Raw genomic sequence first — 70,599 nt, forward strand, 5'->3', positions numbered from 1 at the left:
GATCAGGACCACAATACCTCAAGGACCGCCTTTCCCCATATGAACTGACCCAGACCCTGTGATCATCATTTGAGGCCCTTCTTTGTGTGCCTCCTCCATGAGAGGTCCGGAGGGTGGCAACACGGAAACGGGCCTTTTCTGCAGTGGCTCCGTTTGTGGAATTGCCCTACCCAGGGAGGCTAACCTGGCACCTTCATTACATATATTTAGGCACCAGGAGGGCACTTTCTCTCTATAATCGGACCTTTGGCTGATTAATGTTCTACAGCCTTTTAAATGTGTTTGCAGAATTGGGGTTATTGGTTTGTCTTTCATGTTATTATGCATTTTGCATTCTCATTTTGTATTTTTATGTTGTCAACGGCCCTGAGATTTAGAGATGAAAAATAAATTTAAGATGGTATATAAATTTAACAAATAAGACCTGAGAGCTGAGGGTTCAAATCCCCACTTGGCCATGAAGTTTAGTGGGTGATTTTGGGCCATTTACTGTTTCTCAGCCTAACCTACCTCATAGGGGGATTAAGTGAGGAGAACCATATACTGTATGGCTATATGCCATTTTAAACTCCTTGCAGAAAAAGGATTTAGTTTACGAGTTGGGCTTCTTCTAGGTTAGTTTCTTTCTAACTGAATTTTACTGATAGACTGAATAAGTATTTCATGTAGACGGCTTAGAACACAATTCTTAGAACACAGGGTGGGTTGGGGGCTTTGGGCCAACAGACTGTACGTAAGTAAAAGCGTAAACATTACAACAAAGGAATATACAAAAGTCCACTAAAAAGAATATAAACAAGAGCCTGGTTTCAAAATAATTTATTGCTACAAACTCATTTTTCTCCAGCCTGCGCATTCCATTCGGATAGGATGCTTGATACTCCCCCCAACTGACCAACATCATTTTCACCCCTGGGTGCTGCTCCAGAGCACTGTGGGAGGGTGGCAGGAGGGGGTCTTTTTCATGCCCCCCCTCCCCAAAATGGGAACAGGTCTGTTTTGATCCAGGTGAATCGTTCTCCCTCCTGAAAAGGGGGCAAGTTTAAAAGTGTCAGGACATTCAGTCAGCAACATTTACTATAGATGCCGTGTGTGTGTGTGTGTGTGTGTGTGTGTCACACATTAAAAGCACATCGCTCCGCTTCCCTCCCCCACCCACCCCACCCCACCCCGAATATTGATAACTGTAGTTTACCCTTCATAGAACAACAATTCTCAGGGCCCTTAAACCACAATTCTCAGGTGGTTGTTTTTTTTCCGGAGTGGTGCTTTAAATGCATGGTGCTTATTACAGAGGTGATTACCGGTACATTCAACTATGGATCTTGTCTTCTTCAACTAACAAACAAAACTGTCAAAACAAAATAAAAAATTCCTTCCAGTAGCACCTTAGAGACCAACTAAGTTTGTTCTTGGTATGCATGCACACGAAAGCTCATACCAAGAACAAACTTAGTTGGTCTCTAAGGTGCTACTGGAAGGATTTTTATTATTTTTTATTTTGTTTTGACTACGGCAGACCAACACGTCTACCTGCCTGTAACTGAAACAAAATTGTAGCAGCCTCATCCCCCTTGCTTAGAGGGGGAATGGGAGAAAGAGACCAAAGGAAGAAAAATCCTTAGCCAAAAATGCTCTCCTCATCACCACAGGACAGCTCACCCTGAGGTAAAGCAGTTTGCATTTAAGATTGGGGGGGGGGAATTCCCCAATTTAACCCCCCCCCATGCGCCTCATGGAAGGATTTTTCAATTTTATTTTAAATAGGCAGCCATCAGCTGTTTCTGAGAGTTGCGGCAGTGGGGGGGGGGTAAAGACTGACCAGCAGGGTGGCCAGAGCACTGCAGGCAGAACCAAAAAGGGAAAGACAACATGGGAACTAGATGGGCATGTTTCTTGGGTTAAGCTGGACACTACTTGGTTTTAGCCCAGGGAATCCTGGGAATAGTCAGAAGTTTAAAGAGTGGTGAGAACACCTTGGATAGAGAGTGTGTGCCTCGGCCTTTCGTCCCCTCCGAACCACCACTCCCAGGGTCAGGGAGTTAAGAGATGGCTGAACTAGGTGTTTCAAATACAGGTTTTAAAGCAGTTCCACTAATCAATGGCAGGAAAGATGGGGGGAAACCCACCTTCCCACACAAACACACATGTGACAAGTATTTATAGGCTGGCTTCCTTCTTGATAGCAGAGTCTGTCATTTCTGCCTCTTGTAGATCTTCTGGGCCAGGCCAAGGAAGATCTGGCTCGGCAGACGTACAGCATGCTGGGAAATAAGGTCCGATAAGCACTGGTAGCTGCTCTCCTCATAGTCCTGGTAGATTTTCTTCAGGCCCAGCTCCTCATAGAGCTGTTTCACATGTGCAACTCTGTCCAGATCCTTTTGTCCATAGTTCTCCTAAAGAGGCAGAGATTTATTAATTAAAAAAAAGAGTGCTGCAAGGGCAGATTGAGGCTGCGAAAACACACCATGGCTTCTCCCCCCTGAAAGGATGCTGGGAAGTGTAGTTCACTCCTCTCTCAGAGCTACAATTCCCAGCACCCTTCACAAACTATGGTTCCCAGGGATCTTTAAATGTGGGACGTTCTACTCTGGTGACAAAACTAGAAGAAAATGCATCACCAAAAAAGGTGGGCGGGAGGACACATAATTGCATATGTGTAGATACATAGATAGTCTAAGCCACTAAGCCTAGGGCTTGCTTATCAGAAGGTTGGCGGTTCGAATCCCCGCGACGGGGTGAGCTCCCGTTGTTCGGTCTCAGCTCCTGCTCACCTAGCAGTTCGAAAGCACGTCAAAGTGCAAGTAGATAAATAGGTACCGCTCCGGCGGGTTTAAATCTGCTTTATGTTGCAGTTTATTTGGGTCCAGGTTAACACAAACTTCAGTTCAAGTTACTTTGATACTGTCAGGCTTTTGCAATGGCTGGATGACTAGATACAAATCAAACAGATGTAATCTAATTTATTATGATTCATCTTTCATCAGCAAACACAAAATTAACTCTTCCCATTGTTTTATCATGTTAAAATACTTCTTACAACTCTCTTTTAGTGTTCTTGTGCCTTTGGGTGTTTTCCCCAAAAGGCAGCTTAGAGGAATAATAATAATAAAAAAGTCTAAAAAGAGGTCATTTGTCTTTAACAATTTCAATTAACTTCTGCACACCTGCCGGTGTTTTGCCATAACGTGCATCAGGGTGTAAACAGGATTTTAAAAAAAACCATTTTGGCACCTGATGAAAAGCAGCTAAGCTCTTTTTCGAACCGCTGCTTGGATTTCAAAGAGAGATGGAGAAACCCACAGGTACCAACCAGCTTCTGGTCCCAGTGGGACAAAGAGGGATTACGGCTCCCCTCCCTCCCATGCTAGCAGGGCATGGAACTGTGAAGCTGCTTTACCTCTAGAAGTTGTCTCTGTTCTGCAGAGGCTCGTTTCAAGCATTGCACCACCAACCAGCTGCATTTGTTGTCCTGGATGTCCGTACCGATCTTCCCGGTCATTTCAGGGTCACCAAAGCAGTCAAGGAAATCATCCTGCAGGCAGGGAGAGTGTTAAAGCTGTGGCTTGACATTACCTGCACCGCTGGCCCAGAGAAATTGCTAGAGAAGGCTAAGGCGCCAATAAGCATAGTGGTACCACCGAAGCAACATGACGGCGAAGATAATACAAACAATTATAACCTAGATGGTGTACATTATTTATTGAATTTATAAGACAAAGACAAATCCTGACATAATGCCACTGAAATGAACAAATTACCCCCACTAAAATGAACTTATAAAGTCTGGTTTCACTAGATTTTTCAAGTCCTTGATTCTGTTTTCCAACGTCGTTGGAATCCTCATGAACTTATCTACAAACATCAAGAAAACCAAAAACAGAATCAAGGACTTGAAAAATGATTTGAAGTGCTCCGATACCTTCTTTTGAAACGACTTTTGTTGCATTTTCCACGGCATTCTGTTGCGCGTAACAGAGCTTGCTCCATCGCCCCTGCTGCTCTCTTGCACAGGGCCCTTAGAATTGAGGGCCCCTGTGAGCAGGGAGGTGGGACCCAGCCTAGCTGGCGAGAGGGGCAGCATATGGCAGAGCCAGCTCCTCACTGTCTGCGGTTTGGGAACACAGGAAACTGCCATTGGCCCATCTGGCTCCATTTTGTCTATACTGGCTGGTAGCAGCTCTCTGAAGGTGCCTGGGATTGAACCTGGGACCTCCTGCATGCAAAGCAACTGCTCTACCACTGAGCTACAGCTCTTCTCCTCGTATTCAGGGGCATACTGTTAAGGATAATGGTTTAATTTCCTGAAATGGGAATGTTTGCTTAGGTTGGGTTACTGTGTATTTTTAACATGGGTTTTTTCCCTCCTTTGGCAGTAGCCCTCGTGTGATTGGCTGGGTCACATGAGAGAGGCATTCCATTCTGTTGTGACTGTTATTCCAAAAACTGTCGCTTTCTGCTTCTTTCTGTCTGTGAGGAGAACAGCTGCTCTGCTGGGGACAGTGTTGAGTCAGTGTGATCTGTCTGAAGTGGAACAGACAGAGGAAGATCCCTAAACGAAACCTGTGCATGAAATTGTAAATATATTCTTCTCAGTTATGTTTATGAAAGTAAGTTTCTTGACACTGTATAGTCTTTACAAAGAAGTTATCAATCACCTACAAGAGTTATTTAGCTTCCTAGCTGTAATCTACTGTTACTTCCCATATAATCAAATATATATATATACATATATTTACACACACACACAACATATACTGCCTTGGTCATGGAATGTTTATATTCTCCTGACGTTGATCTCCAGCAACAGGTTACTCAATGGAAGGACAAAAAAAAAAGCAAAGATACCAGACACTCTCAATTATGGGCATTCAACAAGGTTCCAGCAGGAAGCTGCCATAACATGGGTTCCCGGTTGCCATGACAACCAAAGCCAGCCACCCTTGAACAGAAAATTGGCAGCAGAGAGACTGAGGAGAGGCAGAGGCTCAGGCTCCTAGATCGATCGCGTAGAGAAAGGATGGGAAACCTTGCGCAGACCGAGGGCCACATGCCAGTGGTAGCTGGGGCCAGAGGCAAAAGTGGGCATGTAAACTTTGGCTTTGTGCAGTAGGCTACTTTCTACACACACCAGGCGAGCAAGAGGAATGAGTTTCTGCCAGGCAAAAATATTTGAGGAAGGTGGACGGCTAAGCTGGTGTGCGGCCTGAGGAAGAGTCCTGAGGGCCAAAGAGAGGGGCCTGGAGGGTTAAAATATGTCCCCTCAAGCCTGATGTTCCCCACATTTGAGCAGAGACCATAACTTATATGGAAACAGGGTCATGAAACGAAAGCCCCATCCACTTGATACATTTAAAGCAGTATTATACCACTTTAAACACTCATGGCTTCCCCCCAAAGGATCCTGGGAAACTGTCTTTTGTTAAAGTTGCTGTGAGTTGCTAGGAGGCCTCTATTCCCTTCGCAGAGCTGCAGTTTCTCAGAGTGACTTAACCACTGATCCCTCTCCCCAGGGAACCCTGGGAATTACAGCTTTGTAAGGGGAACAGGGGGCCTTTCTAATGTCTGGACAAGCCTATAAGTTCGACTCTTTCTCTAAAAAAACGTATACAGCACAGGCTTACGTGCGGTTCCTAGGTACCCTCACAGGTCCAAGCCTGCTTGAAACTACGTTGGGTGCCTTAATACCAGTCTCTGAATCATCCCAAACATGTTAATGATTGGTTTCTAATCTGTAACTAAAGGAACATCTTGCACTGAGGGAAGAAACATTAACAGCTTTTTCTAAATAAGCAAGTTTTCTTGTGATTTTTTTTAAAAAAGTAATGCTTACTGCTATAATAAGGGGCACGGGTGGAGCTGTGGGTTAAACCACAGAGCCTAGGGCTAGCCGATCAGAAGGTCGGCGGTTTGAATCCCCGCGATGGGGTGAGCTCCTGTTACTTGGTCCCTGCTCCTGCCAACCTAGCAGTTCGAAAGCATGTCAAAGTGCAAGTAGCTAAATAGGTACCGCTCCGGTGGGAAGGTAAACGGCGTTTCCGTGTGCTGCTCTGGTTCGCCAGAAGCGGCTTAGTCATGCTGACTACATGACCCGGAAGCTGTACGCCGGCTCCCTCGGCCAGTAAAGCGAGATGAGCGCCGCAACCCCAGAGTCGTCCGCGACTGGACCTACTGGTCAGGGGTCCCTTTACCTTTACTGCTATAATAATCTTATGTAAACTGCTTTATGATGTCTGCCTAAAAAGCAGCATATATTACTGCAAATGAATAAATGAATGGGGTCCAATCAGTTGGAACCAAATACAGTGGTACCTCGGGTTACATACGCTTCAGGTTACAGACTCCGCTAACCCAGAAATAATGCTTCAGGATAAGAACAGAAATCGTGCTCTGGCGGCGCGGCGGCAGCAGGAGGTCCCATTAGCTAAAGTGGTGCTTCAGGTTAAGAACAGTTTCAGGTTAAGAACGGACCTCCGGACCGAATTAAGTACTTAACCAGAGGTACCACTGTACAAGGATAAGATATGACTTTGAGTTACTTTGATAAGCTATTACCATATTTTTCTGTGTAGAAGATGCCCCATGTATAAGACGCCCTCTATTTTTGGGGACTCCAAATTAAGAAAACACCCCTCAGCACTACCCGTGTATAAGACAAGCCCCAATTTTAAACCTACCGGTATTTTTTTGGTTTAAAAAAAACACAAAACTAGTCTTATACACTGAAAAATACAGTAACTAACTCTCTCTCTCTCTGACCCTGGCTTGCAAAAGCAGCATACACCATTTCAGTTACCCTAAGGAATAAAGTTTTAAAACTGCTTTCTCCTGGAAAAACCCCCAGTAATTTTCCTTCTTCCTATTCTGTCCCCACTTATGCAACTTTTAATAAGAGGAAGGAAGAGGGAAAAAGGGTTTTAGGCAAAATATCAGTTATCCTGATCTAACAAGGAGTGCAATTTTGGGTTTTACAACATTCCTGGTTCAAACCTGTTCCATGTTCCTTCAGGATAGTAACTTGACAAACGGCAATTCTAACCTTGTCAACTCAGAAGTCAAGACCAGTTGCGAGATGTAACCTTGTCTACTGCTAACCTTGTCTACACAAAAGTGTGTCCCGGGGATTAGTTAGAAATGCAGCCTTGAATCATGACAGATAACCAGCAACAACAGGCTCCCTGCCCAATTTAAAATAACAGGAAAGGTGCAGGTCCTCATGGAGCTACCCATCGAAAGAATGGAGAGGGAGAGAAAGAGAGGAAGAACAAAAGTATGCACAGAAAAAGGGTCCACCACAGCTTCGCCTCTGAACCCTGATCTCCTTGTTGAAGCAAAATATTACATGCTCTTAGTATTTGGCACATTAAGGCCATATTCACGTGACTCCTGGGAACTGATCAGAGAACTACAGTTCCCAGAGTTCTGTGGAAGAAGCATTGACTGCTAAACCACTCTTGAGAATTGTAGCTCTGTACAGGGAATTGAGGGGGTCTCAACAATCTGCAGCACTCTTAAACTACAGTTCCCAGAGTTCTTTGGGGGAAGCCATGACTGTTCGTGGTACAACACTGCTATAAATAAATAAATAAATAAATAAATGCTCATACCCCGCCCACTCTGGGCAGCTCCCAACCGAATATTAAAAACACAATACAGCATTAAACGTTAAAAACTTTCCTAAACAGGTCTGTCTTTAAAAGCAAGGTAGCTGCTTATTGCCTTGACAATAGGGAGGGTTTTCCACAGGGCAGGTGCCACTACCGAGAAGGCCCTCTGCCTGGTTCCCTGTAACTTCACTTCTCGCAGTGAGGGAACCGCCAGAAGGCCCTCGGCGCTGGACCTCAGTGTCTGGGCTGAGTGATGGGGGTGGAGACGCTCCTTCAGGTATACAGGACGGTGTAGATGCAGCCAGAGATCCCCCTAAGTAAGAGAAGAAAAAAACACACCTGGATCTGGAAGAACTCCCCCATCTGTAATAGGATGGTCCTAGCATGAGCATGTTCCTCATCACTGTCTATGCCAGCCTGGAGCAGAGAAGAAAGACAAAACATTTAAAAGTTACGTTGGGAGCCATTTCTCCTGGGAAGCCATTACCAGAGCTCTTATGAAAACTACATCTACCAGAATTCTCTGGGGGCAGGGAGGCAAGAGTCATTAGTATTTCCTTCTGTTAAAAAAAAACCCAACAACATTCAGGCACATCAAGATTACTTTTGAAGGCCTTGCTCCTCATTTCTTCTGTTGAAGGGGTCAATGCAGGACTGGGGCCTCCACATTGTCTGCAGTGAGTTTACAAGATTTGTTCTCCTATTAAGGCTGCCCTTTCTCCTTTCTCTTTCCTTTTTAGTACTTTGGCAAAGACAGTTCTGCTTCCGCAAGCATTTGGGATCCAACGAGCTATGAATAAATAATCTATTTGAATGGCCGGCGGCTTCTTACGATTTTTTTTTTTAAACTGTCATTTAAATTTGCTTTGTTATATGATGACCAACATTTGTGATTTTTGATACGTATATAATGTTGCTTTGTGTGCAGCTGTGTGGCTCAATGAATACACACTACTGTTAAGACAGAGCTACCCCTGAGAATGACTTGCTCAAAGGTTCAAATCAAAGATTCCAAATGCACACATTCTCCCCTTCAGGAGTAGGAACCAAACGGCAACTTGGGAACCCCGCAAACCCTTCTTGTTTTTATATATTCACTGCATTTTTGAAATCAGGTTTTGCAGACAACTGCCTGAGCGGCTCACATCAATTGAAAATGAAAATGAGGGAGAGAGACTGAGAGGGTGGGGCCCAGATCTCCGTGTTACAAACTAAAGCACACAGCGCACACAAGGGAAAAAGGGAAATCGAGGGGAAAGGTATTGGAAGGAGAGGAGTTCTTCCAAGAACAGAACAAAGCTGTAAGAGGGCAGTTACAGGTATATCCAGTTCAGGGCAGGCTGACCTTTCCTCCCAGGTGTTGGGAAGTGGTTGATAGCTCTAGGGCCAGGCTGTTCTTCCCCCTTGCTGCTCTTCCTGGGAGGGAGGGAATGCAACCTCAAAGGGCCCTTAGCCCTCTGGCTCATGGGCTGGGATCAGAGTGTCCGCTTCTGTTGCTTCCAGGGAAACTAGCAGTTGGAGCAGAACGTTCTTGCTAGCAGAGACTTGCAGCTCCTCCTTCTCTGGCTGATGGACGGGGCTAGGTTGGTGGCCCCCTGGCCTTGGTATTCCTGGGAGCCAGGGACCCTAGGACTCCTAGCTAAGGGCAGAAGCCTGAACATGCTTGTCCTTCAGCTCTCCAGCCCCAGGAAAACTTGTCTTTGCGACACCGTCCCCCCCCCCACGCCCCGCCAAGCGACATCGATACTGCAAAAGTCCGTTCGCTCACCATGTACATTGCAGCCGCCACTGGGAGGTAGAATGAGTAGAAGGCCGTCTTGTATTTGACAATCGTTTTGTACCTGCCAGAGAAGGGCACCCGCGGTTCAAGGTTAGAGCCAGGCACGACTTGAAAGGTTTCCAGCTTTGAATCATAAATGTGCAACACACCAGGGGATGCAACTCCTGCTTGCATTGCTCACCAATTCTGTCTACCCCGCACCCCCTTTGCCAACCCTCAACAAACAACAACAAAACCTCACAGCTCCCCTTTATTATAAAAAAAGAGGGTCAGGTAGTGTTCAAATAAGTTACACACTCAGAACAGAAGAGCCACAGAAATTAATATATCCAAGCTAGGTCATGTCCATTAATAGCAATGAGCCAACTCTGAATAGGACCAACAATGGATGCAGCGCGTTGTTCTTTTTGTAGATTTCATTATCAATAACCGTCATTGTGCCACTTTTTTTCCTGGGCCAAGTCCAATACTATTTCCTTGTCATCTCAATAGCTTCTCACCTCTGTTCTGTGAAGCGGTTCAGATCCACCTTAGATGGGGGAGCAGTGATAAGATCCAGTGCTTGCCCCAGTTCAGTCTGGTATGATGTCTGTGGGGTGGGGTGGGGAGAGCAGGAACAGGATAAGAGCAGAAAATAAAGACTGATAAACCATCAGCTCCCTGCTATTCCTATGAAGAAAATTTTGCAAAGTGTCTCATTTTTAAAAACAGGCCCGATCAGGGTTGTCTGCTACTTCTTCACAGACCTCCCTCACCAAAGCACAACTTAAATATGTGTTAATTAAAGGAATAAAGAGAAGGCACTGGTGTTACTTTCCTACCCAAAGGACACGGCTTCTCAACTAACGGCAGCAGTAGAGGATGTGATCAAGATTTCCCAATCAACTTGGTGAAGGGGAAAGATTCTAGTCCTCAAGGTTAACCTTTGAAAGCAGAATGAGAGAGAATGTGCCGCCATGTCTGGGGGTGGGGAAGGGCTGTTTTTTTTTAAGCAGCGTAAGGTTTGCAAAAGTAAACAGCAGAAGAGGGGGCTCAGGGCTTTTTTGAGGAGTTCTGGGCCCCAGAGCCAGACCCCCCCCCCCAGTGTGCTTCTCTCACAAGGGTGCTTTCTCCGTTAGCCTTAAGGCTGGTATAATGGTCAAAGGGTGAGATTAGGACCAGGGTTCAAATCCCCAACCAGCCATGCAGCTCATAGGGTGACCTTGGGCCTGTCAAGCCTAAGCAACATAACAGGGTTATGTTGTGGGGATAAAATGGAAGGGTAATGGGGTAGAATAATAATAATAATAATAATAATAATAATAATAATAATAATAATAATAATAATAATAATAATGGTTGCCAGGTGTCCACTATTTGAGTGGACAGTCCACTTTTTTCACATTATGTTCACTATTTTTTTTCACAAAATAGTGGACATGTTATTATTCAAAAGCTTTATGATGAAATGGTATTTTAATATGTGATAAAATGTTTGTAAGAAAATATATAATTTAATTTAATTTAAACCCCCCCCGCTTGTCCGCTATTTTTTGGAAGCAGACCTGGCAACCCTAATAATAATAATAATAATAATAATAATAATAATAATAATAATAAAAAAGCTTATGCTATCCCCAAAGATGGGTTTAAAATAAAAGAGACAGAAAATATTTTCCCGCTGATTAAATCTGCAACAAGCGCTCCCTCGGACCTTTTCTGTGGATGTGGGGACAGGGGGTGCCATGAAAAAGCAACGGGGGGGGGGTTCAGTCTTCCTTTTGGGCAGGGAGTATATTCTCTGCAGGTCAAAAGTAGCCTCCGCCACACTCAAGCCCGCAAATTCTCTCCTCCCCTCCATGAAGGGGGAAGCAGTTTCCATGGCAACAGAATGGCCTTCCATCGGGGGCAAAGGCTTCGGCCTAGTCCCCAGCATACAGACAGTGTTGAAACAACGACAGTGTTGAAACAACAAAAGCCCCGTCACGGCAGGGCCTAAGCCCACCTGGAGAAACAGCTCCAGCAAGTTCAGGTAGTACGGCTGACCCCGGCAGTATCGCTTCAGCAGGCGATAGATGGTGGACTCCAGCAAGAAAGCGTCGTTCACAGCATCCAAGCCAATTCCTTCCTGGGGGGGAAAGAAATGAAAAACCGTTCAATGCATTAATGACTAGGCACACACTCCAGCTCATCGTCAAGGCTGCAGTCCTATGATGCTTACCTGGGAGTAAGCTCCATTGGACTCAGTGGAATTCATTTCTGAGGAGACTGGCATGGGATTGTGGCGTTAATTACTAAGGAGCCTGTAGAAGCTTTGGCCCTGAGAGGGGAATGGATTATAACCCATCTAAAAATGTTAGAAGAAAGTGCCTTCTGGATCAGGCCAATGGTCATCTAGTCTAGCATCATGTTCTCATGCAGGATCCAGCCACAACAGCGCTCTTTCCTCCTGCGGTTTCTGGCTGCTGATATTCGGAAGCGTTACTGCCTCTGAGGCAGAGCACAGCCGTCACGGCTAGCAGCCATTATCCGCTGTGAATTTGCCCAATCCTCTCTTACAGCCGTCCAAGATGGTGGCCGCCACTGCTTCCTGTGGAAGGGAGTTCCACAGTTAAACTATGTGCCAGTACACACCCACCTGATTGCGCATTTATGCGCACTAAAGTGGCATGGGATGGGCATCCTGGCGATTCACACATTCTGTACTGGATCTAATCATATATGTTTGTGAACGGCTGGTGGTAGCTAGTTAACTCTCCACCAAAATGGCATCTAAAAAAATAATCAGTGGAGGATATTCTATCAAGTTATGAGAGAGGGAGCCATCAGTTTTGCCAAAAGACTAGCAACTTTTAGCTCCTCTCAATTCCCTCCCTCCCCCATTCACTACAAGATCTCTGGGCAGCACCCAGCTAAGTTTTATTCAGGTTGTTGTTGTTGTTCAGTCGTGTCCGACTCTTCGTGACCCCATGGACCAGAGTACACCAGGCACCCCTATCCTCCACTGCCTCCCGCAGTTTGGCCAAACTCATGCCAGTCGCTTCGAGAACACTGTCCAACCATCTCATCCTCTGTCGTCCCCTTCTCCTTGTGCCCTCCATCTTTCCCAACATCAGGGTCTTTTCCAGGGAGTCTTCTCTTCTCATGAGGTGGCCAAAGTATTGAAGCCTCAGCATCAGGATCTGTCCTTCCAGTGAGCACTCAGGCCTGATTTCCTTCAGAATGGATAGGTTTGATCTTTTTGCAGTCCATGGGACTCTCAAGAGTCTCCTCCAGCACCATAATTCAAAAGCATCAATTCTTTGGCGATCAGCCTTCTTTATGGTCCAGCTCTCACTTCCAAACTTATTCAGTATAGTCCCATTGAAATGAATGGACATAAGCTAGTCATGACCATTCATTTCAAGGGGTCTATTCTGAGTACTGAGTCCTACATTCCTCTGTAGCTAAGTAACTAAGCTTGCTTTTCTCACTCTCCCTTATAGTCTCCTTTCCCTTTTGTGTTGTGTCTCTTTGATTTCCTTGCACCATTGATGTTTGCATTTAAAATGCTAATCATAATCAACAGCACAGAATGAATGAGCACAGCAGACAGACAACAATAGGCAACAGCCGAGGGCTTGGGGCTTGCAAAGTGATGCTTGATGCAATAAACTAAAGTGTTACTCGTTTTCTGTCTGCAAAATCCTGGCAAGTATGAGATGAAGGAAAAGGGCTGGGATCCAGCTAAGTTCTACGTGGAGCAGACGCACTGAAGAAGTGAAGAGTCATGCTTATTAATTTAAATGGGTGTACTCTGAGAGTAGGACCAACATCCAGGGGCTTAAGCCCCTGCACCTATAAATAAAAGCAGGCAACAAGTGGACCCCATTCCCCAACGCTCAGGACATTCAATCATCCGTCACCCAGAGCTGCTCTCGCACAACCTAGTGCCCTCCAGACATTGTTGGATCACAACTCTCATCGTCCCTTGCCACTGGCCACACTTGCTGGAGCTGATAATAATAATAATAATAATAATAATAATAATAATAATAATAATAATAATAATAATAATAATTTATTATTTGTAGCCTGCCCATCTGGCTGAGTTTCCCCAGCCACTCTGGGTGGTTTCCAACAAAGATTAAAAATACATTAAAATGTCACACATTAAAAACTTCCTTAAACAGGGCTGCCTTCAGAATGTCAGGTAGTTGTTTATCTCTTTGACATGTGAAAGGAGGGCGTTCCACAGGGCGGGCGCCACTACCAAGAAGGCCCTCTGCCTGGTTCCCTGTAGCTTTGCTTCTTGCAGTGAGGGAACTGCCAGAAGGCCCTCGGCACTGGACCTCAGTGTCCGGGCAGAATGATGGGGGTGGACCAGCTTGGGGAAGGCAAGGGATCTACCATCTGGTACACAGACTCAACAGAACCAGAAGACCAGGATCCAGATAAACCACCCAAACTCACAAGCTGCCTGGCCAATGAGAGATTTCAGGCTGGATCCTGGAAATTGGACATGTTTTCAGAAATCCCGAGGATAGGGAGCCTACAACCCTCCAGATGTTGATGAACAGCAAATCCCATCATCCTTGATGGGAGTTGGAGTCTTGACAGCATCCAAAGGGCCACAGGTCACCGTTCCCTTCATTGTAATGGCTGACCCACATGCCACAGAGGTCAGGCAGACCCTAGAAACCACCATCCCTACCTTTTTGTACCAACAGGGATGGCCCCGGCGGGTCTCTGAATAGTCCATGATGTCGTCTGCCACCAGGAAAAAGGCCTGCAGCTGAAATCAAACCAGATACCACCCCCATATTATTATTGCATACTGTAATACTCGGGGTTGTCACACCCGTTCACTCCCCTAGCCAGCACCAGCTACCCATTTGCCCATTAACCACACCTGCCCAACCCCCTCCCTTTAACCCTCACCTATTGCCCCATTCCTCCCCTATAGCTCACCTGGAGCCCCACCCTCTTTAAAGGCATGTTTAACAAAGGAAGACCCTTCACACAGACTCTGCTAAATTGCTGTGTGAAAGGCAGGTTTTTAAACAGCTCACTTGGTCAGTCCGCCATTTCTCAAGTTGCAAGAGCGAGGTAAGGTTGTTGCCATGGTCTTGCAGCTTGAGAAATGGCAGACCTTCCTATATATAGGAGGATATAGGTAGGCCAGAGAACAATGAGGGAACGTTTTTTCAAATGTGGTGGATGTGTGAAAAGGCAAAGGTTTGGGGAAAATGAAACACAATGAAATGATTAAAAAAAAAAAGTCTAAACTGGTAATTCCCCAAACACCTGAGGCCTTTCTTTTAGGGATAATAGGGTCAGAGACCCCCCAAAAGAGGATTTACTTATTTATGTATGCAACAACAACAGCTTGAATCTTGTACGCACAGAACTGGAAAGAAGAGAAAACACTAAGGAAAGAATGGATTTTAAAGCTAATGGTTAAACCACAGAGCCTAGGGCTAGCCGATCAGAAGGTTGGTGGTTCGAATACTTTCAACGGGTGAGCTCCCGTTGCTCAGTCCCAGCTCCTGCCCACCTAGCAGTTCGAAAGCACGTCAAAGTGCAAGTAGATAAATAGGTACCGCTCCGGTGGGAAGGTAAACGGCATTTCCGTGCGCTGTTCTGGTTCGCCAGAAGCAGCTTTGTCATGCTAGCCACATGACCCGGAAGCTGTACGCCAGCTCCCTCGGCCAGTAAAGCGAGATGAGCGCCGCAACCCCAGAGTCAGACACGACTGGACCTAATGGTCAGGGGTCCCTTTACCTTTACAGAAACATATGATATATAGAAGGATATGCCTTAGGCAAAATGTTTATTAGAATGCAGTATGGAAATGGGACGGGACGGGGGGAAAGGCGGGAACTCAAAGTTTAAAGAGAAATGTGTAGCAAATTTGAAATCTGGAATTTCTGTGTAAAGATTTTGAAGTCCAATGAAAAATTTGACACAAAAGAAGGTAATAAGAGCCCTGCTACAGCAGGCGATGTAGTCCAGCAGCCTGTGGCCAATCACATGCCTATGGGAAGCCCAAAGGCAGGACCAGAGTGCAAAGGCAATTATCCCAACCTGCAATTTCCAGCAATTTCAAAAGTATGCTTCCTCGAAGAGCAGGAGGTAGAGCACCGCCATTGTGACTAGCAGGTCTGCTCACCTCGGAACAAGCAGAAATGGTATTTCTCAAGCATGGATGTCACATCCACACAAAATTATATTAGACATAAACAACGGCCAGGTATGGCAAGCCCGGGGAAACACCCTTTTATTTCCACATCGCCAGATAAACGTGTACAAAACACCCACCAGTTCAATGCACCATCCGACAGCTAGAGCACGTTGGAAGCTTTTCGGATCCTGCTGCTCTGGCGCAGCCAACTCCCGGAAAGCAGCCACCACCGTCAGGCCCCGGTTATATTTCCCCCCGACGGCATTGTATTCCACCACCTGCAAGGGAACAGGGAGCGATGACATTTGCAGCGACACTCACCCCCATAGTTACACACCCCAGGACAGAGGAAGCTTTTTGCTACTGAAAGCAAGCTCCCGAACAGGGATCAGCATCCTCATTTTTTTATTTGTATGCCGCCTTTCCACAGTGAAAAACAGTGCTCAAGGCGGCTTACAACACGACAAGATTTACATAATTACAAAAGTCATAAATAAATAAATCAGATCAAAAAAAAATACACAACGAAATGGGGGGGGGATTCCACATAAATCAAAATCTAAAACGAAGAATACAGCATTAATATCACAGTTTAAAATGACATAGGTAAAAAATAACTGCAATTTAAACAAAAAAACAAAACAAAACGGAGCCCTCTCTGCCCAGCAGCAGCAGTCCTTTATAGAGACCATCAGGCCCCGCCCCAGGTCAGGTGGTGAGTGGCAGGACTGGGGCCCTCAGGTGCTGAGCAGGGAATGGAGGAACCTGTGGCCCTGCAGTTCCCATCGGCCCTATTAGCAGGCATGGCCAATGGTCAGAGGTGACAGAAGTGGGACACAGGGTCCTGCCTCTGTCTTAGACCAGTCATGTCCCAACCAGTCAGGGATCACATATTAAGTGAGGTGTATAGCAGGGATGGGGAATACCTGCGGCCCTCCAGATGTTGACTCGAGCTCCCATCAGTCCTGGCCAGAATGGCCAATGACCAGAAGTTGTAGTCCTCCCATCCTGTAAAGCAGTGTGTTCCCAAACTTGTGTCTCCAGCTGTTTTTGGACTGCCCATCATCCCTAGCTAGCAAGACCAGTGGTCAGGGGTGATGGGAATTGTATTGTAGTCCGAAAACAGCTGGAGACCCAAGTTTGGGAAATACCGCTGCAAGAGGATGTGCTATTAGGTTATGAAACAATATCCATTGCACACATACATTGCTAACAGCAACAACTCCCTACTTTATGATTTCAACTGGCATTCAGAGGCACACCACTTCCAATGATGGAAGTAATATATAGACAGAATGGCTCACAATCATTGACAGGCTTATTTGCCTAATCCCATTTAACAGCCATCACTAACATCTCGTAGAAGCCAATTCCATAGCTTAATCAAAAGCCTTGTGGAGAAGTCCTTCTTTTGGTCTGTCCTGAATCTTCCAACATTTGGCTTCACTGAATGGCTCCTGACTTCTTTGACGAGAAAATATTTTCTATGTCCACTTTTCCCACACTTTGCACCATTTTATACGCAGCCGACACATCCTCCCTTACTTGCTTTGCCCCACACATTTAAAGCACAATGATACCACTTTAAACAGCCACGGCTTCCCCCAGGGAACTCTGGGAGATGTAGTCTGTTAAGGGTGCCGAGAGCAGACCCTTAATCCCCTAATAAAGAGTTCCAACTCCCAGAGTTCCCTGGGAAAAGAGATTGATTGTTAAACCAGTCTGAGGCAGAAAGACAGGAGAGGCCCCAAGCGTCCCGAAGCCTGGATGTGCCTGGGAGCCAAATGTACACAAATGGAACAGGGGTTCTATAAGGGAAGAAAATGAATGTAATAAATGAGATAGAATAACATCATGATTTGCCCTTTAGATAAGGTGCATGCTTTAGGCAGATGAAACTGCCCCAAATATGCAGCACCACGGCTTAAGGCAGGGGTCACTAACCTTTATAGGTCTGAATGCCAGTCTTAGATCATTATGTCCCAACCAGTCAGGGATCACATAAAGATATATTTGGATTTTTGGGTGTCTGCCATAGGCAGCCCCCTTCTAGTCCCTCTCCTAGAAAGAACACACACACACACACACACACACAAACACACTTTACTTTTTCTAATGGATGACAAAGTTGGATGAAGTTGAACAAAAAGCCCACAGAGGCAAAAGAGCAAGTTGGAAAGAACATCACTCTCCCAACTTCCTTCTTCAGCTCAGTTTTTCTCAAGGAAGAGAGGTGATGACCCCTCTATATCTCATGACCAAGGGGGCAGTGAGTGGGGGGCTCAGAGGACAAGCAGAGGGAGACCTGAAGAAGGCCCACGAGTACCATGTTGGCAACCACCAGCTTCAAGTTTCCATTAAAAGCCTTTCCAATCATGCTCAGGTCGTCACCTGCTTCAGCCTGGCGACGGCATCAGACACCTCCGCGTTGTGGAGGTCATCTTCTGTCAGATCCTTCACAACTTGGGGGAAGAACCCCACAAACTGGTCCCTGTCTGTGGCTGCTGCCGCCGCCTCCTCTCCATTCTGGCTCATTCTTCTATCTGGAAAAGAGAAGCACACGGCCATGGAATTACACAAGGCAAGGCACCCACACACATTGGGATATGTCTACACACAAGGAAGGTGGCATAAGTCTCTAGAGCAACACAAAGCAGCCTACACTCAAAGCAATTGCACAACGTGGGGTAAACTATTTTAGGAGTTCTAAGCAAGAGCCCAACCCAGGAGGTACTAGCTCCCACTCTGCTCCCTCCTATAGGAGTCGTCTTCCCCCATCCCATCCATTTGCTCTAATACAGGGGTAGGGAGCCACTTTTGGTCTCAGGGCTACCCCTCTCTGATGGGAAACCTTCTGGGAAGTCACATGAGAGTACTGGGTTGAGCCAGGGGCAAAACATGGATGGAGCAACAAATTTTAATTTTACACAGCAGTGTGGCGGTTCAGTTCTGTGGGGGCGGGCGTCGATGACCCGATACTATTTCTACATCAGAATCTCCATTTCCAGCGTCCATCCAACCAGCTTGATAAGGGTTGTCTGTAATATTTTGCGAAACCTTTTCCTTATTTCCGATGGATTTTCAACTTCTTTATCATTGATTTGTATTTTATTTATTGTGTTTTGGTCTTTTCTCTTCTTTATCTGCCATTCCAGCCATTTTCCTGGTTTATTTGCATATTCAAAATTTCTTTGTTTCATCCACTTAATTTTCCATTCCACTTCTTGATTAACAATCAACGCAAACTGGCTTTGCAGAGTCTTAATATTTTGGTTTGCTTTTATATCATTCGGTTTTGTTGTAAGTCTCTTCTCATTTTCCATAATTTGCTTAAGAATTTCTTCTTTTTTCTTTTCTCTGATCTTCCTCTTGATACTATTTTGTTGTATAAAGAAACCTCGCATCACCGCCTTAGATGCATCCCAAACTATGCTTTCTTTTGTTTCTTTATTTCTATTTATCTCAAAATAGTCCAACAGTCTCTCAGTCTTATCTGGATTGAGCTTCAGTTTGTTGAATCTCATCTATCCCATTACCAAGGGATGACAACGGTCTAGCACACCCACTGCTACGCAACTGCAGATGCAAACGAGAAGCAGAGCTGCGTGTCATCAGCATATTGCCGACAGCATACTCCAAAACTCTGGATAACTCCGCTCAGCGGTTTGATGTAGATGTTAAACAGCATAAGGGGATAAAACTGAACCCTGAGGAACCCCACATTGATGGCTCCACAGGACTGAAGAGCATTCCCCAAAATCACCCTCTGGAAATGACCATCCAAGTAGGACTGGAACCACCACAAAGTGGTGGCACCCTCCTCTAACTCCCAACTCAGACAGCTGCTCCAGAAGGATACCATGGACGATGGTTTGGAAGCCACTGAGAGGTCCTGGAGAATTAAACAGGGACACATTTCCCTTGAGTATCTCCTGATAGAGGTCATCATGCAGGGTGACCAAAGCAGTTTCTGTGCCAAAACCTGGCCTGGACCCCGACTGAAACGGATCTAGAAAATCTGTTTCCTTGAAGAGCCCCTGGATCTGGTCCACGACAACCTACTCAAAACTTTGCTCAATGAGGGGAGATTGGCAACTTGTTTGTAGTTACTTAAGATTTTCTGTATCCAGCGAGGGTTTCTTGAAAGGAGTGGCTTCATCACCATGTACTTAAAGCAGGCAGGGACCACCCCTCTCGCAAGGAGGCATTAATCACCTCAGCTGACCAATCCAAGCACATTGTTGACATCTTTGAGTTTTACTAACTGAAACTCATCCAACACAACAGGACGAGGCAGCGCTCTGGACACCCCTTGAGATTCATTTGCTGTAACAGCGGAGTCAAAATCCCGGTGGATGCAAGCAATTTTATCCTCAAAATTATTTGCAAACAGGTCACAGTGAGCTATGATCGGTTCTGCCACTTCCTTCTGGCCAGACTGTAAAAGTCCCCACACCTGGAAAAAGCTCTGCTGGGTGGCACAATGAGGATGCAAAGGAGGCAGCCTTCACTGCCACTAGGTAGGCTGAGCCATGAGCGTTTGATTGCATTCCATCAGAGTTTTCCTCCACATTATGCTTGAGTCACCTTTCAGCTTGTTTCCTCGCCCTAAGCTCTGGACCATACCAGGGAGCCAAGCAGGCTCCACGAAGCAGGAGTGGGTGCTTGGGGGTGAAAGTTAAGCATTTAGGAACACTGAGAACATGAGATGCTTCTGGCGTACTCGTTCTGTTGCGTACAATGGAACTTCAAGAAAAGCAAAACTTAAATCACCCTGAAAGAAGATACTTGTTGTTGTTCAGTCGTTCAGTCGTGTCCGACTCTTCGTGACCCCATGGACCAGAGCACGCCGAGCACACCTATCCTTCACTGCCTCTCGCAGTTTGGCCAAACTCATGTTAGTAGCTTTGAGAACACTGTCCAACCATCTAATCCTCTGTCGTCCCCTTCTCCTTGTGCCCTCCATCTTTCCCAACACCATGGTCTTTTCTAGGGAGTCTTCTCTTCTCATGAGGTGGCCAAAGTACTGGAGCCTCAACTTCAGGATCTGTCCTTCAGGACAAAATTCCATGGACAAAGACAACAGGCATATAAAAGAAGATACTGGAGCACTCCAAATCATTTCCCAAGTATGTGCGCAGAAAAACTGTAAATTCCAATGAAAGGCAAAACCTGGAGATCTGCATTGATCATTAAAATGCATCCATTATTTATTTATTATTATTATTATTGCATTGTCTTAGAAGGGGCCATGGTTTTGACTATCACGAAAAGACTTGTGAATTTGCCACTACGCTATTTCAGGTATGTGTTGGAAGGTAAGATAACAAAACCCCTTGAGGACTAGTGACTTGCATTGTCAACTATGTCCTAACCACACTCATGTTTGCAGAGAAACCGGGAGTCCACCCCGCCCATTCCTGTTTAATGAACCCCTTTGCCTTCTTTCCCCGCTCTTTGATGGGGTTTTTCCCCGCGTCTAGGCTGGGTAATACACACGCAGACCTCGGGTGGGTAAAAAATGCAGTTTCCAGAGGGGTAGCCGTGCTAAGTCTATTGCAGGTAAATCAACAAAGGAGTCTTGTAGCACCTTAAAGAAATGCTATTTTTTTAGGCTCCCTGTTGATTTTATAATAACGCATTATAAGGGAATACGAAGGAAAGAACTGCTACCCCTCCCCGCCGGCTCTCTCACCTGATCCTGTTTCTCCGGGCTTCTTCTGCGGCACTGACCCAGAGTTGCAGGTAGCATTACTTATAGAGATTCCTATTGCACCGGGGTGCATTCAGGGCTTTGTAGTGCTCGCGCTGTCAGAGCCCCGAAGGAACCCAGCCAGGTTTGCCGGCTGGCGTACTACAACCCCCAGAATGCACCACCGCGAAATAGGGTGGCGGTTCCCGTGGCAAAAAATGGACCATAGCAGCGCCACCAACCTGGATTGGCTTTCTCCATCGTATGAGGACGGGCCATGGGGCGGGGAGCCAATCAGGAGGAGAGAGCGGAGACTATTGAATCCCACGGGAGCTGAGGATTGGCTGGCGGGGGAAAGAAAAGGGGTGGGAAGAGAAGGCGGGAAACGAGCGAACCCATGGTGGGAGGGGAATAAATGGGAAAGGAAAGATTGGCAATCCAGTTTTTGCGCAGCCGCAAAGGACTATTGGCCTTCGAAAGTTTCGCAAGCTGGCAGTTGGCCTGGAGTCACCTGACCCTCCAGCGACATCCGGGGAGAGCTCGCTCGCGCCGCAGCGTCTCCGCCGCCGATTCTCCCCGCCGGGCGTGTGATGCCAAACGCAGCCATGAAGAAGAAGGTTCTCCTGATGGGCAAGAGCGGCTCGGGCAAGACCAGCATGAGGTCCATCATCTTTGCCAACTACATCGCCCGCGACACCCGCCGGCTGGGCGCCACCATCGACGTGGAGCACTCGCACGTCCGCTTCCTGGGCAACCTGGTCCTCAACCTGTGGGACTGCGGCGGCCAGGACACCTTCATGGAGAACTACTTCACCAGCCAGAGGGACAACATCTTCCGAAACGTCGAGGTCCTGATCTACGTCTTCGACGTCGAGAGCCGGGAGCTCGAGAAGGACATGCATTACTACCAGTCGTGCCTGGAGGCCATCTTGCAGAACTCGCCCGACGCCAAAGTCTTCTGCCTGGTCCACAAGATGGACTTGGTCCAGGAGGACCAGCGAGAGATGATTTTCAAGGAGAGGGAGGAGGATCTGAAGCGGCTCTCGCGCCCGCTGGAGTGCGCCTGCTTCAGGACCTCCATCTGGGATGAAACTCTCTACAAGGCCTGGTCCAGCATAGTCTACCAGCTGATCCCCAACGTCCAGCAGCTGGAGACCAACCTGAGGAATTTCGCCCAGATCATCGAAGCCGACGAGGTCCTCCTTTTCGAGCGGGCGACTTTCCTGGTGATTTCCCACTACCAGTGCAAAGAGCAGCGCGATATCCACCGATTCGAGAAAATCAGCAATATCATCAAACAGTTCAAACTGAGCTGCAGCAAACTGGCCGCCTCCTTCCAGAGCATGGAAGTGCGCAATTCGAATTTCGCCGCCTTCATCGACATCTTCACCTCCAACACCTACGTGATGGTCGTCATGTCCGACCCTTCCATACCTTCCGCCGCCACCCTGATCAACATCCGCAACGCTCGCAAGCACTTTGAGAAGCTGGAGAGGGTGGACGGGCCAAAGCACAGCCTCCTCATGCGCTGAGCGGTGTTGTGTCGACTGCTCCCGCCCAGGGAGGCTCAGCCGACGTGGAAAAGGGGCGCAACCTCCGGGTCTGTAACTCTGGAAATGGCAGTTAAATTTGGAACATTGTGAGATAATAAATGCACGTCCTGTATACGTCTAATAAATGCAAAAAAAAAAAAAAAGTTTCGCAAGCTTTCTGACCTCATAGGGTTCTTCGTCAGGGAAATATGCCGTTAAGACTTGGTTTTTTATCTTGTTGCTTCTGAAGCAAAGCTGGTCTGGTTTAGATTTGTTGCGTGTTGGAGATAGCAGTGTTTATTTGGTTCAAAAAAGGAATATCAATCTGGGGGAGGGAAGACTCACACCTTTAGGACACGGTATAACAAGCAGTTTTTTCACCCTCCATAGATTCATGGAGAGACCCTTTCATTTTACTGCAGCAGAATGTGCACACCCACCCAACAGATGACTCCCCCCCCAAAAAAGACTGAAGGGAATGCAACCCACAACCCCCACAAAAATGTTTATTTTTATAATTTTTATCGAAAGAAATTTTAAATCCATAACAATTCTAAACACTACAATCAAATACATCCCCCCATTTATCCCTTCTCCTCCCCTCCACATCTTCCCCCAGCTCCCGTAGCTGTTTTGTTATATATGTTAGTTCTGCATGTACTACATCTGTAAGTCTTAATTGTCATATTGTTCAAATTCATATTATGCCAATAAAATTTGTATGTTTATTCAAATCCTGCCAGTGATTCTAAGTCCGTTTGTTGATTTTTCAAATAACTTGTAAAAAGTCCCCATTCTTCCTTAAAGTCCTGATTGCCTTTTTCACTCTGTATGTTAACTTTGCCAATTCCGCGTAGTTCATCAATTTTTTGTTGCCATTGTTCCTTTGTTGGTATTTCTTCTTTCTTCCATCCTTGTGCTAATAAGATTCTTGCTGCAGTTGTAGCATACATAAATAAGTTCTTGAACTTTTTTTGATATATCTTGTCCTAGAATTCCTAATAGAAAAGCTTCTGGCTTTTTAACAAAAGTCCTTTTAAACATTTTTTTTCAATTCATTATAAATCATTTCCCAATATGTTTTAATTTCTCTACATTCTCACCACATGTGTCCTTTCTTTTTCTTTACGTTTCCAACACACCTTGTTCCCAGTTTTATACAATTTTGCCATTTTAACTGGTGTAATATACCATCCATACATCATTTTCATATAATTTTCCTTCAGCAAAGAGCAGTCTGTGAATTTCAAATTTACTTTCCATAACTTTTCCCAATCCTCAAATTGAATAAAAGTAAAGGGACTCCTGACCGTTAGGTCCAGTCACGAACGACTGGGGTTGCGGCACTCATCTCGCTTTACTGGCCGAGGGAGCCGGCGTACAGCTTCCGGGTCATATGGCCAGCATGACTAAGCCGCTTTTGGCGAACCAGAGCAGCGCACGGAAACGCCATTTACCTTCCCGCTGGAGCGGTACCTATTTACTTGCACTTCGATGCGCTTTCGAACTGCTAGGTTGGCAGGAGCAGAGATCGAGCAAAGGGAGCTCACCCAGTAGCAGGGATTTGAACTGGCGACCTTCTGATCGGCAAGCCCTAGGCTCTGTGGTTTACACCACAGAGCCACCTGCGTTGAAATTGAATATTATGCCCTAAATCTTGTACCCATTTAATCATTACTGATTTAATCTCTTCATCTTTTGTTTCCCACTCTAACAAAATGCTGTAAGCATTCTTCAACAACTTTGTCTTTTTCTCTACCACTTCTTTTTGGAATCTGGAAATTGTATAACTGAACCCTTTTTTATTATCATCCTTGTACATTTCATTTAATTGTCTGTAATGTAGCCAACTCTGAACGTATCCTTTTATGTCCTCATACATTTTAGTTTCCATTTTCCATCAAGATCTCTCAATAAGTCTCTGTATGTAGGCCATTTTTCTTTCTTGCAAAGTGGTTTGAGCACTGAAGCCTCAATTGGTGATAACCACCAAGGTGTTTTCTGTTCTATTAATTCTTTACGTCTTTCCCACACACTTATTAATGATCTCCTAATTATATGGTTGTAGAATCCTTTATGTATCTTCCCTTTCCCATACCAAAGGTATGCGTGCCATCCATACCTGTTGTCATGACCTTCCATATGCAAAGCTTTGTCCTCCAGTTTTATCCAGTCCCTAATCCATACCAAACATGCAGCCTCATAGTACAACTTAAGGTCTGGGGAAATGTTTCTCACCCCCTGAGAGGCACAGAGTTACTAGAAGCCCTACCAAGTACTGTAATGAAAAAGGTTGTGTTTAATACAAGCCGTCTAAAACTTAGCACGTAAAAAATAATATTAAATTCTGAGGTGTGTTTTCTTTCTTTGCCTCTTCCCTTCTTCCGCAAAAAAAGGCAAACTTTTACCAGGACACTGGTTTAGTCCAGTCCGACCACATTTGGGTTGTTGAAACGTACTTCTGCATAACTGAAATGGAATGAAAAGAGAAAGGTCAAGGACAGCCTCACAAAGGAGACTGAGCTGGTTTGCTTGCTTTTCAATTTTACTGTGTCTGTTTCTTAAATGAAAATCACTCTTTTTGCCATTTCTTTCTCTTTCTCTCTTCTTCAGCCACTTCTCTCCCAGCCTTTTTTCCCGCCCTCTTTTTCTGTCACCCCTATGGCCACTAGTTGCCCAACCCTGGCCTAATGTCTAGCCTAATTAATCAGGTATGCCTCATTTATCTATTAATCTATCAAAATAATTTAATATAACCCCTTAATAAATTAAAAACGGCAACCTCATTAATAGTAATAATACTGTGCAAATAGCATTTCAAGTTTTCCAAACGCGGACTGCCCAAAGGCTTTGGGCTGATCATTTAAGCCATCCACCCAAACAAGAAGCAGTATATCTTTAAAAAGAAAAGAAAAGAGCATGTCAGTTCCCTGAGGGAATCTTCCTCCTAGGTATACACCTTGCTTTTTGCTTTGCTTCCCCTGCAAGGAAGAAAGCAATACAAAGGGGAAAGTTCAGCTATGTTGCCTTGCGTAATAGCTGGCTGTAAAGGAAAGGTTTTACAAATGCCATCACCCTGGCACAGTGCTTTCTGGAGAGCGAGATCAAGGCTGGAATCAGAACCGTCTTTCCCATTGGGTTTACTGGTGTGTTGCTCCAGGGCGCCGGCCTCTCACGGGCACCCCAGCGAGTGGGGGAGCTGCGCGGCTTTGCCAGCGGCCTCCCCTTTCCCTCCTGCACACCCGCCAGCTGCACCCCGCCAACCGTATGGCTGGTGGGCGTGCAGCTTGCCTCCCAAGCCTCCACGGGAGGAGAGCGATCCCCACAGAGGCTTGGGAAAAGGTTGACAACTCTGGGAAACGGAGTGGGGTGGGGTGCTGGAGGGATCTTTGCACCACAGCACCGGATATGCTTAAGACGGCCCTGGAGCCACTAGATTTTCCCCCCCTATGCATTAGATTCAAAATGGTTTTTATATATGAAATTGTGTGTGTGTGTGTGTGTGTGTGTGTGTGATTTTTTTTTAAAAAAAATCATTTTCTATACAGAATTTTAAAAATTCTTTTTAAAACATTCGTCTGCGTAAGTGGTTCAGATATGTTTCTATCATTGATGCTTTTACAGCTAAATCGTTTCGAGAGCTTTCACAGGACAAGATTCATAAATGGAATAAAGTAAAATAAAAAACATTTGCCCGTTTGCTTCGTAATTCCTCAGATCGTTTTGCTTTCCTATGAAACAAATTCTTTTTTTTTTAAACGAGAACACTGTGCGCACACCATAGATTTAAAGTGTTAATTCAAGAATATTGGGAACTGCACCACAGAACTACTGTTCCCCCAACATCCTGAACAAATTGTGGTTCCCAGGATTTACCTGAGGGGTTGTGTGAGCTTTAAATGTGTGGTATGTATGCAGTCTAAGCCTGAGGGGAAGAAGGGGCTGTGGGATTCTTTAAAGCTTCGTTCAGGGCCTAGAATATTTTAGGCACTCTGTTCGCATTATCTTCCATCTTTGTCCTCATCACGAAAACAGAGAGAGAGCATTGGGGGCATGAGCTTGGAAAGCTGTAACCACATCATTTAAAGGGGCTCATCTAGAGAAGCACAGGTTGACATTTATTCACAATCTGCCCTTTTTTACAATTTAAGAAAGGGTGCAGGAAGTCAGATACCATACAGTGGTACCTCGGTTTTCGAACAGCTTAGTTCACAAACAACTTGGAACCCGAACGCTGCAAAACCGGAAGTAGCCGTTCTGGTTTTTGAACTTTTTTCCAGAAGCCGAACGTGCTCCATTTTGAGTCCCCCTGTGTTTCCTGTTGTGCTGTTAATTTGCGTCCCCCCCATTGTAATTCAAGCCTTCCATTTCCGATTGCAGTGTTCTGAGGTGATATTTGGAGTTTATATTTGGTGCTTTTGTTTTTACCATTTATTTTGCGGGTGTTTTTTTTGGAGGCTTTTTCCATTTAATTTGTTTTTGTGACTGTGTGGATCCCAGTTCAGCACCTGATGCATGGATTGTGTGACTGCGGAAATGGATAAAAGCCCCACCCCCATACAAACAATGACTATCATCAGTGCAGGTAAGAAAAAAAAATAATTTAAATTTTTATCATCTACAACTGTCGTTATTTGTTTTATAGTACAGTACATTGATTATTGCTTTCATTTGGTGGATCAATGGTCTCGTTAGATAGTAAAATTCATGTTAAATTGCTGTTTTAGGGGTTGTTTTTAAAAGTCTAGAACGGATTAATCCGTTTTGCATTTCTTTCTATGGTAAAGCGTGCCTTGGTTTTGGAACACTTTGGTTTTGGAACGGACTTCTGGAACGGATTAAGTTTGAGAACCAAGGTACCACTGTAGTTGCTCTTTGAAGACCAGAGTTAGACAGTGATGGCCACAGCTATATCACAGATATATCACAGCTATATCACAGATACCTGCTTCTGAACTAACATGGTGAAACTACAGACTGCTCTCTGAGTCAAATGTGTGTTTGTTTTGTTTGAAACTTGAATAAACAGGAAACTTTTCGAATGTTTCCATGACTTTGATTTTTCTTACAGATACCCTCCATTACTTAAGTGATGAAAAGCAAGGGCATGATTTGGACACCCCCCTACTCCACACCACAAATGGGACCTGCAACAAATTGTTGCGGTGTGAAGTGTTCCTGTTTGGGATGCCTGCCAGCAATACTCTCTGCCAAATGGCTCCATTACATCCAGGGCCGGATTTAGGTTTGAGATGAGGCCCTAAGCTACTGAAGGTAATGCGTCCCTTTATATGTCCAGCTGTCCTTTTTGTGTGTGTGTTGAATATGTGCTATATGGTAATTTGTGGACCTAATAGTATCTAAAGCCATTTGCACATAACAAAATATGTATTTTATCAAAGTAATTGTTGAACTGAAATAGAATTAAGAAGTATATTAATAGTGAAATAATTATTAAGCTCTAACTTAAAATGATTTTTTTACTCATAACAAACTTAATAATGCAAACACATTGGCATTTGGAAATAACAAAAGTTCCTTTAGACTCATAATCTAGTCTCTAGAAACTTGCTGTAACATGAAATAATAATAGGTGTAAAGATATGATGCAAACTACTAATAATTATAAATAGCCTTATTAATATGAAATTAAGTGCTATAACCTGTACAATGCAATTATATTTAATACAATGCATTTTTATTATAATATCAATATCACCATAGTAGTCCACTAATGGGCGGGGCCCATGACTTACATCACAGGAGCCTACACAACACAAAACACTATTGCTGTGTGTAGGTTTTATTTTATTTGTTTTTTATCTTATATTTTGGAAACGTACATCCAGGTTGTTTTTTCCCCTTTAATTTTTTTTGGGGGCCCCCCAAGAGAGTGGGGCCCTAGGCTATAGCTTGTTTAGCTTATATGTAAATCCGGCACTGCTACATTCCACCCTAATAAGCCATCAAGCATTTTCTAAATGGCCTGTACAGTTTGCAGAGATAGTCCTCACTCCTTGCCTCATAAAAGCAAGAGCACTCAATTTCATCCGAACATGGTATAGTTGGGAAATCTTTTTTGGCTACAGAAGGACAGATCCTTATCAGGACCAGCCTTGCAGGCCAAGATTGGCAGGTGGGTGGGGCAACCACCTGTCAGTCATGTGGTGCCATGACACGTCCTGCCCACCTGTCACATTATTGCTTAGTGGCGAGTTCGAATGTGCGAGAGAACTCCATGCAAGGGGAATTTGCAAACCCAAACTCTGAAGGGTCACTCTTTCTTGCAGCTGGCGATGGGTGGGAGCAGAGAGCTCCCTGAATTTGTCCAGGGTCTAAACTAATTTGGATTCCTGAAACGTTGCCTATAACAAAGGCAACTTTCAGTCAGACACTGCTAGTAATGGGGGAGGAAAGTTGTTCAGTTTGGATTTAAAAGTAAATCTACTGAATTCACACATTCTGAAACAATAAGTCAGGCATGTCCAAAGCCTGGTTTTATGGCAGTCTATTAATTGGGGTCAAATCACAAAAAAAGCTCAACAAACAACCTCAATCCTAAAAGAAGCTCAACAGCTATGGGGAAAAATTGTAAAAAGCTCAACAACTTCGGCCCTCACACATGTTCACTTCATCAAATCTGGCCCTCTTTGAAAAAAGTTTGGGCACCCCTGCAATAAGTGGACTGGAAACATGAGCTATCCTTCAAGATTTTGCACTCCTCTGAGTTTTGCAAATTCAGTTGTGTTCAACAATGCATATGTAAGAGCTGTTGTTGTTGTTGTTTAGTTGTTCAGTCGTGTCCGACTCTTCGTGACCCCATGGACCAGAGCACGCCTATCTTTCACTGCCTCCCACAGTTTGGCCAAACTCATGCTAGTTGCTTTGAGAACACTGTCCAACCATCTCATCCTCTGTCGTCCCCTTCTCCTTGTGCCCTCCATCTTTCCCAACATCAGGGTCTTTTCTAGAGAGTCTTCTCTTCTCATGAGGTGACCAAAGTACTGGAGCCTCAACTTCAGGGCTAAATGTGCATAAAAATGCATTACAGTAATGAAACTAATATACAAAAATGTATTATATTAGAAAAAAATGCTTTGCAGAAATGTGTATATTAGGCAAAACTGAATTTAGAAATGTGTATAATATGAAGAGGAAATTCACAGTAAAATTCTAAGATGGTTCAATGCAGAGTTTTATGTAAACAATGTGGAGAACTGAAGACTGGAATATGAGAAACTGAAATTGACAGATTCCCCCCCCTCCATGCCACACAGCTCCAAATTTTGCATATCTCAGACAAAACACATGAAAGGCACACGAAAGATGCACACTGCGTACAACAGAGTACATAAAACACACGAGTGACCTCATGTGGCCAAGTCCAGCAAAGCTCTTGATTGGGAATGATTTTTATTTATTTTTTGGCACGGAAAAGCTGAACAGCTACGGACTTTTGCTCCTCTCATCTGCCCCAGGAGCTTAAGGAAAAGCAAGACCCTTTTAGACACCTCCCTTTCCAGAATGAAAAACAATGAGCGCAGGCACAATATCCAATTTTCATCTTGGGAAAAGTTATGGAGGGAGGATTTGAAATTTACAGCTTGCTGTGCGTTGAAGGAAAATGATATGAAAATGATGTATCGTTGGTATTTAACACCGATAGAATTAGCAAATGTGTATAGAACTGCTTCAAATGTATGCTGGAAGCGTAAGGAGAAGGAAGGCATGTTCTACCATATGTGGTGGAAGTGCAAAATAACAAATGATATAGAATGCTACAGAATGAGTTGGAAAATACATGTTTAAAATAACGTTTGTGAAAACACCAGAAGCTTTCTTACTAGGAGTTTTAGATGCAGAGATACCAATGGAGCAGAAATGATTATTTATGTATGCGACGACAGCAGCCAAGAGATGGAAAGTAGATAAAGTCCAGACCGGAGATTAATGGTTGATGAAGATGATGGACTACACCGAAAAGGCGAAAATGATTGGGAAAATCAGAAACCAGGAAGATAGAAACTTTAATAAGGAATGGAATAAATTTATAAGTTACCTAAGAGAACGCTGTAAACAACTAAAAACTTTGGCAGGATAGAGTAACACTTGTAATGTATTAAAAACCAAGGTAAATGTGGTTTAGTTTAAGAAAAATGGAGAAATCATATGATGCAGTAGAAAAATTTGATAATGGAAACCATGGAGGGGTGGAGGGAAGTCTAAGGATACAATGAATCCTAAATGCTGATGATTATGATCAATGTTTGAATTCAAATGTATAGTGTAAATGGCGGAGCTCTCCCATTCAGCTCCTGATCTGTTTGCCAGCTTCCACAAAGGAACCAAGATAAACGGAAATGAAAATAAATTTGAAATGATCTGGGAGGCTTTGACAGACAAAAATGGTATTTGGGGTGAAACGATCTGGGAGGCCTTGAATGTGATAGAGAAGAAAAAAGAAGGGAGTGCAATAAAAGGTGTGGGGGAAATGTAAAATCATCAAAAAGCCCTGAGAGAAGACATATAAAGGCTGGAAAGGAATGTGGCAAATGATTGTTGCTAAAAAAAAAAAAAAAAAAAAAGTTATGATATTAAGATGTACAGGCTTTGTTAGATTTACTGAATGAAAGACAACGAAAATAAAGAAGATTGGCAAAATAAACTATTGAACTATGCAGGACTAATTAGTTAAATTGAAACCCAAGAAACAAAGAAAGAAAGAAAGAAAGAGGACAAATGTTTAATGCATATCTTTTAAGCTTTGTGTATAGATTTTTCCATTAGTATAACTTTTAAAAGTCACTTGTAATAAGATGAAGAAGGTTTAAAATTGAAATATTAAGAGTATAAGGATTTAAGGACATGAAATCCAGAGGGGGAGGGAAGTCAATTAAAAAAAATCAAAATTGAGGTTTAAAAAATTGTTGATGATGCTTTTGTTGTTATTTTTTGACATTTTAATAAAATGTTATGTGTGAAAAAAGGAAGTGGAAAAAAATTAGTCGGTGAGGCTCATCTGATGTCAACATGAAACTGAACCTTTGTGTTTCCGGTTTAGTATTGTGGAACGCTTTTCAGCAGCTGCGTACCCTCCAACTTCCCTCAGGTGAAAATAAAGACATTTTCTCACTCTTCCCCCCCCCCCACAACTGCCCTTCCTCGACCGCCCCATTTTTGTCCTCTCCCCCCACAAAGCGTTTCCTATCAGACAAAAGTAGGGTGCTGCCCCCAAAAATGGAAAACTCCAGAACTACCAACAATCGAAGAGTGGAAAGTAAAGCTATTAGAATATATAGAATTAGCCAAAATGACAGGAAGGATGAGAGACCAAAGTGACCAAAAGGTTATAGGAGATTGGAGTAAATTTATTGGATATTTAAAAAACCATTGTAAAAATATGATAACACCAACAGGATTTGATAAAATACTTGCAGTGTGATAATATAGCTATTCCTAAAATTAAAACAAAGTATGTAAAATATTGGAAATGGGAGAAAAACAAAGCGTAAGAATGAAGAGAAGCAAAAAAACCAAAGTTGGAGAGGAGGGAAGTCACAATACTCGGCGGAGTATAAGTACAGATAGGGACAAAAATAACGACAAAGAAATGTATTATGTTCATAATCTTTTATTTCTGTTTATCTTTTTTTTTTGGAAAATTCTGCATGACTGTAATGTTGAAAAAGCATAATAAAAATACTTGGGGGGAAAAACAAAAAAACAAAAGTTGGGTGCTGCCACCACTACAACTCTGAGGAAGCTCAGAAAGGAAACACAAGTTCACAGCAGTTCCACAAGCCCAGCCACATCCGATCGCTCCAGGCGGCTCCTGCCAAGCCACTTTGATATTAAAAGCAAGACCCTTGCTAGCGCCTCTTTGCCTTGCCCTTTATCAGCAAGTTTTAAATGTTTGACTGTGTTTTATATTGTGTTGGAAGCCGCCCAGAGTGGCTGGGGGAACCCAGTCAGATGAGCAGGGTATAAGTAATAAATTGTTGTTGTTATCTGCTTCTGTCTACTGGTTACTCACCACACCCTCCAGGGGCGTACCCAGGATCAAAACTGGGGGGGGGGGGGCGCCAAGCCATGGTCGTTCAGGTTCAAAAACAAAAACAGCTTCAAAAAACAAAAGCAGCGTCAAAAAACAGAAAAACTCCCCCCCCCCCAAACAGAAAGCCCCAAATGGCTGAAAAACTCAGTTTCCCAGGATCGTCAGTCCTCGCAAAGGAACTACTCACCATGCAAGGGAACTCAGTTTGCCAAGCTCCCTTGCAACAATGAATCCCGGCAACGATGAATTCGCCCCCTGACACTGCCCCAAGTCTCAGCCTGCATCCCCATTTGACCAAGCAGGGTGCAGGCTAGGATCCGGTCTCTGATAGGTACGCCAGCTTTTTGTCGGCATGAGGGAGGGGGAAACAGCCAGCGCAACACACACACACACACACACACAGAGTGGCCAACTGCCTTGGCAAGAGCGGAAGAGCTCAATTGTTTTTGAGATTTTGGGAGGGGGAGAAAGACCAGTCTTGAGCTTTTTTTCCCTTTTAGGCTGCCAATAACCATTTGATTTTTTTTTTTGCTTCTGGGGGGGGGGCAGCTGCCCCCCTGGGTACGCCCATGACACCCTCCGTTGTTGAGAGATGAGTGGATCGATCCCATTTCAGTTTCTAATTTTTCAGAGTTCGCAACATTTTCAGATTGCTTTTTTCTTTCTTTTCAAAGATCCTCACAAAAAAATTCGCCAGCATTTTAGAGCGAATGTCTTCTCTCACATATCTGAAAAGGCGATTCCCCCTAGCGTAAATGCATTTTGTATGTCATTTCTGCTAACTTATGGAATTGATGTTCAGGCTTCAACCTAATCTACACCTTTTGTATGCATTCTTTGGCGGGAGAATTGCACTGCGAAATTTAGAGAAGGGCGGTTGTGCTTCAGTTTGTTTGTGGTTCCTAGAGGTGCTCACAGGAAACTGCAAAGCAAACCAAATTTCTCTTCCACACCTCCCTGCGCTCAGCTAATAAGATGGCGGGTATGGGAGGGAATCTCCAACTGTAGACTAGAAATGGTTTTGGTGGGGTGAGGGGAAGAAAGAAATCTCTTTAAGGCTTCAACCACAAGGTGGCACTGTGGGAAAATTAAAAAAAAATGGAATCAGGTTTTTGAAGAAATTAAAAAAATAATAATATAATATTAAGAAAATTCCAGAGGCCTTTTTATTAGGGATAATGGATGAAGGAGTAAAGAAAGAAGATGAGAAACTTTCTTTATGCAACTGCTGCGGCAAGAATATTAATTGCTATGCACTGGGAAAAAACGAGATTCCAAGTATTAGGGAGTGGCAAGAGAAATTATTTAGTTATTTAGATTTGGCCAAATTAACGGAATTAATTAGAGGAGGTAGCAATCAGAAATTTTATCGAAGTTGGGAAAAATTTGGTGAACATATGAAAAAAACAGTGCCCCACTTTGAAGTCCTGGATCCATCTCTAATAATCTGTACTGATACACAAGAAAGAAGGATATAAAATATATTAACTTACCAAATATATCGGTTTAATAGTAATGGAAAGCAGTAACGAAATGGTTTAACGAAATAACCTGAGAGGACGACAACTGGAAGTCTAAGATTTGGGTAGGAATAAGTGTTGGATGTATGTATGGTGATTTGTTTTGCTTGATTTATTTGTTTTTCGTTAGAGTGTTTGTTAGAAGTATTTGGTTGTTTATGATTTGTTATGTTTTGTTATGTTTTATTTGCTTGTTTTTGATTTGTATGTTTTGATATAATTTCAATAAAGATTTTCATTAAAAAAAGGCTTCAGCCACAAGAGGGAGCAGCAGCTTGCTGGAATTAATTTTAAGCATGGGTAGGCAAACTAAGGCCTGGGGGCCGGATGCGGCCCAATCACCTAAATCTGGCCCATGGACGGTCTGGGAATAAGTGTGTTTTTATGTGAGTAGAATGTGTCCTTTTATTTTAAATGCATCTCTGGGTTATTTGTGGGGCCTGCCTGGTGTTTTCACACGAGTAGAATGTGTGCTTTTATACATAAGGCATTGTGGGGCATAGGAATTTGTTCACCCCCCCAATACAGTCTAGCCCCCCACAAGGTCTGAGGGACAGTGGACTGGCCCCCTGCTGAAAAAGTTTGCTGACCCCTGATTTTAAGGCTTCCTGAGGCCACATTCACACCATATATTTAAAGCCCTATGATACCACTTTAAACAGTCATGGCTCCCCCCCAAAAAAGTATTATGGGAACTGTAGTTTGTTAAGGATGCTGAGAATTGCTAGGAGGCCCTTAGTCCCCTCTCTGAGCTACAGTTCCCAAAGTGGTTTAACAATTAAAACCACTTCCCAGGGAGCTATGGGCTCTGTGAGGAGAACGGGAATCTCAGCACCCTTAACAAACCACAACTCCCAGGATTCTCTGGGGGAAGCTGTGACTATTTAACATATTTACATCAACTGGCACCAACTCCAGAGAGCCCTGGGGGCCCGGGCACCCACATTTTGTTGTTGTTGTGGGTGCCCAGCACCCACCCCGTAGGGCCTCAGACATGACTTATGGGAGAACGGAGGTCACGCCTGAGGCCTTGCAGGGTGTGCGGTGTCATGTGATGTCATGATGTCACGGCATGTGTTACATGCGCCACTGGGCACCCATAATCCCAAATTGGTGCCAGTGTTTGCGTCTGATAAAGGGAATTATGGGGGGAATTTATGAGCCAAGAAGCTACCAACTCAGTCATACAGAATGTTTGTATGTGTGCCTTTTCCCTTCCTACTGTACTTGTGGGTCCTTTCCCAGAATAAGCTGCGATGAAGATGAATCTACTCGAGCCATTTAGACTGCGTTCGCATACTATGCCTTTTAAGCACTACGATGCCACTTCAAACCGCCGTGACTTTCCCCCAAAGGATTCTGGGAGCTGTAGTTCCAGTTCCTCTCATTTTCTCACTTTTCCAGTCTCAGGTTCTGGTCTCCACATTTCCAGGTCGTTCTGCAATATTCTTCTTTAAAACAAAGAATCTTCGTGAAAGTCAACCAACGCTTTAGTGCAAATTCATCTTCATATCTTTAATTCAAATTTCCCTAATACTGTATACTCTTTCCCGCCCCCCGCCCCCCCTCTCTTCTTTTTTTTGCAAAGCCGTTTCCTCTAACATAATACACCCCCCTCTATTTTCCCACATGAGCAAAGCAGGAGTCCCAGAAAGGGAGCAAGCCCCTGGTTCTGCAAACATCGCTCCCGAAAGAGGGCCGAGCTCATGGTGTCTCCCCAGGAGGAGTTTGTCTTTATGGGGGTTGTTGTGGGGCATTTTCTTTTTTCTAAACGAGAGAGAGAGAGAGAGAGAGAGAGAGAGAGCCTGCTTCCTGAGGAATCTGGCGGGGGTCTTGGCATGAGTCTCTCTGTGTCTCTGTACCCATGGCAACGCCAGCTGCCTGCCTGCTTGCCTCCCTGAGGATGGCGTTCCGCAACATGGTCGACTTGGACTCAGGCCTACAAGGCCAGGATTGGGGCGCTCTCAGCATAGACCAGCAAGCCAAGCTCTCCGACTTCAAGGTGGGTCAAGGGGAGGCGAGGAGGAAGGGGCGTGGGCCTGAGTGTAGGTGGGGTCCCCTTGGAAAAGACCCACAAAGCTCGGCGCTTTCCCAAGGCATGCTGGGAGTCTGGTTCACACTCCCCGCAAAGGGGGTTTCACTCGTGGTTTGGGAGAAGCGGAGGGATAGACAAAGCGGGTTTGGAGAGGGTGCCATAATAAGGCGGCTGGGCAAGAAATAGCGATAAAGCGGATGAAAGGCGCGGAGATGGGGAGTACGGGGAAATGGGCGGTTTAGTTTTGGGGTGTGCAAAAGTCACGCCCCCCTGGAGAAGTTGCTTAGCATAATCACATTGTGATTATGATTATGATTATGATTACTATTATTAAACCAGTTTCTTTCAGAACAAAGTTTTAAATAACTGCCTGCTTCAGGTTGGCTTCTTTTTGTTCTCTCTCTCTCTCTCTCTCTCTCTCTCTCTCTCTCTCATCTATCTATCTATCTATCTATCTATCTATCTATCTATCTATCTACTAGCTGACCCGGCCACTCCTTGCTGTGGCTGATTTGGTGAAATGGAAAAGTAAGATACAGTATGAAAGAGAAAGCATATGCTTACCTACATCTGAGCTCGTTGACGTTCAGTCTGCGTGTTCTCCGTTTGCCCCTCCTGTTTTTGTCTTTGTTTCTACAACTTATTATTACTACTATTTTAGTCTAAACTCGGAAGCGGAGCAATTAGCGTTTTCAGGCGGCCTCGCTCTGGAGCCGGACGAGGCGAGTAGTGGCGTTGTTGTCCGGCCTCTCTCTACACCCGGTCGAGGCAGGGCCGCAAACCGCGAAAATGGTGATTCCGCCCGGTGTGGCTCTATACCTGCCGACGGAGGCAGCAGCAGCGTTTGCGAGCAGTCTGCCTGTCGATTGGATGGTGGCAGTGACATCAGGAGAGGAGGAGGAGGGGTCTGAAATGGGTGTACTGTGCTGTTCTGTTTAACGTCCAGTGGCGGGCGCTATATTTTTTTTGCACAAAATCACATTTTTACCTGGGAAAGGTGTGGTATTTGTACAATGTAACTACATATGAGCACTCCCATATGGCTATGGAACATTGTGTCCAAATTTGAACGGAATCGATCAAGGGGTTACGGAGAAAAGCGAGCGCTAACAAACATCCAACTTGAACGATTTTATATATATAGATATCTATCTTTCGTCTTTTTTTATGTGATGGCGCAATTTGGAGCGGGACTGACTTTATTTTCCCAGTACAAAAGCTTCGGGTATTTGTCCATTTGGGGCGAGCCTCTGGGGCTGGTGTTAGCGATGATTGCAAACTCGAATGGCTTTTAAAAGGACTAGGTACGCTCACAGAGGATACAGCTCTCAGGGGCTGGCTGCAAGTACAGTGGTACCTCAGGTTACATACGCTTCAGGTTACGAACTTTGCTTCAGGATAAGAACAAAAATCGTGATCTGGCAGTGCGGCGGCAGCGAGAGGCCCCATTAGCTAAAGTGGTGCTTCAGGTTAAGAACAGTTTCAGGTTAAGAACAGACCTCCAGAACGAATTAAGTACTTAACCCAAGGTTCCACTTGTACTCATCAGCACTCTACTCATTTGCACTCAAAACACTTGCCTGCAATTAGTGGTGATCTTTGCAGGTTGGGCTGTGCTGCTGCATGGCTGCTGCTGAGATACTTAAAACAAAATAAAATAAAAAATTCCTTCCAGTAGCACCTTAGAGACCAACTAAGTTTGTTCTTGGTATGAGATTTCGTGTGCATGCACACTTCTTCAGATACCAAGAACAAACTTAGTTGGTCTCTAAGGTGCTACTGGAAGGAATTTTTTATTTTATTTTGTTTTGACTATGGCAGACCAACACGGCTACCTACCTGTAGCTGAGATACTTGTTCACATTCTATTGCTGGCAGTCCCTCCCGCCAAGCTGTTAAGAAATGGGTTGTGAACAGTGAGTCTCGTTCAACAGCTACCAAGCTTTTTTAGCCATAGCCTGCAATAAGATTTGGAGCTGGTGAAAACCTCGCCTCCAAGTCAGCACAAATTTGCTTAGATGCTCAGATCTTAGCCTCTTCTCACCCCCCCCCCGCCCCCCAGATAAAGACCAGGATCGCTAATGAGAAATACCTTCGGGCACACAGGGAAGTGGAAATGCTGCTGTCGGGAATTCTCAGGTAAGTTTTTCGACTTCTATGATTGGCGGCAGCGGCAGGGGGGAGGGGGAGATCAGCCTTGGAAGAATAAGCTGTCGACCCACCACTCGACTGAAAAAAATATTTTAATTTACAAGGTGCCCAGGGTATTTCTTGCGAGGCTGCAGTTCACCCTTATGAAAAAAAGTTTGGCAATTTCCCCCCCCCCCACCCAACTCGGTTTCCTAGCTGCCTTGCTAATTGTTTTATCGGTTCCCAATGAAGGAACCATTGCAATTACAAAGAGGTCTTCTTAATTGTTATAAATTATGTTTGAATTCAAATGTATAATGTAAAATTGAATAATATATTTTTGGGGACGCAGGTGGCACTGTGGGTTAAACCACAGAGCCTAGGACTTGCCGATCAGAAGGTTGGCAGTTCGAATCCCCTCACCGGGGTGAGCTCCCCGTTGCTCGGTCTCAGCTCCTGCCAACCTAGCACTTTGGAAGCACGCAGTGCAAGTAGATAAATAGGTACCGCTCCGGCGGGAAGGTAAACACCATTTCCGTGTGCTGCTCTGGTTCCCCAGAAGTGGCTTAGTCATGCTGGCCACATGACCTGAAAGCTGTACCCCGGCTCCCTTGGCCAGTAAAGCGAGATGAGCGCTGCAACCCCAGAGTCGTCCGTGACTGGACCTCTAATGGTCAGGGGTCCCTTTACCTTTTATATATATATTTAAGAAAAGCAACAAACGCTTCCTGGCGGAGCTCTCCCATTCACCTGTTTGCCGGATTCCACGCAGGAGCCAAGATAAAAGGAAATGAAAATAAATTTGAAATGATCTGGGAGGCTTTGACAGACAAAAAATATATTTGGGGTGAAACGATCTGGGAGGCCTTGAATGTGATAGAGAAGAAAAAAGAAGGAGGGGGCAATAAAAGGTGTGTGGGAAATGTAAAATCATTAAAAAGGCCTGGGAGAAGACATATAAAGGCTGGAAAGGAATGTGGAAAATGATTGTTGTTAAAAAAAAATGAAATTATGATATTGAGATGTACAGGCTTTGTTAGACTTACTGAACGAATGAATTTGTCCCTGTACTCAAGAGAGGGTCCCAGGCCAGGACTGACTACCAGACCAGCCAGCTCCTACAGAAGGAAGAAACCTCCGCCAGGTAAGATAAAAAAGATTGGAAAAATAAACTATTGAACTATGCAGGACTAATTAGTTAATTTGAAACCCAAGAAAGAAAGAAAGAAAGAAGACAAATGTTTAATGCATATCTTTTAAGCTTTGTGTATAGATTTTTCCATACATAGTATGACTTTTAAAAGTTACTTGTAATAAGATGAAGAAGGTTTAAAATTGAAATATTAAGGTTATAAGGATTTAAGGACGTGTGTGGACGAGTATTAAATAATGGAATCCAGAGGGGGAGGGGAGGGAAGTCAATAAAAAAAAAGTCAAAATTGTGGTTTAAAAAATTGCTGATGGTGCTTTTGTTGTTATTTTTGGACATTTAATAAAATGTTATATTAAAAAAATGGAAATAAATTCACTTACCTATGCTCGGATTTCCTTACCCTATGTGTTATTCTGTCCTCTCCCCCATGCGTTTCAACATCTACATGCAGCCGCTGGGAGAGATCATCAGGGGGTTTGGGCTTGGTGTTCATCAGTATGCGGATGACACCCAGCTCTACCTCTCTTTCAAATCAGAACCAGTGAAAGCAGTGAAGGTCCTGTGTGAGTGTCTGGAGGCGGTTGGAGGATGGATGGCGGCTAACAGATCGAGGTTGAATCCTGACAAGACAGAAGTACTGTTTTGGGGGGACAGGAGGCAGGCTGCTGTGGAGGACTCCCTGGTCCTGAATGGGGTAACTGTGCCCCTGAAGGACGAGGTGTGCAGCCTGGGAGTCATTTTGGACTCGCAGCTGTCCATGGAGGCACAGGTAAATTCTGTGTCCAGCGCAGCTGTTTATCAGCTCAATCTGGTACGCAGGCTGAGACCCTACCTGCTACAGACTGTCTCGCCAGAGTGGTGCATGCTCTGGTTATCTCCCGCTTCTTATAGAAGACATCTGAAAGCAGCCCTGTTTAGGGAAGCTATTAATGTTTGATTATTGCATTTTAATATTTTGTTGGAAGCATAGCTGTCAACCTTCCTTTTTTTCCATTGGGAAACGGCCATAGCTGTCAACCTTCCCTTTTTTTGCAGTGGGAAACGGCGCTGGAATAAGGGAATTTCCCGCAAAAAAAGGGAAAGTTGACAGCTATGGTTGGAAGCCGCCCAGAGTGACTGGGGAAGCCCAGCCAGATGGGTGGGGGGAAATAAATTATATTATTATTATTATTATTATTATTATTATTATTATTATTATTATTATTATTATACACGCTACTCTGCAAGAGAATGGCACTGCAAAATTCAGAGGAGTGCCCGTTGCAAACGTGGGAGGAACTGTTGCAACTGCTGCCGCTGTCGTGGGGCAGCCAGGAATCTTGAGATCCAGCCCTGGGGCCAGAAAAAAAGCAGCCTTTCAGGAAGGATGTGAGGCCTGGTTGTTTGGCGCAGTCTCCAGCAGGGTGTGGCTGCCGGTTCTGCTGCTGGGCTGGAAGCCTCCCCACTTTGAAGGGGTTGGCCTAAAGCCGTCACAAGCCAAGCAGCCTCTCTTCCTTGTTCTCCCTGCAGCTGCGAGGAGCAGAGGCCAGAAAAAAAGCTGAAGATAGGAAACGGCAAGGAGGGTGGGTATACAACTTCTCTCCCCGCCCTGCTTTGCTGCTCGGCCCTTCCGAGTCCTCACAGTCGGCCTGCAGGAGGGGTGTTGTCCGGAGGCAGGGATTGTGCCGCGCAGATGCTCTTATCTCCAGAGGAGTTTGCCCCAGGCCTAGTCTACTTTTGGGGAGCTCAGTGGGGGTAGAGCATCCACTTTGCATAAAGATATCCAGCGCCTCCAGGTAGGGCTTGGAATTTGTCCCCCGACTGAAACTCTGGACAGCCGCTGCCCATCAGTGTAGCTCATTCTGAGCTGGATAGACCAACTATCTGACTCCCGTCTAACGTGGCTTCCCGAGTTCCTGTTTAATTCAGAACCGCAAGGGCAAGAATGTTACATTGTTTTTCGGGGAAGGACCATAACTCAGTGGGGGAGAATTGTAGAATTGTAGAATTTGGAAGGGACCTTGGGGGATCATCGAGTTGAACCGCTTGCAATGCAGGAATCTTAGCTAAAGCATCCAGGACAGATGGCCATCTAACCGCTGCTTAGAAACCTCCAAGGAAGGAGAGTCCACAACCTGCCAAGGAAGACCTTTTCCATGATCAAACAGCTCTGACAGTCAGAAAGTTCCCCCCCTCCCCATGCGTTGTCAGAATCTCCTTTCTTGTAACTTGAAGCAGTTGGTTCAAGTCCTGACCTCCGGAGGAGCAGGGGAAAACAAGCTTGCTCCCTCTTCCCTGTGACAGCCCTTGAGAAATTTGGAAATATTTGAAGATGCAGAAGGTCCCCAGGTTCAATCTGTATCCGTAGAAGGCAGTTTAGGCCTTTTAAAAAGCAACAGCAGCTCAGGGCTGGGCCCGGGATGTTTCGTGCCTGAGTCATCAGGGAGCAAATCGCGGCTCCCCTTTCACGCAACGGGCACGGGTTTTAAAATGCAATGCCCTAGAACTCAAGGCTGGCGAAGGTAGATGGAAAATCCCACAGATATTTCTCTCACTCCCTGGTGGCGAAGAGATGCAGCAATGTGAAGAGAGATAGCACACCCTTTGCTTCCCTTTCATGAGCTTTGGGCGGGGAATTTGATTTGTACCGAAAGGCAAATCTGCATAATTTGCACTTTCTGAAAGAATCCGATATTTATTTATTTATTTATTCATTCATTCATTCATTTATTTCCTGGCACCGTGTGGGGCAATGCCCGGACAGTTGTATCTTGTGAGAGCCAGTGTGGTGTAGTGGTTAAGAGCGGTAGACTCATAATCTGGGGAACTGGGTTCTATTCCCTGCTCTTCCACATGCAGCTGCTGGGTGACCTTGGGCTAGTCACACTTCTCTGAAGTCTCTCAGCCCACTCACCTCACAGAGTGTTTGTTGTGAGGGAGGAAGGGAAAGGAGAATGTTAGCCGCTTTGAGACTCCTTCGGGTAGTGATAAAGCGGGATATCAAATCCAAACTCCTCCTCCTCCTCCTCCTCCTCCTCCTCCTCCTCCTCCTCCTCCCCCTCCAAAACGTCTTGGGACTTGAACATTCCTGCTCCCGAACGATCCAAAACTGGAAGTGAGCTTTCTGGTTTCCGAACGTTATTTCAGAAGCCAAACGTCCAACGGGGCTTCTGCGGCTAATCAGAAGCTGCGCTTTGGTTTCCGAATGTTTGTTTCGGAAGTCGAACAGACTTCTGGAACAGATTCCGTTTGACTTCCGCGGTACGACTGTATTAGTGTATGCTGTTATTTTTTCACCGCTCGCAAAAAGTCTTGAGTTGGGGTTTTCACGGGGTGGGTGGGAGGAATGGGTTTGTTGCGCGAGAGCACTGAACAGCATTGAAAACATGACGGAAAACAGGAAGCTGAGTCAAAGTATGGCTCCATCTAGCTCAGAGCTGTCTGCACCGACTGACTGGCAGCAGCTCTCCAGGGTTTCAGGCAGGGAATCTCCCCCAACCCTACCTGGAGAGGCGGGGGATTGAACCTGGAACCTTCTGCACACCAGGCAAATGCTCTACCACGGAGCCATGGGCCTTCCCTTTTATTAAGCCGGCTGACCTCACCCCCAACATAAGCTGCAGTCTGGAAGCACCGCATAATAATAATAAAATAGGCTATTGTTGGTATCCATCTGTCTCAAGAGACAATGGAGTGTGCCTCTACAAGGGTGAAGTCAAACCTCTGCAATAGCAGCACCGAAGAGAGCTCCCTTCAGCAAACTTTTTCAGTAGGGGGCCAGTCCAACGCCCCTCAGACCTTGTGGGGGGCCGGACTATATTTTGAAAAAATAAATAAATGAATGAATTCCTATGCTCCACAAATAACCCAGAGATGCATTTTAAACAAAAGGGCACATTCCACTCATGTAAAAACATGCTGATTCCTGGACCGTCCACGGCCCGCATTTGGAAGGCAATTGGGCCGCATCCGGCCCCCGGGCCTTAGTTTGGGGAGCCCTGCTCTCTGGAGTGGAAGCATGGCAGTGTGTATGGAGGTCCTGGGCTGCCCAGATGACAAGACCCCCCCCTTTTTAGCATCGCTGATGTGGTCCAAAGGAAAGCAGAGCAATACATTTGGCACCAGCTTGGCTGCAGGAGTTGCCGGAAGGAGACGTACAAGGCGCCATCCAACCGTCTTAGGGACTCCACTCCAGATTTGTGCAGGGTTTACTCCTGAGCCCTTTCTTTTCCCGAAGATATCCCACACGGCAGCAGAGGTTTAGGATCAGAGTTTTCCTTCTCCTAGGTGGGCTCCTATCCCAGGTTGACGAGCCCCACCTTCCCTAACTCACCGAGCGTTTGAGACCCATTGGCTCCCCTCACCTGTTTTAGCCGGCCAGTCGAAGCCGTTCCCGGGGTGTGGCTCCTGTCGCATGCCGACAGCTTCTAGGAGCAGGGCTTTTTTTCCCCAGCTGGAGCTCACCAGAGCTCAGTTCCAGCACCTCTCAGGTGGGCTGAGAGAAAGAGGGAGGTGTTTGTGGTGAGTTCTGACACCCCTTTTTGTGGAAAAATAGCACTGTCTAGGAACCACAGGCTGCCAAGCCCCCTCTGCGCCTCAGTTCCCTCTAGAGCATGCACAGAAACCACCTTCTTGACTGTTGGACCCGCGACCAGTCTCGTCAGCTCAGTCCGCCGGAACCTGATTACAATAGCAATAATAATGGGGAGCGATTGCTGGCTTTGTACACCAACCACCGAGCGGATATTGTGGACTTAGAACCGAGCTGGTAACTCTTTAACCAGGGAGAGGGGTGGGGTGGCTGGGTGAGGGGAGGCCTGGCAGTCGGGGCAGAGTCTACCTGGGCCCAGGGCGAAGCCGGGAAGCTTTGAGAGGGTGATGTGCGAAGATGGAGGGTGCGTCTGAGCTAGGCCTGGGGAGGAAGGGATGGGTAGAAGGGAGCTGCTGGCCGGGCCTCTCCAGCAGATGGAACGGAGGTGGGTGTGGAGAGGGCATCATGCTCTGACCATGAGGCTGCGCCGTGATCTGCAAACGCTGCCGTGACGCGTCCGTCCTCCCTCCTGTCCAGAGCTTGCATTCAGGAGTGCTTCTTCCTTCCCCCACCCCCCCAGGTAACATCTCAATTCTCCCAGACGACATGGCCAGCCTCACCCAGGAGCTGGGCACCGCTTTCTTCCAGAAGCACCAGCTCCCGGCCTCCATGGCGGACACCTTCCTGGAACACCTCTGCCTGCTGGACATCGACTCGGAGCCCATCGCCGCCCGAAGCACAGGAATCGTCTGCACCATTGGTATGGTAGTACCGCTCCTTAGCTGAGGCTCACGTGCTTCTCTCGCCCACCCTGCGGAAGCGCTGCAGGGAATCTAGTGATTTCTAGCGAATTGTGGATATAGGATTGTGGGTACATGGGCCAGGCCTGTTGAAATCTCACAAGCTCAGTAAAATTTCCATAGTACAGCGGAACCTCGGTTTTCGAACGCAATCCGTTCTGGAAGACCGTTCGACTTCGGAAACGTTCGAAAACCGAAAAACTCAGTACGGAAGCCTCAGTACAATAGGGAAACTCCAAACAGGGGCTGCGTGGCACGTTCGGCTTCAAAAAATCGTTTGAAAACTGAAGCAGTTACTTCCGGGTTTTCAGCGTTCGAAAGCCGAAGCGTTCGACTTCTGAGACGATCGAAAACCGAAGTTCCACTGTATTTAGTGTCAGGTTTGGTCTGCTGCATAAGGAATCATCCCTCCCTGGGATTAACAAATTTAGAAACACTTTTCCGAAATAGGAAACGGTAGGATGGAGGGATGAGAAATAGGTGTGTGCGTTGAATTTATCAGAGTTTAGAGCTGATTGTTTATTGTTGCAAAAGGTGTGTTATTTTGATGCAGAAGAGATAGATAGAAGATGATAGATACATAGACAGACAGACAGACAGACAGATAGCAATGGCTGCTAGCCATGATGATGCCTATGCTCTGCGTTCTCCTTAATGCTTCTGAATACTACCGTGTTTCTCAGAAAATAAGACACCGTCTTATATTTATTTTTCCTCAAAAAAACACACCATGGCTTATTTTCAGGGGATGTCTTATTTTTTTTTTTACTGGTAAGCATTGGCATGGTACAGCAAACTACATTTATTCACACAGAATTTTACTTTCATGCATGCAATTACAGCTTGCATCAACCATGCATAAATATTACTTTTGCACCAAGCAAAAGTACGCTGGTGATTAAAGCAATTGCATGCAGTTACAGCTTGCATCAACCATGCATAAATATTACTTTTGCACCAAGCAAAAGTACCCTGGTGATTAAAGCAATTGCATACAGTTACAGCTTGCATCAAGCAAAAATATCGGTACCCTGGAGGTTGAAGCAATTGCATGCAATTGCAACTGGGCTTCACAAGTCAGCCTGAAGGTTAAAAGCTAAACTTCCAACACAATATCCCCCTTTTCATTCAAGGAATCCCAGGGCCAGCTGTACCATTATGCAGTGTGAGGCAGCAAAGGATTTTCTTAATGGTTCTGCCAGCTCTTCCATTTAGCCTTTCAGGGAAAGCCTTTGAAACAAAAGCAAGCAAACAAAACACAATACCTATGCAAATCCCTGGCTCCCGGGTGTTGCTGCTGCTGCTCCTGGGTCCCGCTGGCTAAGGGCTGAAAGCAGAGCGTTCCTCCTGCTGCTGCCGGCTTGGGACTCCACGTTGCAAGTCGCTCCTGCTGCTGTCGGGTCCCGCTGGCTTGGGGCTCGATGTGGAGCGCTTTTCCTGCTGCTCCTGGGCCCCGCTGGCTTGGGGCTGAAAGCGGCACGTTGTTCCTGCTTTTGCCGAGCTCCGATGGCTCAGGGCTTCACGCAGCATGTGTTGCTGAGCGTTTTGGAGGGGTTTGCAGCAGCGGCAGCATCCACTTCCGGGAGCCAACCGGAACTGTGCCTACAGGTATCTCTACGGCTTATTTTTGGTGTATGGCTTATATTTCTCAACGTTTAAAAATCCTGCCATGACTTATTTTATAGGCATGTCTTATTTTATGAGAAACACGGTACTTGCTAGACACTGCAGGAGGGGAGAGTGGTCTTGTGTTCGAATCCCGCTTGCAGGTTTCCCACAAGGATCTGGTTGGCCACTGTGAGAACAGGATGCTGGACGAGATGGCTCTCTGGCCTCTTCCAACAGGCTCTTATTTTCTTAAATTACGCTCTTATGTTTTTCATTTAAAGGGAGGGAGGCAAGATTCCTTGTGACCAAAAATAGGTACCTCCGCACACAACACACCTCTAACTCCTGGAATTTACTGCCACAAACTGTAGCGGTGCTCTAAGCGAAAAACCGGACCAATTGATGGTAGAAGAGGAGGCAGAAGAGGAAAGTTAACCAGCACGGCAAAATGGAAAGTCCATAGCTAGAGGCAGCGAATCAGAGAATGCCAGTTATTGGAGAAAGGGAAACAGGGTTCATGGCTTGCCTGTGAGCTTCCTGGCACCATCTGGGGCTGACCACTGTCGGAAACAGGATATTCAGCCAGAAAGGTGGTCCCTTTGTACTTATGTGCACACATAGCAACCCCACTTCCCCTGAGGCGTTTGGGGAAAATGAATGATTCCTGTTAAAGACTGAGTTGGGTCATTTGGCAGGACGTAGCCACTGGCTCGGTGACACTGGGTGCAGGAGCTGAGGGAGGATGCGCCAATACGGTTCTTTGTCCCAGTGACCCAATGCTCCCCATCTCCTCTTTCAGGCCCTGCTTCCCGCTCGGTGGAAATGCTCCGTGAGATGATCAAGGCTGGAATGAACATTGCACGGCTGAACTTTTCGCACGGCTCTCACGAGGTATCAAGTGGGTGGGGACGAGAGTAAACCATTTCCTTCCCCCAAGAGGTGGGGTGTCATGTCCTGGTCCGATGCTGGATCCCCCGGGGAAAGTTGAAGGTTCCTGGACCAATGGACAGCTCTGAATTGAGCCACTTGCGCCAACAAATCTAGGATGTGGACTGAGGCGTTTTAGGCCCCGGCCTCCAGGAGCGAACCAGCAGTAAATCACACCGAGCTAGTTGGAGTTAACTCTTTATTAGCAAAAACAGGATCCGTACAGGAGTGTCAGGCCTAATGAGTGCAGCAGCTCATCCCTGGCAGGTCTTGCCCCCATGCAGCAGTTGCTGAGACTAACCCCCCCCTGCATTCCCACAGCTGCCTAAGGCCCCTCCTCTCCAGAGTTTTTCCCAAGCAATTGGAGACTGTGCCTGTGAAAAGCCAAAGTCTCCCTTTTCACGCCTCTTCTGGTTCTGGGAAACAGGTGGAGAGGGAAGTTTGTGGCAGAAGTAGGGGGAGACACCTGTGTTTCTTCACCAGCCTGACCCATCTTTGCCTCTTGGCCCCCCTCCGCTCCAGCTCTGAGCCCTGACTCAGATTCAGCTCCGCATCCGTCTCTACACCTTGGGCTCTGTGCTCAGGGGTTGGGTGCCACGACTCTGAAGTCAGATTTCTCCTTCTTCAGTGAATGAGGAAAGGATCCAATGACTCCCCCACCAACACCACCATTGTGTTCTCTTTCAGTACCATGCAGGATCCATTGTGAATATCCGGAAAGCAACGGAGAGTTTTGCCTCCAACCCGCTCTTCTACCGACCGGTGGCCATTGCCCTGGATACCAAAGGCCCAGAGATCCGCACCGGTGTGGTCAAAGGGGTAAGATTGGGAATGAGTGGTTCAATATTTGGGTAGTTGCCCCGTGAAATACATGTTTGCCAGTCGGTTGTCCTGTTTATAACAGGCTAGTGAAATCTTCTGTGCACTTCCTTGCGGCTAAAATGTTTTGGAAGGCAATCTTCCTTACGGTGGAGGTAAATGCAGTGGCAGACACCATCTTGGAAGAGGCATTTCCTACTGTGGAAGAATGAAAGGGTGACACATGTCCTCAGAAGGGCTCAGTGGTTAGAGCATCCGCTTTGCATACAGAAGGTTCAAGAGAATGTCTCTGCCCGAAACCCTGGAAGCCGTTGCCTTTCTACTGTGCCAGATCAACCAAGGGCCTGATTCTGGTATAAGGCAGCTTCCCCCATGTTCCTATTTCTTATGGGAAGGACTGCAGCAGATACGTCAAGGGGCTGTCAGGCAAGCACAGGCCATCCACAGCGCAGGAAAGAACCTGAGGACAAGATGCAATTACCACATTTTTTTGCTCCATAGGGCACACCGGACCATAGGGCGCACCTCGTTTTTAGAGGAGGAAACAAGAAAAAATATTTTTCTGGTTTTCCTCCTCTAAAAGCCCTGGTTTTTTGAGGATAAGCTAAAAGTTTTGCAGCTTTTTTTGCAAAGGGGGGAAAGCAAAGAGGAAAAGCCCCGTTTTTATGGGGTTCAACTCACATTTCTGCAGCTTCTAAAGGAAAGGGAACCGTTTCTACAGTTTCCAGACAGATAATCTAATCAGCCAGTCGCATGTCGCTGGGGAAACAAACAACCTCCCTCTGCAGCACATTCAACAATGGAGGCCTGGGGAAGAGGGCGGGGCTGAATGGGAGCCGGGGACTCTTATCTCTCTCCCGATCTCTTGCTGATCAGCTGCTGAGTGGGGGCCTTTCAACACCCCCTTTTCTCTTTGTAAAATAAAAAGCATGATCCTCTTTTGGCCCCTGGGCAATTTGGCTCCAGGGACCACCATTCGCTCCATAAGACGCACAGATATTTCCCCTTACATTTCAGGAGGAAAAAAGTGCGTCTTATGGAGCGAAAAATACAGTAGCTCTTATTCACAGAAAGTAACAAGACAGCAGAGTACATCTGGCTCATTTCATCTAGCTGGAGACATTGCTGAAACTGACCACTGGCCCTGCCCTTCCCCCTCTAGCCTCTCACTCTGGATCCCTCCCAAGCACACGGAGGCTGAGTCAAGGCGGGTGTTCCTGTTCCTGTCTGGCCTGTTGCTCAGCAATGTGCAGGACCCTCCTCAGGTGGGGTGTCAGAGAGGGAGGTGAGCCAGCGGGACTGAGACTGCCCTGCTGCTGGGTAGCAGGGGCAACCTCTGACTCCTCTCTCTCTCTCTGAGTCTGCACTCACATTGAGACTCTCAGCCTCCAGCTCTGTCCCGGAAGGGCCTCCTCCTCCTGACCCCCATTAATCTCTCAAACCTCCCGCTTCTAGCACCTCCCAGCTTGTCCCTTCCCCATACTGCTCTCCAGTGTCCCGCCACCACTGGCGGAGGAAGAGGGGGGAGGGGGAGCGCATTGCCCCCGGTAGCGCAATCCCGGTGGGGTGCCTCACAGGTGGTGTGCCATGCCCCCAGGATGCACGCCACGCCCCTGCAGGTGACGTGCTACACCCCTGGGATGTGCGCCTGCCACGCCTACGCCTGCTCTCTGCCCCCCCCCCCCGGTGCATGAAGCTCTGCCACTGCCCACCACCATGACCCAGGGTCTAAAACTTCTATGTCCTCCCTGGGGGGCTCTTGGGTGGGCGGCACCCACTACTCATCCAGCCAGTCCCTGCCAGTCTGCTCTGCATGCAGAAGGCCCCAGGTTCAATCCTGAATGATTCCGGGCAGGGCTGGGAGTGTTCCCTGCCTGAAACCCTGGAGCACCCTAACAGCAGAGCAAAACCAGCTCTTTCCGACATTTAACAATTGCAGCCCTAATCAATAGTTTCGTAGTAGTAGTTGTTGTAGTGTTCCCTTTGTTCTTAAGAAATAACTGCTCACGTGGGCATGGCCGTTGTGTGGCCTCCTCCTGCAGGGCGTGGACCAAGAAGTGGAACTGGTGAAAGGATCGTGGGTGACGGTTACGACAGACCCAGCCTTCCAGGAGTGTTGCGACCAGCACACCGTCTGGGTGGATTACGTCAACTTGCCCAAAGTCATCAAAGTCGGAGGACGGATCTTCATTGACGATGGCCTCATCTCCTTGCTGGTCAAGGAAATCCGTACGTACCCTTCTTCCCTTTCCGCGGGTTGGAAGCCCACCCTTTCGCCTCCTGCTGCTGAGGTGGGTGGTCTCCTTTCTCATGCCTCAGCCTGGCACCTCCTATCCAGGAGCGGCCAGTGGTGTCAGGAAGCCACCAAGGAGAACAGGGCATTTGCAGATCAGAGAAAGACAGTAAACACTGGCTAACTTACAGTTTGTTTCTTTATGAAGCAAGCAGAACAGAGAGCACACAGAGACTCCTAAGGGTTGCCGCTGTGTAGATGAAGTAGTTGACCGGATTGGCTTGCAACTCCCACTCCACTCCTAATCCCTCTGTGTCAGGCCCCCCTCCCCTCTGTCTACGGCAAGCCCCAAGGGACCCTCTCTGTTTCTGCCTGGCTCTCTGCTCTGTAAAGTGCAATAGATGCCTTGTTCTGGGAGTGGGGGCTTGCAGGCTGTCAGCAGAGAAGCTAAAACAAAATAAAAAATAAAAAAATTCCTTCCACTAGCACCTAAGTTTGTTCTTGGTATGAGCTTTTGTGTGCATGCACACTTCTTCAGATATACTGAAACAGAAGTCACCAGACCCTTATATATAGTGAGAGAGTGGGGAGGGGTATGACTCAGAAGGGTGGTGGGAATGGGTGATCGGCTGATAGGTGTGGAAAACCTGTTGACGACTTAACGACTGCAATTGGTCTTACAGGAAAAAGCAAGGGGTGAGATGGCTAAAAATAGCTTTGTCATGTATAATGAGATAAGAATCCAATGTCTTTGTTCAGACCAGGTCTCTCCATGGTTTTAAGTTTGGTAATGAGTTGCAATTCAGCAACTTTCCAGTCAATTTCTGGCATTTGATGGCATACACAATGTTAGAAGCTGAGCAATTGAATAGTCCTGAGATGGTATGTTTGATGTTGTTGGGGCCAGTAATGGTGTTGTCCAGGTGTATGTGGCACGCAGAGAAGCTGTCAGGGTGGCTCAGTGGTGGAGCGGCCGAGTCTGAGTCCCATCTCTGCCCTGCTGGGGAACCTCCCTGTCTCCTCCTCTTCATCCTCCTCCAAGCTCCCAGTCTCCAGTACTTCCCAGCTCTTCCGCTGCTCTGGGGTGTGGCAGGTTTCCCACCACCAGGATCCAAATCATTTCCTTCTGTGCTTTCCTGCTTTCCCGGGGGGGGGGGAGGGGCTCTTGGTCAGGCAGCTTCCACCCCCTCATCCAGCCACGCCCTGACAAGGGGGTTTGGTGGGGATCAGTACCTGGCCTCCCAACAGCAGCATCACGGCTGCTTACCAGCATTGCACTGTTGGGAGCATTGGGTTTGCTCTCTAGATGCACCTGCGCGGTGCTTCCCTTCTCGCCTCTCTCCTTCCCAGGAGGCCAGGTGTGCAGTGGCACCTGTCTCTGCTGGCTGCTTCTGCTAATTCAGCACCCTGGACAGCACCCTCCCTGATAAGGCCTTTGGGAATAGTGGCTACTGGGCAACGGATCCTTGTTCCCAGAAACTCCAAGTGAGGTGGTCGCATTAAGTTAGGGTTGCCATACTTCCGGAGTTTCCCCGTAATGTCCGGAATTCAAACAGGGGGAATTTCGATACATTGGCAAAACCTCCATTTTTGGGGCCAACAGAACAAGGAAGTGTGTTATGGTTCTCTGTTCAGCATTGTTTTAAAAATCAATAATAATAATAATAATAATAATATATTACTTATATTCCTTCCATCTGGCCGTGCCTCCCCAGCTGCTCTGGGCGACTTCCAACAGGATATTAAAAACACAATAAAACATCAAACATTAGAAACTTCCCTAAATGGAGCTACATTCAGATGTCTCTTCTAAATGCCAGATAGTTGTTTATTTCCTTGACATCTGATGGGAGGGTGTTCCACAGGGCGGGCGCCACTACTGAGAAGGCCCTCCACCAGGTTCCCTGCAACCTCACTTCTCGCAGTGAGGAACCGCCAGAAGGCCCTCGTAGCTGGACCTCAGTGTCCGGGCAGAACAATGGGGATGGAGACGCTCCTTCAGGTATACCGGGCCGAGGCTGTTTAGGGCTTTAAAAGTCAGCACCAACACTTTGAATTGTGCTCGGAAATGTACTGGGATCCAATGTAGGTCTTTGTACCGAGTTTCTTTTGGACTACTGGTTATTCATCATGATACAGAGATTGAGTGATTTATTCAGTCCTGGTATAAGACTTTTCCTTCCCATGCTTTGTCTGACCCCATCTCACAGGCCCCAATGGCTGCGTCACGGAGGTGGAGAATGGTGGGATCTTGTGCAGCCACAAGGGGGTGAATCTGCCGGGGGCCGAGGTGGACCTGCCGGCGGTCTCCAAGCGGGACATCCAGGACCTGCAGTTTGGCCTGGAGCAGGGCATCGACATCGTTTTCGCCTCCTTCATCCGCAAGGCCAGCGACGTGGCTGCCATCCGGAATGTTCTGGGAGAGCAGGGCCGCAACATCAAGATCATCAGCAAGATCGAAAACCACGAGGGAGTCAAAAAGTAATTTCCAGCTTCTATGTTTTTTTCTGGCCCCGTAGACTGGAGATGCAGCCCTCCAGGCCTCTGTATCTGGGCCTTAAGACTCTCCCCAGGCCACAACCCCTCACGTGCCCTGCTGTGTCGTCCCTTCTTGGGTGATTTTGCCTGGCTGGAAAGTGCCCTTGTGATACTGTTTCTTGCTTGCCTGGATAGAAAATAGAATAAACATTTATTGCTCCGCCCAGTTTTGCTTTTGGCCCTGCCCATCATTGGAATGTGGCCCCCATAAGAACACCTGGAAAGGAATGTGGCCCTTGGGCCAAAAGGGGCTCCACACCCCAGCCATAGACAGTCTCATGGGTTAGATTTCTGCCCCAAGCCAGTTTCCAGCGTATTTTAGGCTAGCAGAATAAAGCCGTCTGTGGTATGTCGGGAGAAGAGGAGATTAACCTGCTTTCTTGGATCAATGTTCACTTTAAAAATACATATCACATGGGACTTTTTTGTTCAGAGGTGAAGTATCCTCATTGCCCTTCCTTATTATCGGGGTTTTAAAATAACGATGTGGGTTTATATTCCTTTCTACAGATCTATAAGTCAATCAAACCAACACAAAGGTTTGCTATCTGGTATCGCATCTGCCATCCTGTGAATTAGCAGCTTTCGCTTTACAAAAAGGGAGCACGTTCCTAGTCCTCATGACTTTGTAGAAAACCTTGAGCACCTAGGCATGCAGCACCTGCAAGCATTTTTTTTAATGGGGAGGGGGTGATGGGGGGGCTGGAATAAAACACTCTGGCATAAAACATCCCCCCAGCGGTCTGAATCTGAATATTCAGGAGCTACATATATCACTTGATGGTGCAACTATGAAAGAAGCTAGATTTCTTCATGCGGGATAGCCCTCCTTATATAACCCCTGCTATCGCTTGTATTTGGCCTCATTGCAACCTCTCTTGCTTCCTGGCAGGTTTGATGAGATCCTGGAAGCCAGTGATGGCATCATGGTGGCGCGTGGAGACCTGGGCATTGAGATCCCCGGCGAGAAGGTTTTCCTGGCTCAAAAGATGATGATTGGGCGATGTAACCGTGCAGGGAAGCCTGTGATATGCGCCACTCAGGTGAGCTGCTGAAAGCAGGGGAACAGGGGGTAGACTGCTTCTGAACATGGGGTCTCCATGTCCAAATCAGCTCCCTCACCAGGGGTGGAGCGAAGGGGGCGTAGGGGGCGGTCTGCCCCGGGTTCCAGGGGAGGGGGGCGGTGACACTTGGGCCAGCCCCGCCCCTGCTCCGCCGGGGGGTCCCGGACAGGCCGTGGGGCGGAGTGGCCTCGCCCCGCAGCCTGCTTGCAAACCTGCTTGGCGGCCTGCCTCTCTGCCCCACGGCCCGTTCGGGGGTCACCCAGCGCCGCCGCTGTGGCGTATCACGCGTGCGCAGTGCATTGTATGCATTGCGCACGTGTGCTGCGTCTGACGCACAACGCACGGTGCGTGCGTCAGACACAGCGATGCTGCACACTTACAGTCTCCTTCCTCTCTCTCTGGCAGATGCTGGAGAGCATGATCAAGAAGCCCCGCCCCACGAGGGCCGAGACCAGCGATGTGGCCAATGCAGTCTTGGATGGAGCTGACTGCATCATGCTGTCTGGGGAAACCGCCAAGGGGGCGTATCCTGTGGAAGCTGTGCGGATGCAGCATGCGGTATGCATCCAGTTCTTCCTTTCAATTACCTCTCCCCATATATATATATATATATGGCTGGCTGGCTGGGAGCATGACAGAACGATAAACAATACCAGAATCTACTAAGAATTAGTGGTTGTGACAAGCAAGATCTGCAACAAAATATTGCAGTAATAATAATAATAATATTTATTATTTGTACCCCGCCCATCTGGCTGGATTTCCCCAGCCACTCTGGGCGGCTTCCAACAGAAATCAAATACAAAAATATCACACATTAAAAACTTCCCTAAAAAGGGCTGCCTTCAGGTTTTTTCTGAATGTCAGGTAGTTGTTTATTTCCTTGACCTGTGATGGGAGGGCGTTCAGGGACCTGTGTGGAGTGTGCTCCTGTTCAGGGTTCCAGCCAGCCAGCCCGGCCCTGCTCTGTGATACCCTTATACTTAAACTTGGGAGGATAAACACCCCCCCCCCATCCATTACTCTGTGGTCTGAATCAACTGCTGCCCTTTCCACATTTGAACTTATGTCTTATAATCGTCAGTCTTGTTTGGATTATCTGTGCGGACTGATGGAATGCAAATTTATGGGGGTTGTGTTCTGGGTCATCACGCATAACGGTGGAGCATGCATAAATCCATTCCATCCCGTTCTGCCCTCTTTTCTGCCCACTTCCGGATCTCTGCGATGTGCGTGTGCATGTTTAGTCATCAATCGGATGCACGCCGATCGGCCGTTGCCTGAATGTAGTTATGTGCATGTGTGGACTGGTAGATGATTCAGAATGTTAAGATAAGCTGGTGTTGCTTACTTTTTCTTGGTTATACAGCCATACCTCTTCTTGCGAATGCTTCATGTTGTGTTTACTTCCGGGTTTCGCCCCGCGCACATGCGCAGAAGCGTTCTGCACTGTTCGCACATGCACAGAAGTGCTTCATCGCACTTTGCACATGTGCAAAAGTGCTGCTCTGGTTGCAGACTTTTCGGGCTGCAAATGGCACCCCGGAACGGATTGTGTTTGCAACCAGAGGTACCACTGTATCTGCAAAATACTAATAATAATAATAATACCGGTAATAATAATAATAATAATAATAATAATAATAATGTGCCTAAGGCAGCTCAAAGCTGAAGGATGAACATTGAGTGTTCATCCTTCTTTGTTTTCATAAACCTTGCAAGGAAGTTATGTGGGAAGTTTCATAAACCTTGCAAGGAAGTTACCCAATGTTTACTATGGGGCAATAGCTGAAAGGGTAGATCACCTGCTCTGCATTTGGTCTGCCAAAGGTCCCAAGATCAAGTTCTGGCATCTCCAGTTTTCAAAGGTAGTGAATAGGGACAAGGGAGCAGTTTGGTACAGTCTGCATTTAAAGCCGAATTGACTAAACCTGTACCTTTTGATAACAGTATGCAGACCAGATACACAGACATCCTTGGCAATTCACATTTCTCCGAATTTCATGATGCGGTTCTCTCCCCCAGGCAGTGTTTACAAAAATGCATGATTTAGTGGGAGGTGTGCACCAGAGGGGAGAGACTCAGGAAAATAACATACAAGATTGCATTAGGTATGGGGAAATGGCTAGCCGAAAGGTGTGCATTAGTCAAAACTGCACAACAAAATGTGCCTGTGAATGCTGATGAATTTTCATGTGGGTTGTGAAAAATAAACAAATTGCAAATTGCTGCAAAACGTATGATTGGGGGGGGATATCTTCCTCTTGAGCGAGTGATGGGGAATATCTTCCTCTTGAGATGCTGCTCTGTCTTGGGTCAGATGGACAGCATTAATGTCAATGTTCCTCCTGCACAGATTGCTCGAGAGGCTGAGGCCGCCATGTATCACCTGCAGCTCTTTCAAGAGCTGCGCCGCCTGACCCCGCTGAGCCAGGACCCCACGGAAGTGACAGCCATCGGCGCTGTGGAGGCTTCCTTCAAGTGCTGCGCAGCTGCCATTATCGTCCTCACAACATCCGGCAGGTGAGGTGGGGGGGGGGCACTTGAGGATGTGCGAAGTGGCTGGGACCCCAAGCTGTCTGTCAAGCAGCCAGTTGTACAACCCGGATCCCATCGCCTTAATGCAGAGATGGGGACCTGGGTAGGATCTACACTCATGGTGTTTAACATTAAGGAAGGGTTAAGGAATGGCTTTGATAACCATGTGGCCACATGGCATTCTGCTTTTAACATTCATAATTATGTTATTAAAATGTGACCCCCCCAAGGATGCTGCAGAACAACCAGCAACTAGCTGTAGGGAAAGTGTGTTTTGACGGAGGTAAGAAACGCCTTATTTTACAAGCCTGCCCTGTGACGTTTCAGAACGATATATCTAATACCGTTCTAATAACGTTAAACAGGTCCGTGTAGATCCAGCCCTGGTCTTCCTTCTCTGAGCAGTCCTACTGAAGTTAATAGACATGGCTAACATAGATCCATTAATTTAAATGGGTCTGCTCTGTATAGGACTTATGGCACATTCACACCATAAATTTAAACAGTCATTGCTTCCCCCAGAGGATTCTGGGAGCTGTACTTGAAGAGTGCTGAGAATTGTTAGGAGACCCCCCAGCCCCTTCACAGAGCTGCAATTTCCAGAGTTCGCAGTGAAGAGGGACTGATGGTTAAACCACTCTGAATAAAGCTCACACCTGTTGTTCCACCCATTTCCGCCTCTGCCCTGGCCTAATAATAATAATAATAATAATAATAATAATAATAATAATAATAATAATAATGATTTTACATGCCACCCATCTTGACTGGGTTACCCCAGCCACTTTGGGTGGCTTCCGGCAAAATATAAAAACGTAATAAAACATCAGACATTAAAATCTTCCTGAAGAAGGGCTGCCTTCAGATGTCTTCTCGAAGTCGTATAGCTTTTTATTTCTTTGACATCTGACGGGAGGACGTTGCACTACTGAGAAGGCCCCTTCTGCCTGGTTCCCTGTAACCTCACTTCTCGCAGTGAGGGAACCGCCAGAAGGCCCTTGGTGCTGGACCTTCAGGTAGGGACGAATGATAGGTGGCCCTTGAAAAGTCATCCAGAAGGCAACGTGGCCCTCAGGCTGAAGAAGGTAGCTGGCCGTAGAAGCATTTAACTGTAAAGACCACTCAGGAACCCAGAATGTTGGTAATGTCAGATATAAGGAGTCTGCACCGTGACTACTACCAGATTTGGTGCCTCACCCTTCCGCTCGCTCCCTTCCTCAACTCAGGTCTGCTCGGCTGCTGTCCCGCTACCGTCCCCGGGCCCTCATCATCGCCGTGACCCGCAGTGAGCAGGTCGCCCGCCAGGCCCACCTCAGCCGCGGTATCTTCCCAGTCCTGTGGCGTGGGCCCCCCCAGGAGGTGTGGGCGGACGATGTGGATCGCCGAGTGCAGTTTGGCATCGAGATCGGTGAGTCCGCAGCACCCCATCCTGCCCGAGGACCTGCCATCTTTTCTTCTCCCTGGCAGGGCTCCTGAGCCTTTTACCTGTTCTGACGCAGGCAGATATCCAAATGGTGCAAGCCCCTCTCGACGCTGCATCTGCTCGCCGGGAAATGGGGCGCCTGTTTAATGGCAGCTTCTCATGCATGCCGCTGTTCGAGGGCCTCGGCGAAAGGCAGCGGCCCTAACTCACCCCTTGCTTATGCAAGAAGGGTGTGTTCGGGAGGACAGCTCCATCAGGAAGCGGTGGGAAATCTGTGGCCTCAATACAGCCCCCAGCCTAATGTCAGGCAGGGAGGGAGCAAGGGGTGTGTGTTGGGGGCAGTGTGTCCCGGGTGCCACCCTAGTGGGGGTGACACTCTGGGCGCCCCCCCCCGACGCCCAAGCCGAGCCCCGCTGCCTGGTAAAAAGCCACGCTCGGCGGTGGAGTTCACAAACATGCTCGGTGCGTGCTTTGCTACTTCCTGCTTCTCCCGGCTGCGGGCGGAGGCGAGGGGCAGGCCGCAGCCGGAAGAAGCAGGAAGCAGCAAAGTGCGCGCTGACGGCTAACCCGCTTGGCGCACGCTTTGCTTTTTTCGGCTCGGCCGGAAAAAGCAAAGCGCACGCCGAGCAGGTTTGCGAGCAAGCCACTGAGCGGCTTGCTCACAGTATGCCGCCGCCGCTCCGTAGCGCGCATGCGCAGCGTTGCTACGTAGCGACGCATGCGCCGTATGTAGCGACGCTGTGCATGCATGCTACAGAGCGACACCCTGCCCCTGGGTGCCCCCGGGTTTGCCGCTCCGGGTGGCCAAGCGGCTTCCTTCGCCACTGATGTCAGGGGGCCTTTGGACAGTGGCAGAGAGAGAGGGTGGCATGCGCGCGCACACACACACACACAGTGCTGTGGAATCCTGCAATGGGCAAACCCACCCACTTTCCATTCCATTCTTCTCCCACCACCAGTATGCAATGAGACTGTCAGGTGCCGGAGTCAGGAGTAGCTCAGTAATGAAACACCTGGTGTCAGTGAAGTCAACTCTTTATTCAAAGAAAAAGTGCAGGCCTGGTGGTCACAGCAACACATCCCGGTAGATCTTGCCCCAATGAGGCAGTTGCGAGGACTGAAGGTCCCCGCCTGCCCACTGCTCCCTAAGACTCCCCCTCTCCCAGTTCCTTCCCCAGCAGCCTAAGACTCCAATGTCTTGTCTCTCTTTCCTCCACCCTCTTCATTTCTCTGTGGGTTCTGCGAGACCAGGCAGAAAGGGAGTTGGGGGCAGCAGGAGGGGGAGACCCCCTGGCTTCTTCAGCAGCCTGACCACCCCCTCCTCTCCAGCCTCCACTTCTGCCTCTGATGCCGAACTGCTCTCTGCCGCAGCCTCTTCCTGCTCACTAAACCTTGTTACCTCTTCAGCTTCCCACACCTCCTCCTCCCAGCCTGCTCCCTCTGACCAGTCACCGCCATCCCACCACCAATCCCCTGGCTCTGAGCCTTCTTCCCCTGGGGGTTCCATTGGGGGTTCCCCAGCTCCTCCGCATCCAGCCACCACAAGACAGCAACCCTGCTAGATCACCCCTGCCCCTCTCCCCTAGAATGTGGAACCCTTGGGTAGAAAAACAACACACACACACACACACACACAGAGCTCTGTCTCACAGGAACACCCAGCACTCACATGATCTGGAAGGGGATGACTGCCCTCACAGTTTCACAATGGAACTTCTGGATCTCCTTACCCTTACCCTTCTTCCCTTTCCTGATCCCGTCTTCCCCTCTCCCATCCCAGGCCGGGTGCGAGGTTTCCTGCGGTCCGAGGACTTGGTCATCGTGGTTACAGGCTGGCGGCCTGGAGCAGGTTATACCAACATCATGAGGGTGCAGCAGGTTCCGTAAGCACAGCGAGAGGCACACCTTCCTCCCCCCCCTAAAAGAAATCCCCATCAAGAGAGATGCCCATGCCCTACAGCATTTCACAGCTGAAAAATGGGGACATTCTTATAAAGTCCCTGTGCTTCTGGCAAGCGTTAGTTACAGGTCATACCAGCTGCCTCTTGCTTTCCTATATATGAGCGATGTCTGTTCTCTGCCTGCCGTTTCAGCTGATTGTGCACCAACCCTCCCTTCCTCTGATTTAAAAGCCAAGTGTGTACTTCATCTTCAGTTAAAGATATATTTTGGGATATGCTATTGTCCTTCAGTCTGTTGTCGACTGTTCCTAAGATGTACAGACCTCAGTAGATGAGGCATCTCTAAGAAATACCTGGCTGCATGTGCTGCAGGTGTCTTAGTGTTTAAGCCTGGTGGTGGCAGAAACTCAGGCCTGGGTGGAGGAGGGCGTGCGGCCCTCCAGCCCTCTCTACCTGGCCCTTGTAAGTGTTCACAGGTCACACCCCTCACTGGCCTGACATTACACCCTGAGTGCTTTTGCCTGCCTGAAATGGGAACTCTCTGATCGTGCCTTTTGCTTCTCCGCATGGAAGCTGGGGAGAGGCCTGATTTAGTTCATTTTAAGGGAAATCTACTAAATGCACAATCTAAAGGCAAATCTACTAAATGCACACTTTCTGAAACAATACACAAACCGGAACACACAGCCATCTTTCGGAATTTGCACCCCTCTGAACTTTGCACTCTGTTAAGAAAAAATATAAATGTTGGAGGAAAATATGCTTTGTATTATGCAAAATGGTCTGTTAGGATAAATTCATAATGAAACCCTCTTCCAGGCCAACCTGGCAAACATAAACCCATAAACAAACACCCACCCTCTTCCAACCCCTCATGGGCAAGCATTTCCTCCTCTTTCAAGAGCTGCTGCCTCTGATCTTTCTGCACAGGGAAGCCGGAGACAAAGTCTCTCTCTTTCTCCCCCCCCTTCCTTCCCTGATTGGCAATCTGTCCCTGATCTGCCATGATCCCGTAATCCCATCTAAACCTTCTTTAATCAATCCCAGAAGCGCACCCATTAATCCTTCCCTCCAACCAGTGGTGGCCTCCCAGTGTTTGGTTGGGACTACCAGCAAACTCTGGGCCTCTCTCTGCGTCTGTGTGTGCTTGTGCAGATGGAAAAAAGCATTGTTGGCTCCCACTCAGAAAAGGAGGGGCGTTGTGCTCAGTTGCAAGTCCCTGGGCTAGCTCAGCCGGTAGAGCATGAGACTCTTAATCTCAGGGTCGTGGGTTTGAGCCCCATGCTGGGCGAAAGATTGCGGCATTGTACTAGAAGATGCAGGGTTGTACTAGAAGATGATCCTCGTGGTCCCTTCCAAGTACAGTTCTGTGATCTGATTCCACGCAAAGGCATGCAAGAGCGGAAGAACAGTGGCAGCTATTTCCCATCTGAACTTGTAGGGCAAAAGGCAGGGAGCTAGACGAGGGAAAGAGCTAGACGAGGGAAAGGCACACCCCAGTCATTTTTTAGAACTGCAACCTCAGGAGTTGCTTTGGGTAGAGTGTGTTCCCTGATTGGCTGGGCTTCCTTTGCTCTTTTTTTTGAGAGAGAGAGAGCTGCAAGCTCATGGGTGACTTGGGGAAGGTTGGTTAGCCCAGCCTGTCCCTCCTCTCTCTCCCCCCCCCACCGCACCTCATCATCAGCTCAGATCCTCTGTTAATCTGACCTAATCAAATTAAAAAGAAGCCCTTTAATCGCAGCTGATCCCTGCACAAGTAAACAGAGCCACACCACGCAGGCCTGGTGCCAAGAGAGCTCTGGGAATTCTGCAGCGAGGACTAGCAATTCCCCCACACTCTCCATGCATCCCAGGCCCAGCTTGTATTTCATACGACTTCACAGACTTGGAGGGCCAAATTCCTTTTAATAAATGGGAACCTGAGCAAAGTTAACGCTCTTCAAGGGACCTGGCAGGAGCTGCTCAGTTTGTATATAGCTCCCTCATGTGTCCAGCCGCTGAACTGTAGGTAGTAACTCCACCTTCCTGGTTTGTCCTGCCTTCCAGCTTGCCCTTCAAGCCCCGCTTCCTGGTGTGACATTTAGAAGGCTGGCTCGTGGGCATAGCAATCCGTGCCTATTGCATCTGGTAGGGCAGAGGGCAGGGAGCACAACAGCGGGTGGCGCCAGAGTCAATGGCAGAACCAAATAATGCTAATTTTGCCCCCACCTTCCTCCCTGCTGTGTTATACACAAAGCAACACTCAAGACTTAGGAGAAGAAGGAGAGAGCTGGCAGGCAGGAGCCCATCCTTGACTGGGTGGGGCTGGCTGAGTGCCCCCACTTGCCCTAATGGACCATCTAACCACTGGCAGGAGTCTAGAATGAGCCAGGGCTGGCAAGCAAGACCAGACACCAGAGCAAACCGTCCCTGAGACAGGAAGCCTTCTTAAAGCGCCTTCCTAATAGCCAATGGCCAGTGCAGAGTCAGTCCAGAATGTTATTTCCCGAGAAGCTGCAGTGTCACAGCTTGCCATATGGGGCAGCGGTCAGCAGCGAGTAAGAAGGCAGGCTGGTGGAGGCTGATTGAATTTGGTGGGGCAGTTCCCCCATTCACCCTGATGGACTAGCCTCCACTGGTTTCCCTCTCTCTCCTGCAAGCTACCGATTGCATCGTCTGCTCTGGATTTTTGGAGGGCTTTGGGGCAGAGATGCCATTGGTTGGTCCTCTCCTTAAGCGCCGCCCCCCCCTTTCTCTGGGCCCAATCAGTTCACCTCCCAGAAAGAGCAAGTCGAGTCTACTTGTTGTTGCTCGGGGAGGAGAAGCAAAGCCAAGTGATGACTGGTGTTCATTGAGACTGGTAGGGAAGAAAGCAGGGAAGCCTAGGGATGGGCAGAGCCAGAGCCAGTGACAGCCAGGTCCAGAGCCAATTACAGGCCAGCCTCCTGGCTTTCCAGTACAGTGCCACCTAGTGGAGATTACTTATATTTATGTAAATGAACTGAACGGCAGAGAGGAAATGGTATTTACCGCTGGTGGCTGGTAGGGCAGAAGGCGAGGAGTCCAACAGTAGGGGGAGCCAGAGCCAACGATAGACGGAGCCAGCGAATACCAGTTTTTCCGTCATCTGCCTCTTTGCTGAGTTCTCCGAAGGGAAACGTTGCAACTAAGGCCGTAGCAGAGGCAGCTGGCAACCAGTGCCGCTCCTGAACTGGTTGCAAGTACAAGCGTGGGCAGTTGGGGGCAACTTATGGGGCAGTAGGCTGGGGGTCAGCAGTGGGCCCCTTGCTGAGGTGCGGGACCCAGGAGATACCTGAAGATGCTGAGCCCTGATCCTTGAAAATGAGGGAGTGGGGCTGGGGGGGGCTGTTAGCTGCCCTCATGCTTGCTCTGTCCTCTTCCTTCATTTCCCTGACCTTGATTTATAATCTACTTTAAGCTGGAAGTCCAGACCTTAATCAGGAAAGATTGCCACGTCCACAACCACATCACTGGATTGAGAGAGAGAGAGAGAGAGAGAGAGGAAGGAATACAATATGGATTTAAAATGATAATCCAGCTAGGAGAAAGCAGAGAGACACAGTTTGCTTGTGTGACCAACGGAAGGGGGAAAGGCACAGAGAACGGTGTTTTGCATTCTCATTTGCAAACCAGAGTCTGTTTGTTGCGGCCTTCTCTTAGTTTGGACTTTGAGAGGATTTCCCACCCTTCTGTTCCTTCGTCGTTCTTAGAGAGATCTGCCCGATCAAAGGCCCGTCTGATCCAGGATCCTGCTCTCACAGGGGCCAACCAGATGCCTGTGAGAAATGGGCAAGCAGGACCTGAGGGCAGGAGACCTCTCCCCTCCTGTGGTCCCCAGCAACTGATATTTAGAAGCATTCCCACCTCTGGGCATGGAGGCAAAGCAGAGCCATTTCGGCCAGCAATGACAGATAGCCTTGAGAGACTCCTGCTTGAAACCCTGGAGAGCTGCTGCCTGGAGAGCTGCTGCCACTGATCTTCAGCTGGTGGGATGCACAGGCCCACTAGTGGGTCACGGCCTGGTCCGAGGTGGGTCGTAACAGGAGCACTGCCACCGAGCAAATATATGTTAAAAGATTAAGAAATGGTTCCCCAAATCGCATTTGGATTACAAGTGGGCCCTGGGTCTGAAAAGGTCCAAACTAAGGTCCAGGGGCCGGATGCGGGCCAATCGCCTTCTAAATCCGGCCAACGGACGGTCCGGGAATCAGCGTGTTTTTACATGAGTAGAATGTGTGCTTTTATTTAAAATGCATTATTTGTGGGGCATAGGAATTCGTTCATATTTTTTTTCAAAATATAGTCCGGCCCCCCACAAGGTCTGAGGGACGGTGGACTGGCCGTCTGCTGAAAAAGTTTGCTGACCCCTGTTGAAGACTATTGACTGTAGACAGTATGGGTGAATTGTCGGATTCTGTATAAGGCAACTTCCTATGCTGTTATGTGACTGAATATAATTACTCCTCCACCTCCAAAGGCCCACTCCCTATCATGTAGGAATTGGGCCTTTCATGTGGTGGCCTCTTCCCTTTGGAACTCCCTCTTGTCGGATGGGCACCAACGATTGTCTTTTTGGTGCCTGTTAAACAGCCTCCTCTTTCAACATGCCTTTTATCCCTAGCTGTATCTGTATTGGATTTGAGATCACTTAAATGGCTGGCTTTAAAAAAACAAAAACAAAAACCGTTGGCTTTGGGATATTTTCATGGGAAGCAATTAACAAAGAAATAAAATTAGTATGTGAATAACCCTCCCAAGTTCGCAACAAACCCACAGTGCAGCCCACCATTCCATTAGGTCCATATGGATGGGCAATTGGCCCCAGCCGTTGTGATTACGAAACGACAAAGCCAGCTTCCAAGTCTCTCTTTATTATTGAAATCCATTAGGTACAACGTCCGAAATGAAACAAAATTGATTTTTATTTTTTTTTACAAAAAGAAGAAGAGAGCACAGCTTTTTAAAATTCCCCCCCGTGATATGAAATCTACAAGCGCCGTACACGGAGCAACGCCGAGTGCAAAGGTGATGGTTCATGGTCTTTGGTGACTAGATTGCACACACGTTCACACCTGCTTGTATGCACACACACACACACACACACACACTACAGAGACTCTTTCACACATGCACACACACAACCTCGCTTGTAGGGGTGTCCTACTGGCTGTGTCTGACACTGGGATCCCTATATTCTGGATCTCCCCAGAGACGCCAGCGTGTTCCTAGGGTAGGAAGACCCATCTCCTTTTGATATGTGTTTGCGCGTACACACACACACGCACACACACCAGCACAGAGGGAGTATAGAGACCCCGCTGAGAAGAATCTGTGCATGTGTGTATGTGTGAGCTCCCATGGATCTTTCGATGCAACAGAGCTGCAGCTTCAGTTAGCACGCCTGCATTTTCTCCGCCAATCATAACACTGCCTAAAACCTCCTGCCCCCAAAAGATAGTCCTTGCGCTTGGCAGTGGGGCTAGAAACAATAGAAGTAGAGTTTGGATTTGATATCCCGCTTTATCACTACCCTAAGGAGTCTCAAAGCGGCTAACATTCTCCTTTCCCTTCTGTGAGGTGAGTGGAGCTGAGAGACTTCAGAGAAGTGTGACTAGCCCAAGGTCACCCAGCAGCTGCATGTGGAGGAGCGGAGACGCGAACCCAGTTCACCAGATTACAAGTCTACCGCTCTTAACCACTACACCACACTGGCTCCCGAGGAGAAGCAGGCCACAGTGAGGACACAGCCATGGCTTGGCCACACAGGGGCCACTGGGAGCAAAGGTGTGTGTGTGTGTGTGTGTGTGTGTGTGTGTGTGTGTGTGTGTGTATGTGTGTGTGTGTGTGTGTGTAGAACACCTCCCTTATTTCGCCCCCACCCCCACCCCCCACAGCTTCATGGCTATGGGAACAGCAGCTCTACGGATGGCTCTAACCCAATTCGAGTGTAAACAAGAAGAAATTCTGGAATGTTTTTGAACCTACATGATCAGACTGGGTGGCTGCTGCCAGAAGGGGCCGTTGTGGGATGGTAGGCGGGAAAGGAGAGCAGGATCAAGAAGGCAGTACTGGTTGTTCCCTCTGACAAGCTTCTCATGGGGATGTCCTGTAAGGGACTAAGCTGGTCAGGGGTGTAAGGAGGCATCATTGCCTGTGCTGCCCTGTATTTGCTGCACGCAGCGCTCTTTCCATTCCACTGCAGTTCGCCTTCCTCCAAAACAACATTCTCTGTCTTGCTATGGTGAAGTTATGTAACTTACGTAATTTACTATGTAAATTATGTCGTCATTACATTATTCCATCCCACTCATTGTAATGCAAAGGAAACACAATGCGGGGGTGGGGGGTGGGACACGTAATCAACCCTGCATCTTTTTGTGGATGGAAGGTAACATCAGCAAATGTGAATCCTATTCACTGGTTTGATTTCTGTTCCGGGCATCTATATATATAAAACGCAAGTGTCTCTGCGTCCAGTCCCTGTGTCTCTGAGTTTGCACTACTGAGCATGTGCCCCACGGACACAGGGATTGGAGCAGAGAGACAATTGGGCCGGGAGCAGCGGCGGCAGTTGAAGCGGCGGTTGAAATGGAACGCCAGCGCTCCAGAGGACGAGGGGAGGCCGAGAAGGGAGGCCACGCTGCCGCTCTCGCCGCTGAAACCAGAGCCCCGAGGCCTAGTGGCCTGGGAGCGGCCCAGAGCAGCCTGCCCCGCGGAGCGCCGGAGGATGAGGAGCGGCACAAGAGCAAAAAACAAACAAACCGGGCGGTCTTCCCTTATCCCAAACAAACCGGGCGGTCTTCCCTTAATTTGGGGTTCTCATCGGCTGTACACCATAATCATCACAATTATAACAAATAAAGGCTTGACATATCTCGCTTTGCATGTCATGAGTCTGTCTCATGTATTAGTTTCACCTTTTAAGTTGAATTACTGAAAGAAATTAACCTTTCCACGGTATTCTAATTTTTCGAGTTTCACCTGTATACCCTGCCCATCTGGCTGCGTCTCCCCAGCCACACTGGGCGGCTCCCAACAGAATATTAAAAATAGAATCAAACATTAAAAACTTCCCTAAACAGGGCTGCCTTCAAATGTCTTCTAAAAGTCAGATGGTTGTTTATTTCCTTGACATCTGATGGGAGGGCGTTCCACAGGGCAGGCGCCACCACCGAGAAGGGCCTCTGCCTGGTTCCCTGTAACTTCACTTTTCACAGTGGGGGAACTACCAAAAGGCCCTTGGCGCTGGACCTCAGTGTCCGGGCTAGACGATGGGGGTGGAGACGCTCCTTCAGGTATACCGGGCCGAGGCCATTGAGGGCTTTAAAGGTCCGCACCAAATCCAACTCCTGATAGACATTCCCACTACAAACTGCACCCAAGAAAATAGTGGGAGGGGGGCATGGTGGGCAGTAGTGGAAGAAGGGAATCCCCCCCCCCCAATTTTTAAAAATAATAATCCTAGCCAAAGCCCAGTTGGTTAATACGTTTTTTTTTATAAAAAAAAACCCAAACCAAGCATCCTCTTGTGACTCTGGCTATGTGACTTGAAGGAGAACTGTAATCATCACATCCAGCGAGAGTCCAGAATGGGGGCCGTTATCAGATACTAAAGAAACCAGGAGGACATCCCACCTTAGCCTTTTGCTCAGTTAATCCAGGACTAACTCCTTCCCTCTTGCTCTGTATCCTCAATTGTTAGTTGCTTTTAGACCACAGAGTCTAGGGCTTGCCGATCAGAAGGTTGGCGGTTCGAATCCCTGCGACGGGGTGAGCTCCTGTTGCTCGGTCCCAGCTCCTGCCCACCTAGCAGTTCGAAAGCACACCAAAAAGTGCCAGTAGACAAATAGGTACCGCTCCGGCGGGAAGGTAAACGGCCTTTCCGTGCTCTGCTCTGGTTTCGCCAGAAGCGGCTTTGTCATGCTGGCCACACGACCCGGGAGCTGTCTGCAGACAAACACTGGCTCCCTCGGCCTATAGAGCGAGATGAGCGCCGCAACCCCCAAGTCATCCGCGACTGGACCTGACGGTCAGGGGCCCCTTTACCTTTACCTTTTAGATAATTGCACAATGCCCGTAAACATGCACTAAAGGGGGAGCAGATCCTGCCTCTTTCACTGCACTTCCTGACAAGGTGTACAAAACAAGGATTCAAGTGTGTCAAGAGGCCAGTCGTGTACATTTAAGTTGTCTTGATTACGTGCTCCGAAGGATGGAGGCATGAAGATAAAATGCCCCTCAGCACACTTTAATTGCACCTCCGTACTCACAATTCATTATCGGTGTACATCCATTTGGAAAACACACTCGCACACATGGTATTGATCAATTAAAAGATTTCGATCAACTGAATTAATTGATCAACTGCATTTTAAAAAAAATAGGCTGCAATCCTATACACGCATACCTGGGAGTAAGTCCCAATGAGCTCAATAAAGCTTGCTGGACCTAGAGTAGAATTGCGCTGTAAATGATATTTCGATGCAAATTTTGCAGCTGTAAAGCACAATCATCTTCTAGGAAAGCAACTGCAACAAATGCATGTGTCATAAAAACAAAAACAAAGCAGGGGCTGTGTGTTTGTTTCATGAAATTCTATTTTGTTATTCGGGTTATAGGAGGAAAATCCAGTTTAAAAAATACTTTTTTAAAAAAATAACCGAAAGGAAAACGAAGTAGGGCTGTCACTTGATTAAAGAAATATCAGCACAAATCCATCAAATGAGTTTCAATTAGTCAATTAAGTCTGCACAAATCTGCCTCTTAACACAATAGTTTGGAATAGTAAAAGCTTACTTTGTTTGCTAGAGGACGGGTTCCTCTTAGAGAAGACCCAACTGAAAATCGATGAGTCGCACTGTATGGGTGTACTGTGAGTAGGTGTAAAGTTGGATACAGTGCCTGTACTGGTCACAGAAGTTGGCGTTTTAGAAGAGGAATTCCCTGCTGACATAAAGAGAAAAAAGGGAGTGCCTCTTTTAAGATAATATTAGTGGGAGCATCCCACCTCTTGAGTATGAGTGTACAGGTGAAACTCGAAAAATCAGAATATCGTGGAAAGGTTCATTTCTTTCAGTAATTCTACTTAAAAGGTGAAACTAATATATGAGATAGACTCATGACATGCAAAGCGATATATGTCAAGCCTTTATTCGTTATAATTGTGATGATTATGGCGTACAGCCGATGAGAACCCCAAATTCACAATCTCAACTTTGGGGTTCTCATCGGCTGTACGCCATAATCATCACAATTATAACAAGCAAAGGCTTGACATATCTCGCTTTGCATGTCATGAGTCTATCTCATATATTAAACTCCAGTAGCTAATGAAAACAATTGCTTACATAAATGGACTTTTCCACGATATTCTAAATTTTGGAGTTTCACCTGTAGAATGGGAATGCCTGTATTGAAATGGAATTAGAAATGGAATTGGAAACGATGCCTTATCTGGAACGGCTTAGGGAGCTGGGTATGTTTAGCCTGGAGAAGAGAAGGTTAAGGGGTGATATGATAGCCATGTTCAAATATATCAAAGGATGTCATATAGAGGAGGGAGAAAGGTTGTTTTCTGCTGCTCCAGAGAAGCGGACACGGAGCAATGGATTCAAACTACAAGAAAGAAGATTCCACCTAAACATTAGGAAGAACTTCCTGACAGTAAGAGCTGTTGGACAGTGGAATTTGCTGCCAAGGAGTGTGGTGGAGTCTCCTTCTTTGGAGGTCTTTAAGCGGAGGCTTGACAGCCATCTGTCAGGAATGCTTTGATGGTGTTTCCTGCTTGGCAGGGGGTTGGACTGGATGGCCCTTGTGGTCTCTTCCAACTCTAGGATTCTATGATTAGATTTTTTTACTCAGTCTTAAATGTTTAAATCATTTCATCTGATTAATCCAGGGATCGGGAATGTATGTGGCTCTCCACAGCGGCTTAGCTAGTCACTCGGGTGCCTGGTGCGGGGGCGTGTCCTGCAGACGGGGCGGAGCAATTTGCCCATGGGGGTGGGGCAATCTGCCCATGGGGGCGGGACGAGCCTCTGATGCTTGGAGCCTTTCCGCTGCCTCCCCTTCAGCTGTAGGGTGGCTGAGGGAGAGGCAGTAGGCAGACCCAAGTCCCATGCTGCCATTTCATGCAGTGTGGAACCTGCAGGCGCCTAAGCCGCCACGTGACTCCTAAAGTTTTGTGAGCCCAATTTTTAATTTGTTTTAAAACTCATTTTGTCACCACCCAGTGATGACAAACGGGGCAGGCCGCACCCCCGCCGCACCCCCTTCCTCCGCCACTTGTCCTTCAGATATTCTCGGACTCCAGCTCCCATCAGCTCCAGACAGCATGGCCAACGCTCAGGGATTGTGGGAGTTGGAGTCCGGCAACACCAGGAGGGCATGGCAGGTTCGCCAGCCCTGGATTAACAGACTGGAGTTTGAGACAGATTCTGATTCGCTCATCCTATTAGCACAAAGATTTGCACTTGTGCAACAGAACCCCCCCCCCCCCCCCCGGTTCTTACCCACTGTGTGTGGCCCATGCCATCCCCACATCTACCCCAGAGGGTTGGGTTAACAGTAACCCCTAGAACAGATTTGCGGTGG

The 70,599-nt window shown here is 47.2% G+C and overlaps 3 protein-coding genes across 4 annotated transcripts; 2 read left to right on the forward strand and 1 right to left on the reverse strand.

Annotated features, from left to right (window-relative positions):
- Window positions 1–2,088: 2,088 nt before the first annotated feature.
- Window positions 2,089–21,247, reverse strand: FDPS (farnesyl diphosphate synthase). Its single transcript, XM_033135741.1, has 10 exons — window positions 21,225–21,247; window positions 17,921–18,072; window positions 15,667–15,807; window positions 14,060–14,140; window positions 11,372–11,494; window positions 9,888–9,976; window positions 9,376–9,448; window positions 7,947–8,024; window positions 3,401–3,535; window positions 2,089–2,396 (listed from the first exon to the last, which is right to left on the reverse strand). The coding sequence occupies exons 2-10, from the start codon at window positions 18,062–18,064 to the stop codon at window positions 2,196–2,198; spliced, it is 1,065 nt and encodes a 354-aa protein (XP_032991632.1). The 5' UTR covers window positions 18,065–18,072; window positions 21,225–21,247; the 3' UTR covers window positions 2,089–2,195.
- A 516-nt stretch (window positions 21,248–21,763) lies between these two features.
- Window positions 21,764–23,490, forward strand: LOC117038921 (ras-related GTP-binding protein A). The gene has a single exon (XM_033135907.1). The coding sequence runs from the start codon at window positions 21,812–21,814 to the stop codon at window positions 22,751–22,753; it is 942 nt and encodes a 313-aa protein (XP_032991798.1). The 5' UTR covers window positions 21,764–21,811; the 3' UTR covers window positions 22,754–23,490.
- A 17,677-nt stretch (window positions 23,491–41,167) lies between these two features.
- Window positions 41,168–60,024, forward strand: PKLR (pyruvate kinase L/R). Of its 2 annotated transcripts, XM_033174893.1 has the most exons (11): window positions 41,168–41,207; window positions 44,736–44,915; window positions 47,363–47,454; window positions 48,178–48,309; window positions 50,352–50,538; window positions 52,753–53,023; window positions 53,973–54,123; window positions 54,550–54,702; window positions 56,501–56,667; window positions 57,909–58,090; window positions 59,886–59,992. In XM_033174893.1, exons 2-11 carry the CDS (start codon window positions 44,762–44,764, stop codon window positions 59,990–59,992), a joined length of 1,596 nt encoding a protein of 531 aa, XP_033030784.1. In that variant the 5' UTR covers window positions 41,168–41,207; window positions 44,736–44,761. The 2 variants fall into 2 exon arrangements, with proteins under 2 accessions (XP_033030784.1, XP_033030783.1); XM_033174892.1 differs by lacking the exon at window positions 41,168–41,207 and having other exon boundaries at window positions 44,762–44,915; window positions 59,886–60,024.
- The last annotated feature ends 10,575 nt before the right edge of the window (window positions 60,025–70,599 follow it).

Source organism: Lacerta agilis, chromosome 17 (genome assembly GCF_009819535.1).
Source record: "Lacerta agilis isolate rLacAgi1 chromosome 17, rLacAgi1.pri, whole genome shotgun sequence".
Taxonomy (NCBI): domain Eukaryota; kingdom Metazoa; phylum Chordata; class Lepidosauria; order Squamata; family Lacertidae; genus Lacerta; species Lacerta agilis.

Coding starts and splice junctions, on each gene's coding strand:
- FDPS (XM_033135741.1), bottom strand. CDS start 18,064: ATGAGCCAGAATGGAGAGGAGGCGGCGGCAGCAGCCACAGACAGGGAC. Junction 8,025..9,375: donor TGGCGGCTGCAATGTACATG/GTGAGCGAACGG, acceptor TCTCTGCTCCAG/GCTGGCATAGACAGTGATGA. Junction 2,397..3,400: donor AACAGAGACAACTTCTAGAG/GTAAAGCAGCTT, acceptor CTGCCTCTTTAG/GAGAACTATGGACAAAAGGA.
- LOC117038921 (XM_033135907.1), top strand. CDS start 21,812: ATGCCAAACGCAGCCATGAAGAAGAAGGTTCTCCTGATGGGCAAGAGC.
- PKLR (XM_033174893.1), top strand. CDS start 44,762: ATGGCCAGCCTCACCCAGGAGCTGGGCACCGCTTTCTTCCAGAAGCAC. Junction 53,024..53,972: donor AACCACGAGGGAGTCAAAAA/GTAATTTCCAGC, acceptor GCTTCCTGGCAG/GTTTGATGAGATCCTGGAAG. Junction 58,091..59,885: donor GCAGTTTGGCATCGAGATCG/GTGAGTCCGCAG, acceptor CTCCCATCCCAG/GCCGGGTGCGAGGTTTCCTG.